This window comes from Sorghum bicolor, chromosome 4 (assembly GCF_000003195.3).
Source record: "Sorghum bicolor cultivar BTx623 chromosome 4, Sorghum_bicolor_NCBIv3, whole genome shotgun sequence".
Classification (NCBI taxonomy): Eukaryota; Viridiplantae; Streptophyta; class Magnoliopsida; order Poales; family Poaceae; genus Sorghum; species Sorghum bicolor.
This window is the reverse complement of record NC_012873.2, coordinates 63,597,272-63,655,819: the sequence shown is the minus strand read 5'-3', so window position 1 is coordinate 63,655,819 and position 58,548 is coordinate 63,597,272. Positions and strand designations below refer to the sequence as shown.

The following is a 58,548-nucleotide window of genomic DNA, read 5'->3' as shown; positions in this document are numbered from 1 at the left end:
CTTGCGCGCGCGGCCCCTTCGCTCGCTGCGGGACAAAACACGAGTAAGACCGCACGAACGGATCAAATCAAGCGCAGGGCGCAGGCGGCAGGCCGACGCCGATTTGAGTCCAAAAATACGCTTTTTGAGGAGGCCTGATTGCTTCCGTAAGCGGATCGCGATCGTCCCTTGAGAAGCGGTCAGCTCAGAGCTCAGAGTCTCACTCTCTTTGTTTATTACCACTATCACTCGCAGACACCTGCTGAACGATCTGCATCTTGCATGAATGCATGGTGGTGCCTTACCCAAAACAAAAGGCTGCAGGTGTTTGGGTCTGAGAAGCAAGTCAGCCTGCAGAGGCTGTGCTTCCGTCTAGAAAGAATATAATGAAAGATACGTACGTGTAGCTTGCTTGGGTGGTGAGAGTTGGGAGCTCAGAGCTGGGAGGAGCCGTCAGGGACTCAGATTCCTGCATAGGTTTGAGCTACGAATCAGAACGCGGACGCGATAGATTTATGCGTTCAAAGCAATGCTGCCGTTTTCTAATCATTGCGATCAACTTGGCAGAGTGACAGGTACACACACACACGGGGGTGTTTTCCTGAAACATGCAGGTATTTAGCTAAGCAGTGATATATATGTCCCGGCCCCTGAGCATTAAGCAAAGCATCGTCGGATTATTCAAGCTGATCCATCCGCTCGTTACTACCCAGGAGAAGGCAATGTGACAGGGGGCGATGTGGATGCTGCTCTCTTCTCCTAGCAGGCCACGACGTTGGTGATTGGTAGGAGTAAGAGCGTGCAGGGTTCTACTTCATTTACCCTGCATATTCCAATCACCATCCCTGTCTGTCCCTGCCAGTCTATTCGTTCCCCTGCCTAGTGAATGTAACCACTTACATGGCTGTGATAGCCAAGTCTCGTGTAGGGACTAGAGACCCTGTGTTAAACTAATCCAGCTACTAGAAGACCGAAGCGAATAGTACAAAATTCGGTTTCTTACCGGTACGACGATTAAAAATTTGCAAGAAGAAAAGATAACAGCACACATACTACTAGAGCACCTTTGCTAAGCAAACGCGTCGAAGCCTGATCAACCGTGATGTGTTCAGACCTAAAAGGGGTAATGACTAGTCTAATCCGTCTGGACAGCACAGTGTCATGCTTTACAGCCTGAGCCTTGTTTAGTTGTGAATTTTTTTTGGATTCGCTACTGTAGCACTTTCGTTTGTATTTGGCAAATATTGTTCAATTATGTACTAACTAGACTCAAAAGATTCGTCTCGCGATTTACAAGTAAACTATGCAAATAGTTAATTTTTTCATCTACATTTAGTGTTCCATGCATGTGCCGCAAGATTCAATGTGATATAAAATCTTGAAAACTTTTTGGATTTTGGTGCGAACTAAGGCCTTGTTTAGATCTTTTTTTTAAAAAAATTGACACTATAGCATTTTCATTTCTATTTGACAAACATTGTCCAATCATAGAATAACTAGGTTTAAAAGATTTGTCTCGTGATTTACAGGCAAACTATGCAATAAGTTTTTGTTTTTATTTATATTTAATACTTCATGCATGTGCTATAAAATTCAATGTGACGAAGAATTTTTTTTTAAAAAAATAATTTTTGGGGTGAACTAAATAAGACCTAAACAAAGCCCTGATATCCATAAGGAGAGATATTCTCAGAGAAAAAGAGGATAAGGGATGGCTAACGCAAAACCGCGTGGCCACGAGGGCCCGGGGTGCAGTGCACGCGTGCATCCGTGATCCCCCAAACATCAGCAAGCGGACCTGGACGTCCCGTGCGTGCGTGCGTGTCTCGGTGCTCGGCCGGCCGGCACCGGCCCGGATCGCCTTTAAAATTTAGATGAAAACGGTACGGATATTTTCCGACCGTATTCGATACCGAATTCGTTTAGAGGGGTTCGTATCCGAGTTCGAATATTCAACATCCGATACCGTATCCGTATCCAAATACTTAAATCGTATATTTATGATGTCGACATCCAATCATATCTTATCCGACATGATTGACATTTCGAATCCGAATCTCATCCCTTAGGCTAGTACGCTACGCCGCGCAAGCGTCCAACGTAGGAGCAGGATTTGCATGCACTCAGGTCCCTCACCCACCCCGAGCCCGAGAGGTCAGGAAGCGACGAAAACGGGCTGACCTCGCCCGGAGGACGGGGTCCAAAGCGCAAACCCCCCGTCGGTGTTGCGGCGCTTGCTTTGCTTGCTCGGGTCGCGGTGAGGGGTGGTCCGCCGTCCGCGGTCGCGGGTGCGGCCTGCGCTAGTCTGGCGTGGCGCGCGGACGGGACGCGAGCCATCCATCGGGCCATCGGGGTGGGGTGGCTCGTTTGACTTGGTTTTTTCGCCTGCACCCACGTCAGTTTCAGGCTTCTCTCCGGGTCCGGGGTAGCGGGGCCTCGTGCATTTCGCTCACTTTCCACAAAGGGTGGCACGGGACGCATGGAGATCGAAGCACATTGGAATTAAAATATGGAATGGTTTCATTCTAAGGGGGGGGGCGGGGTATTTACTTTCAAATTTTTTTGCAAAATAGGAATAATAGCGCTTTCGTTTGTATTTGACAAATATTGTCCAATTATAGACTAACTAGGCTCAAAAGATTCGTCTCGTCAATTCCGACCAAACTGTGCAATTAATTTTTATTTTCATCTATATTTAATACTCCATACATACATCTAAAGATTCGATATGACGAGAAATCTGAAAAATTTTGCAAAATTTTTGAAGAACTAAACAAGGCCCTAGTCTGGCAGAGAAAAGGCGTTTGCACGTGGTGACACGTGTCAAGTTTCAGTGCATGCGTGTGTACAAGCGGAGGTGCCGCCGTGCAAGGGCTGCGCGCTCAACATGTGGAGAAGCGATTAGCAGCCGACAAGCTAGCAGGCAGCGCTTTTTGCCACCGGGTGGTGTCGCTGTACCGGGCAGCTGTTTGGTAACGACGACGCACCCTATAGCTATCCGTGTCAGGTCCCATCTCCCATGAGCCCGTGACGGGTACGCCCGCGATCGAGCCGGACCTGCGCCGGCCGGCCGGCCGGGTTGTTGTGTGCGGCACCGTCTCATTTATCGTGGGCTAGCACCACTCATCGATCGATCAGGCTCTCCGGCCCCCGTCACGTCGTCGTCTGCTGCAGATAAACAACGATGGGATATGCATGGGAACGTAAACGGAGAAGATCCCGCGTCCATGTTCTATGTACTCCAGGTTCGTTCAGAACGCCGTACACCCAACTCGCGTAATCTCGCACGCGTACATGCATGCATGCATGCTCTAGCACATATCGAATAATGTGGTGTACTCGTGTACTGATGCGCGTACAGACCAGGAAAACCTTAGCTTCCACAAGCAAAAAATCAAAAACTTGCCAAACTTCATGTACCTGACCAGCGTTATCAGAACCTACTCTACTGATGAATATCTATCGATCGTTTGATTGAGCAGACGCAGAGATCGTTTTATTTCTCAGCGTGTGCCGCGTCTCATCACCGGCCGTATCTTTCTGTCACACAGTTACACGACTACATACACGAGTTAATGTGCACATCCAGTCGGCCATCCATCAACACCGGCAGACCGATCGATCGCTCGCCATCAGCCTTAACTGTAGCCTACAGGTGCTGCTGTTCGCGGTGGAGCCGCTCGTGCCAAGGTCAAAACGAGACGAGAGCAAGGGCCGGCAGCTCCATCGGTCGACTTGCCCAGACAGCGGCAGCGCCAGGGCAGCTACTTGCCGGACCACAGGCCAGGTCCGCTGGATCTGCGTTGCGTCGGAGTGGCCACGGGTCAGGCTCCTCGCCACCTTTGACCTTTCATCCCCTTCCCTTCCCTTCCCTGCGAAACTATACGTTACCACTCTTGAGAGTCTTGACTTGCCCCTGTTAGGAACTCACCTATATATAGTTTTGAATAGAGAAAGTGGTACCACGTAAAGCACGGATTGCTATTTTTTTCATTATACAACATTTATAGTTTTCTTTGAATTGTTTTTGTAAATAGTTTTTTTTTTATTTTGTTTAGTTGTATTTGTCACCTCTTTTATTCCATCAAATATACGTATACATCGACGCGAACAACCATATAACCACTGTTGTCTTTATTTCATCTTTTTTTTTTCTCGCTCGTATTTTTGAGTTGCCTCTATCCTTCGTCTTCTTCTAAATTTGAACTCTAAACCACCTTGTACGTTATATTGGGCATTTTTTTTTGCTATAATATTTTTGGTTTCATCACAATTCTATTGAGGCTAGTACGACCTTAAGCAATCCCTCGCCGCCTTTGTCGTCAACATCCATCACGTCTCAAGCCTTGCCAAAGAAATTATGGATGAGCCATCATTGATGGTTTGTTGATCTCATACCCTGTGACCCATGTACTTTGCTGCACTGATGTCAATCATGACATGGTTATATTTGTATCCACTTATTACTATTTTTTTTATTGATTTTGATATAATGCTTGTTTTCACTCGCTCGACTTCATGTGAAAAAAATATGATTTTTATATAATGGAGAAATGAGAGGGAAAGAGAGATGGAAAGAACACAGAGAGAGAGGCTGACATATGGGCCCATTGCCAGATCTGCAAAACCAGCTTTGAAATGGTTTTAGTATTCGAGTTGATGGGTTTTTAGACTCAACAATAATTTTAATAAAGCACTCAGATGGACTTCATCTTATATAAATATTAACCAGGTATGCCATTATTATTATTTTGTTTTTAATGGTACAGGTATTTCGTTGAGTGTTCCATGCATATTGTATGTACATTAATATACATGACCAAGGTACTCAAACATTAAGTCATTTGCCGATTTACTTTTGTATATAGATAGTTAAATCGTTTACCTGTTTGTACAATTACAGGAGCAAAATACTCATTATTGAGTTTTAACTTTTAAGACGACTGCTGATGTGTGGAACAGTGATGTCGTGACAGATAACCCTCACTTCCCCATTTTTAGGCCTTGTTTGAATGTTGTCGGATTTATCTCAATCCACGTGTATTAGAGTAGATTAGAGTGAAATTTAATTCAAGTTCTACTCCAACTCATCCCAACATATTTGGACTGATGCGAATCCGACCACCTCCAAATAAGGCCCTTAGTTGGTTCGTTACACGAGACCGGTAAGCAATTACCGGATTCCTCACAGCGGGTCCATGCGTGTCGTCAATAAATTATACAGAACACGTAATATTCCCCATCTTCCAATCTCCTTTAATTGCTAAACCTGGAAATCTGATTAAGAAAAAAAAAGTTCTCCCCTCGCGCCTATATAAGTTCGCCGGCCCAGCTCAAGTGCTCAACCTCTCTCCACCGCAGTTAGCAGTCGCGCACGCATCCAAACTCCTGAGTCCCTCTTCGACCGACCTCCACTTCAGCTCCACACACACCGGAACCATGGATTTCAGCGGTGAAATCGACGACTTCTCCCTGCAGCTCATCCGCGAGCAGCTTCTCGGCGGCGAGGCTTGCCTCCCCGTCGTCCCTAACGCCGCGGCGTACTCTGGCTTGTCAGTTCATCCCACGCAGGCGGCGTTCCACCAGCACGCTGCGGCGTTCTTGCCGCAGCATCAGCAACAGCAGGTCGCGTACGTCGACTTGACGAACGAGTACGCCGCGGATGCTGCCACTGCCGCCTCGCACGGCGAGGCGGCGGCCTTCCGGGCGGAGCCGGTGATGATCCGGTTCGGGGGCGAGCCTTCGCCGGTGTCGGACCCTAGCCGGAGACCGATGCTCACCATCTCTCTGCCTCCGACCTCGCACGCCTGGGGCCCGGCGGGCGCCGTGGAGGTACAGGTACAGGCACAGGCCGCGGCGGCGGCGGCCCTGGTGGACGTGAACGACTTTCGCAAGTACCGCGGCGTGCGGCAGCGGCCGTGGGGCAAGTTCGCGGCGGAGATCCGCGACCCCAAGAAGCGCGGGTCCCGCGTGTGGCTCGGCACCTACGACACCGCCATCGAGGCCGCGCGCGCCTACGACCGCGCGGCGTTCCGCATGCGCGGCGCCAAGGCCATCCTCAACTTCCCCAACGAGGTGGGCTCCCGCGGCGCGGACTTCCTCGCACCGCCACCGCCGCCGCCGCCCGCGCAGGCCGCGGCGACGACGACGTCGTCCCAGAACAAACGGAAGCTGCCGCACGACGCCGAGTCCGAGCCAGCAGCCAACAAGTCCGTCAAGGCTGAGGCGTTCGGATCGCCGGCGTCGTCCCCCGCGACGACGACGACGACAACGACAACGACAACGACCACCGCGGCCTCGACGGTGACGACGTGCTCTCCGTCGTCGGAGGCTACAGGAGCCCACCACGAGGTGTTTCCCATGACGCCGTCGAGCTGGACGTGGGAGCAGCTGGAGGGCGTGTTCGGAAGCCTGTCGCCGCTGTCGCCACACCCGCAGCTCGGCTTCCCGGAGGTCACCGTCAATTAAGCGGTTATCGAGATCGGCCGCTTAATAAGCATCGATAGGTGTAAAGACGTTAATAATTGTTAGCGGTTTTTAGTTATGCACGGCCCTGGCTTTGGACTCATCTTGAGGATTTGGCGTGGCTTTGGAGCTGCATGTGTGTGTACAGAACGAAGGGAGGTGATAGACTATTAGGGTGTATGTGTCGGTGAATTCTGAACTACACACGTGGACATAGATCAACGGCATAGATGTGGAAACATATACATAAACACGGGAGTAATTACATCACAAATGGTAGTACGTGTATAAGGTGTTTGATGTGATTTTGTACATTGCTAAGTAAAGAAAAGAGTGTACATGCATGCTTATTTAATATAGTAGTTACATACTTCGCCATATTTTTGTTGCCTTTTCATTTTCTGCTGCCATATATTTGATCAACGCGTAGATGCACGCAGGAGATCATCAACGTACAGGTACCTAGGTAAATATAAAGAATAATAATAATGAAATGATATTGGGGGATCCGAAAACCTCCGTATGGCCTGCTACTAAAAACGCCAGGCAAGTTCCTCAGCAGTGCAAAACTGCAAATGTTGATGAAACTGTAGCAAGAGATAGGATTATGTTTTTTTTAGCGAAATGATCAAAGTATTTGCCTTTTTTCAAATCAACCCAGCAAGAAGATATACGCTGGGTTTAATTTGGTACTTTGGTCTCGTGGAACTTTGCATGGGTGTTAACAGACGGCAGGTAGCAACTATTTGGTTCTACGAGTACTTTTGAGAACTTATATTTGGTTCTACGCTGGGTCTAGGACCTTGCAGTCATTTTCACCCGTCTGAACACTAGTCCATTACTTACATGATGTTTACGTTAGATGCAAAGCATTTTGACTGACGGCCCGATGCTCATCATATCAGAGCAACCATTATATGTAAGCCTTGTAAATGTTCCTTGTATACATAGAGTACATAACAAATAAAGACTTGTATTAGTAGATAGTAAGTACTGAGTACTATACCGTACCACTGTACCAGGCACAGAACAGAGAAGGTCATGCATCTTGGAAAAACAGCAGATCCATCTGTGTGTTTGCCCAGCTAATAATTAGTTGTCTCAACTTAACTACAAATGACGCATCCTTTTTCCTTTAATCAAGCGTTAGACTGTGATGTATACACTTGAGAAGTTAAGATTAGACTAAGGCGCACGCATGCATGAACGCTGAATGTCAATCGTCAACTGCTGCAAGTACGTTACGCTACGTGGTCTGAGTCTGATCAGAAGAGAATCTGGAGTTGGCAGGCATAAAAACTCTACATGAGTTTACCGCGCCACATGGCTGCTCGCGCAGTGATCAGTTGCTTCGGCGACCGGGATACTACCGTGAATGAAACAATCTACATTGGTAATCTCGTCGGGAACTCCATGGATCAGACTGACGATGGACTGTAAGTACAGTCTCTACATATAAATTATTTGTGTCTTAAACAAGCAATGCCGCCTTTCGTGCATGCATGCGTGATTTGGAGTAAATCAATCATCGCCGCATTTTTAGCATGCAAGCTCAAAATCGCAGAATGGATCAAAGCTAGGACGTGAATGCGTCGACTTTCTGGATGATTTGAAACATCTGCGTTCAACGGAGAGAAACGGCTTCCGTATGTTTGTAGCTCTCGTAAGGAGAAAATGAATGTAGCTAGACTGAGAGTCAGTACCGTTGAGATGGCGAGAAGTCTAAACTAAACTAATGGAGAACAGAGGTCGTCAGTCGTCTACCCTTCTTCGTTCTCCAGTTCTCCTTGTCAAAATTTAAATTGGAAAAATTTTCGGATCTCCCAGTTAATCCATGACGAAGTCTACGTGGTGCTGAAAACCCGTTTAAAATTCCAACATCACGTGTTATACTAAATTGCATTCTGAATAGTAAGACTGATCGCGCCAGATATCTTCCCTAAACTCTAGTACTATACTAGTATACATACTCTAATATAAATGGCAGACTGGCTCTAAATATTATGGAGCACAGCCAAACAGGCTTCACAAAAAAGCCTAGTACATCCCTGTCAGTCTCATAGACGAGGGCAATTCCATTCCATGAATCCATATTCCACGATCGAGAGAAAGCTGTATAGATGCTAGTACCTTTTTTAAAAATAAAAAAAAAAGCATCTGCAAAACGAGCGGGCGTATGCAGCACGTTGGGACCAAGATACGGCCTAGCAGGATGCAGGTGAAAGTGCAAAGCGCTGCCGGCCTTCAATCCCGTGGCAAAAATTAAACGACGTGAAAAAGCCGCAAAAACTTACTAGATGTGAAAACTTTTTAGATTTTGCTACCGTAGCTTTTTTGTTTTCTGTGATAAATATTATCCACTAACTAGGATCAAAAGATTCGTCTCGCGATTTTCAGCTAAACTGTGTAATTAGTTTTTGTTTTCATTTATATTCAATAATTCATACATATGCCGCAAGATTTGATGTGACGGAGAATCTTGAAATTTTTTTTATTTTTGAGGTCAACTAAGGCCTTGTTTAGTTCCGAAAAAGTTTCGGATTTCGCTACTGTAGCACTTTTGTTTTTATTTGACAAATATTGTCCAATCATGAACTAACTAGGATCAAAAGATTTGTCTCGCGATTTACAGACAAACCGTGTAATTAGTTTTTGTTTTCGTCTATATTTAATGCTTCATGCATATGCCGCAAGATTCGATGTGACGGAAAATCTTAAAAAAAATTTGGATTTCGAGGTGAGTAAACAAGGCCTAAACAAGGCCCTAGTCTCGGGTTTTTTACCATTGAAGGAAAGCGCAACGCAAGTGGCGTGAATGGGGGCCGGCCCGGTCGCCGGTCGAGGGTCAAGCTGCGGTTTGTTATGGTCCGTGGCCAACAGGGCTACGACCACCTCCAGCCTCCAGGGTATGTAGTGTAGCAGCACCGAGGCTGGCTGGCTGACGATGTCGCATCGCAGTTAGTTAAAGGGCCACACAGCCACACCAACAACACCACATCGCAGGAGAGGAGAGTGTTGGTTGGCGAGGGTGTGTGTAGGGTAGCAAGGCGATTTCATACAGCCTTTTTGACGGTTTAAAATCTCTGTTTCAGATTAGTTGGATATAGTATTGCTGCAATTGTACTTTGAGCGCTGAAAAGACGGAGCGAGTATACGGTCAGAACCGCTTATAAATACGTAGATTGGTGGATTCAAAGTAAAACTGACTGAATGCCGCAGCAGTTGATTCATGGCGCGCGCTTTGATCCTCTGAATTGGAGCACCTGCCTTTTCCGCGTCAGACAATTCGTGTAGCAAAAATTCACCAGGCCCCCTTTTGTGAGCTGTGACCACAATTTGGACAGGTCAGCTCTCAATCATGTGCAGGAAATCCGTCTGTTATTGTCCAGCAGGTACTATGATTTGATCCAAACAAAGTCAGCCTCTGCTGTGTGCTCCGCCACACAGTCAGAACGCTCCCAGCCTCTATTCGGCAGCCATGCATGCATGTTTCTCCGTTTCAGCTGGACATCGTGAGCGATCTGCTGCAGCTGCAAACCAATGCCACGAGAGGAAGGCTTGATGATCCAGGGGTCAAAAGTGACCAAGGCCAGAGGGAGCTGTAACCGCTAGCTGGCTTATCTATCGCAATGAATGCACGGCCTGCATTCCAATTTCCTTATCCAATCCAGGGCGCTCTTTTCTGTGTGCGAACAACAACTGCGAACTGCCAAAAAGTCAGAAAAACTTGTTGGGCACACTCTCTGAACACGATTGGCAGGCAGTGATGAACGCCGGAGCCACGGCGCCACAGGGTGACTGGCTGACGACGACGATCCGTCGATCGGGACTGCGCGCAGTTAATGAGCCTGGAAACGTGTTACCTCCCTGGGATCTTGTTTCATGCTAATCTCTTTTGGTAGTAGTCTCATTTCTTTCTTTGTCTTGCACGATTATTAACTGCGTTTTCACGAATGATTCAAGGGCTGACTTTTGGTGTCCGACCTGATCGATCGTGGACGCGGTCGGCTGTCAAGGTATGTAGTGTCATGTGGGATCGGAGTGTAAACGGCCGGCCGACGACCATTGTCCATAAAACAGTGCCTGGCTGACTAGTAGTATGTATAGTACTGTAGTATTCCTACTACTAGTAAGGTTCTGACTTAAAACACCTCTGCACGCTTGTGTCTCTTTCGACGTGGACGAAAGCCGTGTTTGCGTTGGTGGCTGGCAGCTTTGTCGAGTTCACGCACCGGATGTAACACCTTGGCCTTGTTTCGTCAATAGGGGCTTGGTTTGTCTACCAACTTGTCACAACTATACGGCTTGTTCCTAATTTTTTTTCTTTGGGTATCATTTTCATTTGTATTTGGTAAATATTATATAATCATAGACTAACTAGGCTAAAAAATTTTATCTCGCGTTTTACAGATAAACTATGTAATTAGTTTTTTTTATCTATATTTAATACTCCATGCATGTGCCGCAAGTTTACGGCTTGACGCATACAATTTCTTACGTAGTAGGAGTATATGTTTGGTTCATGCCCAAAATACGGCGCACTGAACTTTCTTAATCCTATATTCCAATCATTTTCTTGCTAAACTTGTGCCAAATTTACTCACACATATTTTTATGGCTCACACTTTATCTAAGGTTAGCTACGGCAATATGTGATTAGTAACCAAACATGTCATGTATGCACGAGCTTCAAGTTATATACAGTTGTATGGGTATACGTTTTACCTTTTCTTTTGTAGAGTATTCCTTCGTTCTTAAGTCTTCTCAAATATATAAACTTCAGCCACTAATTTAGGAAAACTAACCTGCTCATGCTCCTACACAAACTAGAATCTCATGGGCCATAAGCATTAGAAATTATTGTTTAATACCGATAATAAACAAAAAAATTACTTATCTTTGCACACTCACATCAAATAGATACTATGCATTCTCCATCCAATTGTGATAAATTTATCAATTAGTATATATGTTATTCCATTTGTACATATATAATTTCACTCTATCTACCAACTGGCATCTCCGTATGTTGGTAATTTACGATACATATTTGAGAAAATATTTTTAGGTACAGAAGTAGTAATTTAGATGCATATTTAAGGGTTACTTAGATTATCTATCATAACAGAAGAGAGTGTAATTTAATACAAATTTAGAGGGTTCCTTTACATTATGTTTAATGATCACATAAGTGGATAAACTAGATGTAAATTTAGGGAGTTACTTTAGATTATGTCTCATAATGATATAGTTAGGTTATTTAGATGTGTATATTTAGGAGGTTAATGCATTATTTTTATTCTGACAGAGGTGGGTGGTTTTTTTTTTAGAAAACATGATTGATCCGATGGCTACTATTATCATTGGCAATAAGAGTTTACTAAATTGATAACTAGGTCTTTCTATTTTTTGTGAGAATTTTCATGATTTATTTTCTTCTAGCATATCTAATAAGATTAATGTGGAGCTCCATTTGGAGCCTTCAATTAGTAATAATAAGATCTTGATATTTGCAACAGAAAAACGTATTAGTAGAATTGTCATGATTATACTTTAAATAAAGTCTAACAAAGACAAATCCATAGAGTAGTATTATATATAGACCGTCATGTCGAAAATGTCTAATTACCTATTCGATCTGCTCACCTGGATGCAATTCAGAATTTTGGAGTCTTCGAAGTGAAATCTTGTCATACAGAGAAACCTGTTGGAATTATTATGTGGGTTTGAAAAACTCTCAGGCCACCAGTTCTGCTGGATCATTGCATTCAGAAATCCTCAAAAAAAAAAACGATAGCCACTCCATGAGCCACACACATCCAGCGCTAGGCGACAGAGGGTTACTTACATGAAGTTCCGTGACAGGATCAGCATCTATCTACACACAGCAGCAGCAGCAGCAGCAGCAGCAGCGACGACGACGTTGACGCATGCTCTGAAGTCTGAACCATCAAGTTCAATTCATCGCAAAAGTCAGCCGCTTCGAAGCTCCAAAGTCTTCAGCAGGTAGAACGACACAGCGACGGATCGGACGAGCTAGCTAGAGAGCCGGGGCCGGGGTGTGATGTGAGCTCGATTCCCTGATGCGGATCGGCGGCGCGCGCAGGACATGGATCTCTCACCCACAAGTCAGCAAGCATCCATCAATCCCTTTCCGTCGACGCGCGGGCCGGAGCAGTGCAGTGCACAGCGAGCTTGCGAGGCCATTAATGGCAAGCACAGCAGCACATATCCCTGCGCAGGTCAACCCCGTACACACACGCGCGCTGGAGCGCTAGCTAGGCCGGCCGGTTCCGCTAGCTCGCTTGTGCTCCCGGCGGCAACCTGGCCGGCCGGCGGACGGTGGTGATTGATGATTCACACGGACGCTTTGCCCGTGCGAGACCATTTAAAAAAGAGAAAAACTAGCGGATCAAGGCCAGGCCATCTGGGCACGGTGCGCCGACGCGGGTCGCTAGCTGTAGCTAGGAACCGTGCCGCCGGAGCAACCACAGCCGGAGAGCAGCAGAGCCGCGCAAGTCAGCTGCTGTTCCATCACATGCATGCCGTGCGCCGCGGCGCCCGGCCCGCTCCCGGACAAGGACACCCTTTTTCGGCCTCGTCGGTGCGGCGCGGCGGCTGGCTGAGGACGGGTACACCTGGACACGCGTCGCTCGCGGTCCCCGCGCATACGGCATACGGGGTACTACGCCATACGGAGAGGGTACGCCGCGTGCGCACGCAGATGCAGCGGAAAGGATCGCGTGGCTGTGCTTCCGCCGCCGCGCGCGGTGAAATGCCGAGTGCCGCTACAGGACAGTACGTGCAGGGGGGAAATCCACATGTACATCCACACTGGCCGTGGCCGGTTTCCAGCTGCTAGTACGTGGACCTTGCTGGCAGGTGCATGCCACATTTTTTTCCGAGGGATGCCGTGCCGTTCAAATAGTCGATGAGACGTGTGTCCGTTGTGATAGTGACGACATTACGTACGCGAAAGATGTCAAAACTGCGCCAGACGTGCCCAGGGTGCACAGCCACCACGACTAGCCAGGAGAATGTACTGCTGCAATGCATTCAAGTCGACTGTTATGCACCTATTATATATAATAGGTACATAAACCTAAATAAATCTATAACTAAATATTGCATAATCCAATGAGTATGAAAATTTTACTACAACTCAAGCATAGAATAATTAGCCCACCCTTCATCACAATTGGACCATAGAAACTATAGCTATAATTAGTCTAATTAATTACAGAAAAGCAATTGTACTAAAAATACTATATTATATATTCAATGTGTAGATTTACTCATCTAAAGTCCAATAAAATTGAGTTTTTTATTTTATAATTTTTATGTGATTTACTGTGATTTTTCAAAAAAAATCAGTCAAAATAAATAAAAAGAAAAAGACAAAACCGCTTTCCAAACCAGGTCAAGATGTAATATTCACGGTTTTGAAAGTTGGGGAATGTATTTTATCTGGTTTTAGAGTTTAAAAATAAATATTAGATTTTCATAAAAGTTGAGAGGGACTTTTTCCGTGACAAAAACACCGATTGAACCCAATCATCAAAGGAATCAAGGCCCAGTACGCTGTTGATTCATCAAAGTTCAATACTGCGATCTATTGGACTGGAGCCAAATGATATCGCAATTCTGTTGTGATTCTAGCAATTCTCACAAAACCGAAACGATTCACCCGTGTCGCTCAGCGGCGACTCTACCCAAAAACGATCCACGGACCGACTCGTATCGCTCAGCTCCAGTGCCAGTAGTATTGTAGAACCGGACGATCCTACGATTCCTGTCGCGATTACTGACCTGACTACCTTGACTAGAACTACATACAACAACACGGGAGTCAGGTAAGGAACCAAACTAGGAATAGTACCACTTTCGTTTGTATTTGACAAATATTATCCAAACATGTACTAATTAGACTCAAAAGATTTGTCTCGCCAATTCCGACCAAACTGTGTAATTAATTTTTATTTTCATCTATATTTAATACTTCATACATGCGTATAAAGATTTGATGTGACGGGGAATCTGAAAAATTTTACAAAATTTTCTGGAAACTAAACAAGGCCGCAGGATAAAGTGAAACTGCAGTGGCATGTAGAGAATTATTCAAAATTTATGCCCCCCAACTATAACAAGAAACAATGTGAATGCAACCATTTAATTGCATATCAAATCCTCAAATACATCAACAGGCAACGAATATCAAGAGTTGTAGTACACATAAGATGACAACAGTGCAGTTATTCAAACTGATAAGAACAGTAGCAGGCAGGTACAATTGTACAAAGAGGACTGGCAAACTATCTGTGACAAAAGACCAAATGGATGGATTGATTCATCATAATTCGGTAGGCTGCAACTTATTTTGAGACACCGTCGACAGCACAAAATTATGCAAAAGTAGGTGCGGTAACTCTTGGCCCTAACTCCAGCTTACTTCATTCGCGCAGATGACAGAAGATGAAACTTACCTGAAAATTCAACGTCTGGCATTACAATAAAAAAAATAAAAGTACAATTGAGGGAGATAAGGTTGATAATAACGTACCACCCTCTGTCCCAAATTATAGGCCATTTTATCTTTTCTAGATACAAAACTTTTGCGATACACCTAGATATATGATACATCTTGATACATAAAGTTGTGTATCTAAAAAAGCCAAAAAAACCTATAAATTAGAACGGAGGGAGTATATCGTATTTGGTTCTTTGAATCCTACCTGTGAAAGCAATGCGGTTCCTAAAATGAAATTCAACTCAGACCTTGTTTGGATAAGCTAGAGATTGTTAAAAGCTGGCTTGAGAGCTTTTACTGGATTTTGCTCTCACAAGCTGGTAAAAGCCGGTGTCTGTGAGACTGTTACAATCTGGGTAGTTGGATTGTAAAAGTTGAGCTGTTTGGATCAGCTAGAGTTTTTAAAAGCCACAGCCCACAAATTCTATCTGATCCAAACAGGACCTAAGTTTAACATAATGATCTGGAATGGGAGGATCTTACCCACAGTCAGACTCCAATTAAATGCTCGTTTGACACACGCCAAGTCATGCCATCATGCAATGAAGATCCAACCATAATCCTGCCCTCCACCAGTCATTTTGGGCAGTCTGCTCACTGATGGATCCAACCCCTAATAAGCAAAACGTGTTCTACTGGAGCATTTCCTCTCAACCTCTCCCTGCCAATCCAGTAGTTCAACACCACTCAGAGTTCTCACCCTCTGACCACGCCGATCACTGTAGTTGATCAGACCAGCAGCCCAAGGCCTCTGCCTAAGGGCAGCACAAGTGAAGCCCCCAATCCCAAAACGTTAAAGCTCGCTGGTATCCAGCTGCAACATTTGGAACTCATGTTCACACGATACACCCAGGTTTTGGAGATTCAGGCTACTGAAGTATAGGACACGTGGTCATGAATTTGTCATGATTGTTGACTGCCATAGCCAGCATTAAGGAATTGGGAACAGTAGGTACACTCACAAGTTACTGAAGGTTTCTCACAATTTTGCAATCTGGCCATTAATTTTGTCAAATTATGGCTCAAGTTAGCTCTAGTTGATTTTATTATTGCTGAATCAAGGTTGATTAAAACTTTCATCTTTACAGTGAAATATATGCAGATCCTCAGATTCTATGGTAGAAAGTAACAAGAAACCGAATTGATTAAAAGTTTGCCACCAGATTTTATTCACTTTACAGTGAAGTATATGCAGATCCTACAGGAAATCCGAAGGAATACTGCAAGCACAGATAAATGTTTATATGGAATCTATAGAGCCCTGCAGTGAGCCACTGTGCAAACTGGAGGCAAAACATGACCCATGATTGCAAGGCAGTAAGACACTAAACAGTTGCTCAATGCATCACTTGCGGTCATACTGTCATAGTAAATGGAGACTAGGAGCCAAACCACAAGGCCTACTGCTGAAGTGCTGATGGAGGAACCATGATGTGGCCCAAAAGAGAGGAAAAGGCAGGTGACAAACCAATAAGAGAATGATAGGAATGAGGAAGTGATTATTAGAATTTACAAGGATGAGACAAGGGTCAGCAAACAAGTAGTACATAAAGAATGTGAGAGAATAATGAGGGTAAGATAAGACAATCACCGAACGGATTGAGTTTGTCATTTATAAGTACACTACACATGTAGAATTTGAGAGAACAATGGGAGCTAGAGAAGAGAATCTCCAAATGGATTGGTCCCCCACAACTAGGGATGGAAGTGGGTATCCAATGGTATTTTTTAGGTCAGCTAGTTTCTTTTGTCACCCTATATAAATTAATTGGGTCACGTGCAATTTTAGTTCATTTTAGAAAGTTTTGGGTCAACCTAATACCCCAAAACAAGTGGAGCATCCATACCTACCCGCCGGGATTTTCTGGTAGAATTTGATTTACTAGTAAATTTTTAGCAAGATGCCATGGGGCTGTATAATGAGACAGGAGTATACCTGCAATTTTGATCATTGGACTACCCTAAAGATTTTAAAAAATGCTTCCAATATCTGATTGCTATGATTGTCTTGATAATAAAGAAAGAAATACTGTACTTCTAGCAATGTGAATTAACACCTCATCTTTAAATCCCAGAATACTGAACCTCGTCTTCACATTCCAAAAATATTGTAATTCTAATGAGAAATTTAAGTTAATGAATGAGGAAATTGCTAATCAGACAACCATGTGGTTAGGAGAACAATCACAATTCTTGTCCCAAATTTACTGATTGAAACATTCAGTTATTGTGGACACCAATAAGCTATTCCAAGAACAAATATTAACCTAGAAGGCCAAAATACACATTATTATGGTTTCCTACATTATTATCCAGTTGCATCAGAGGTTTTTTGGCTCTCATGCAGTTCTCGATTCTTGTCGATGTCAATGGCAAGGTGTGCCTCCAGCCCTCCACTGCCACTCTTAGACTCCTAGCTGAGCTCCGATCTGAAATATTTTTCCTCTTGTGGTCCACTCTAATGCCCTCTGTCTCAATTTGCTGCTTTGTTCTAAAACTTCATGCTCTGGTTTCAGCGGTGGTATGAATTCTGATTAATTTTTACCTCTAATTTGATGCACGATGTGATGTGGTAGTTATGGAATTTTCTGCCAACAACAGTTTACAGGGAGTAAAATTACTTCTGTTTTCTTGTGCACAGAATGTTTCAGGTGTAATTCATTTACAGGCGTAGAATAAACCAAGTTTCTAAACATACCCTCACTGTACCAAAACTAGGTTCCTTATGATCAAGTATTGTTAGGATTCCATTGTGGTCCCTAGTGTATGACTGCCATATAGTATAGTCACATACATGAAACTATCAAACACAGGTGACTAATATGAGCCCATTTTATCTCTGAACAACAATTGCATGAAGACTAATCTAAGCACACAGCAACGCAAGGCTCAATTTCATAGCTTGATATGCAGAGGAACAGAACATGAACCAATTATCTTACCTTTCCCTCATGCAGCAGCTTTTGACGCGATCATTCCTGTCTTCCGAGCATAGGCAAAGATCCCTCCCGCCTCAATCACCGGACCAGCATCACCAATTGGTTTCAGCTTGTACTCCTTGCCAGAGGTGTGGTTAATAAAAACGGAGTTACTAAGGTCCACGGTGACCACATCCCCTGTCTTGCACTCCTTCCAGGCTCCAGTGTCCGTGAGCTCCAGAGGGTACACCTCTCCAGTGGCCACGGAGTTGCGGAAGAAGATGCGCGCGTAGCCCTCCGCGACGACGGCGCGGGCTCCAGCCGCCCCAAGCGCGACGGGCGCGTGCTCGCGGGAGGAGCCGCACCCGAAGTTGGCCCCACCGACGACGACGGCGTAGCGGGTGGACTCCTCACCCGGGGCGACGAACGGCGTCGGGTAGGCCGCGGAGGGGAGCCCCGCGAAGGCAAAGGAGCCGAGCTTGCGGTACTCGTCAGGCTTGGAGGGCACCAGAGTGAGGTGCTCCGCGGGGATGATCTGGTCGGTGTCGATGTTGTCGCCCACCACAAAGCACTCGCCGTGGAAAACGGCAGACGACGGGGAGCTGCTGCTGCCCGCCGCGGCAGCAGCGGCCGCGGGGACGATGGGACCAGCGCGGCGGCATTTTAGGGAGTGGTCGCGGTGACGGGTGAGCTGGGTGCGCCGGAGAAACGCGCTGGTTGGAGCTCGGATTGGGGCTAGAAGCGCCGCCGTGGACACCGCCGTCGCCGACGGAGCAGCCGCCATGATTTTGGGGAAATGAAATCAGAGGGGTGGGTCTAGCTAGGGCAAAGGGCTCGAACGGATCGAATGCTTCAACACTAGCTTACGGCTCGAGGCCCATTATACATTGATGAGCTGCGTGATTTCGTAAGCGCCACGAAACTGAGCCACGTAGGCCCAGCCCGGCCTGATAAATGCGTACTACTAACTTGTTTACGTGAACGCCACGAAACTGTCCGGCGTCCGGCAAACATAAGAAACTTTTTGTTCCTCAAAAAGAAAGAAAAATCATAAGAAAGTTTTCTTCTTAACTGGGCCGAAAGGATGATTTGCACCCAACTACAGCGATGCTTGAATTTACCAATGTGGCCCAGGCCCGTTGAAAGAAGCGCACGGATAGAAGGCGGCTTTGCTGACGCATCTAGCTGCATACCTTCCCCGCCACCATCCTCTTGCAATTTTTTTATTTTCTGTCAAATCGAATCTTACGACATATATATATAACATTAAATATAAATAAAAATAATAACTAACTACATAGTTTACTTGTAATTTGCAAGACGAATATTTTGAGCCTAGTTAATCCATAATTAGCAATATTTGTCAAATACAAACGAAAATGCTACAGTACTTATTTTGCCAAAAAAAAAATTTACAACTAAACAAGGCCTAGCCTTTGCAGGGCGCTGCGGAGCACCATGCTCGCTCTTTTCGACCGTCTCAGGTCCATCACCTTTACATATGAATCTAGCTACTTTCATACTGCTTGATCGAAAGTCTGTGTTCTTTTTTCTTTGCTTACATTTGTGCTCGGTTGTATTTCTTAGGATTTTGTTCTTTTGCGAGATCTATTTGCTACTGCATATTGAAGGTACTCTTTATTTTATTCCTCTTCATAATTGACAGATTATTACTTGCTAGTGAATAGAGCGGATTATCTCCAACACATCTATTTTCCCCTCCTATCTGCAACTAATCTCCTTTTAATTTTTTTACCACTGGACGGTTGCTGATGGTCAATCCGAAGTTGGGAGTTGTCGATCGAGTCGACAATGGGTCTGTCGTGGCGGTCACAGAGTCTAATCGTAGAGAACTGCCTTACTAGCGCCAAATCACTATTCTCTAGACGCACCAACTATTCGGTAACATAGCAACACATTCATCAACAACAGTTAGAGTGCAGACATCTGTGGTTGACGCCAGTAATCATCAGAAGTACAAATACGCCACGGCGGCGGCCTCAGAAATGGAGAGGATCCAACTTCCTAACCTGACTTTAACCTTTCAAGCTTTCGATCGAGGCCTAAACGATCCGCCATGCAAGGTCCATTTGCTTTTCCCTTGCTGGCGGTAAGATGCTCTAGGCCAGTGGCGGAGCTCGCCAAAAAATTTAGGTGGGGCAGATCAGGCCTTGTTTAATTACATCTAAAATCTAAAACTTTTTTAAGATTTGCGATCACATCAAATTTTGCGGCACATGCATAGAGCAATAAATATAGATAAACTAATTTTACAGTTTACTTGTAACTTTGTGAGACGAATCTTTTAAATATAGTTAGTCTATTTTATGAAAGCACGTCAGACGACGTGTTTTTCATTAAGTAGAAAGAACGTTCACAACCTCTGGTAACAAACAGGTTACCAAACCAAAGCCAAACAAGTCTATGGTTGGACAATAATTACTAAATATAAACAAAAGTGTTACCATACAAAAAAAAAAACCACCTAGAGAATTACACAAGTGACTCTTCATAGGGCGGTTGATGAGATTGGTAGCAGCACCTCGATTCTTCTAGGACTCGTGTGGTCTAGCAGAAGCTAGAACAAGTAGAATAGGCATAGGGTGTCGGCGAGGAGCAGCTTCCCTGCACACTAGTGCGGCACAAGCCAACAAGGGGCATCGGCGGGCGGCAACACTGTGCAGTCGGCATCGAGAGGCACCGGTGGCCAGCAGGGAGCGTAATATGACCATGCCACCAACCAAAATGTCACAAGCTCCAAGTCAAGCCACACTCACTCAAGTTTCACCTACACCGACACCAGCTCAAGTCATCGATGGACCGATTACACGTAGTCGTGCAAAGAAGCTACAACAAGAGGTCCACGCGCTACTTTGTGAGATTCATTTTTTACATTAATGAGAATTATATACTACCTAAGTATTGTACTTTGATTGTACTCAGGTATATAGAAGAAGAGAAGGATGAATCGGACCCTGAAGAATGGACCAGTGCAAGTTCCAGAAGAAGTAAAAAACGGACCAGTGGAAGTCAAAGACGGACCAGTGAAAGAAATCTTCATAACTTTTTACTCACAAAAGCTATGAAGGTCCATGAGCAATTGTTGGAAAGCTTGACGAGTCTACTTTCCAATGAATCTAGTGGCGACCGGTGTGGACACCCCATATTGCCTCTAGACCAGAATTGTACAGACTATTCAGAAGGTCAACAGTCTGTCGTGACAGAATGATGGTACAACTTGCCAAGTAAAACTGTACCAATCTACAATGTTTTGTGGTGCATGGCATACATTTCTGGAAAGCTCTTGGAGTCTAGTTTCACACCCAAGAAACGGTTCATCATTTGGACTTCCCAATAAAAAGTTATGGCCAGTTTATTGGAAACTGCTCTGGAGGCCAACAGTCACGCGAAGCCACTTCGGGAATCCATTTCGAGGGGACCTTTCACATTGCCTTCCCTCAGAAACTCTATTTCGTTTTCATACCTATCTAGCAGGGCTGTTGCTAGTATAAATACCCCCTAAGACTCATTGTAATCTCAGGCTTTGATAATTGAAATACAGAACCCCTTTGTTCAGCTGCGTGCTAACAAATTCAGAGAGTGATCTCTACCCCTTTGCTCTTGTGATTTCCTCGCGGGATTACATAGGCGGCGGCTTCATCCGCTCCCAATTGGTGCTCCTACTCTCTTCAAGGTATTCCTTGATTGATTGTAGGCTGTGTTGGTTGGTTCTTTGAGAGTGTGGTTGGGCGAATCCTCGATTCAGGTTGCCGGTTAAAGACGGTGGTTGGCTTCGAGTTTTATTTGCCAGGTTGCACTAGTTATCGCTGCTTGCAGCAAGTTATCCGGCTGTTCTTCAGCTAGTTATCGGTGTTCATCCTACGTCGTGAAGATCGGGACAACGTGTCGCATCAGAGCGGCATAGGTCACCAGTGGGCGACAGCAAGGAGCTTCGACGCACTGCTGCTAGGTCGGCGACGACGATGACACGCTAGGAGTGGCTTGGGCGCGTGGCTGCAGCCTTATGCAGTGATATGCAGCGGGGCGACGACCTGAGTGCCTGATGGGGATCACTGTCGCCCATGTGTCATTGGAGCTCAGGAAGTCAGGGGATTAGGGATTAAGCCAACTGGTGATTTCCTGATGTGGTGGACAATTAATAGGCTGATGGGCTCGGTCTTATTGGGACTTTGGCGTTCATTTGCACAACCCTCTTTTAAAAATGAGTTTCAGCCGCGCCACCGGAGGCCGGAGGCCGGACGCTGCACCTCTGCTTATCGCGACCATGCCGTGCTTGAGGAAGAGGAGAGGGTACTAGGAGCTTTCTACCTGGAGTAGCTGGGGCAGGTGCCCCACCCTGCCATATGGGGAGCTCCGCCTCTGCTCTAGGCGGTTGGGTCGTTCCTTCGTCTTCGACGTGGAGACGCGCGTGATGGTGCCCAGTCTCCACGTGCCCAAGTGGACGCCCTTCTCTCTCTTTGTACCCTATGCCAGCGCTGATGCTGATGATGATGACAATTGGTGGCAGATTCAGAGAAGTAGTAGCGGCCATTTCATTAGGGGGAGAAGAATTCCTAAATCGACGGAGGCTATTAGCAGCAATCTTTTCATCATGGAGAGAATCCCTAGATCGGAGGCTATTGGCAGCAGTATGTCGTTGGGGAGCTTCCAGTTTGAGGCCCTTGTCTGCAAGCCTAGGTGGGAGTGGGACTCTTGCATTGACTCTTGGCAGTGCCAACTCCTCCCTTCATCGTCGTATATCCATGAGCGGTGTACCGGGAGTGCTATAGCCGCCATGAGATCAGCTCGTATGCGATGATCCACGTGGATGAACGCTTTTCACGTCTGCATATCAGTCGATGGCATTGGCACCTACTGCTTGGACATAGTGAGCTATACGTGGAGAAAAGTTGGTGACTGGACCGTGCCCTTTCGTGGTAGGGTTGAGTATTTGCTTGAATCCAAACTTTGGTTTGGCCTCACTGCTGAAGCTCAAGCTTAGGACCTAGTTCTGTCTGTTGCTTACCTCACTGATATGGACTCTCAGCCACAGCTAGTGGCCTTTTAGAAGTTGCTTTCCTAACAATGTTTTGGGCTTGTCAGCTCAAAAAAACTCCATGTCAGACATATTCAGTATTTAGTGGCTTCTTGTAAGTTTCTCTTCCGACAAGAGTTAGCTCAAGTTAAGCTTATTGCTAAGAGTGATTTTAAACACTTACTAGATTCATGGCTAGACAGAAATGTGCAATTCTTCTTATTCTAGCTTTTTTCCTCAAATACGCAGAGTGTGCATATTGAAGAGAAACAGTTTATGTTACAACACTATCGCGGTACAACAATACCTCCGCGCAGACTAGAGCCCATCACACTGCCGGATTGGAGGGGGATGTACAGGGTCGTGCGGACCGCGGACCGGCGCGCGCACACTCCAGGTCCAGGATTTGTGCCCGCGTCTCCGCGCCATCTCTGCGTGCCGAGAGCGAGAAAAGCCGTCCGCTCCACCCCGCCGTCCAACGCCGGGAAACGGAAAAAAAGCGATTACTCTAACCGATCGTTAAGCAACAGCGTGAACAGCTCATCATCATCAAAGAGTCAAAAAGAAAAGGAAAACAAAAAACAATAGCGTGAAGATAGCGACACATGCGCGGGGGAAAACAGTGATTATCATTCCTTAATTAACCAGATCGAATCGGAGAGGCAGGAGAGGGAGGGATCTCTCCGTCTCCACGCCGCGTCCTCCCGCACGAATCCGCGCTGCGGCCAAGCCCTAGCCACCCCCCGCCCATTCATGGTGGGCGGGCCGTGAGATCTCCAGGGAGGGGAGGCTCGTGGGCTTCGTACGTCGGCCGGGAGCGGGAGGAGATGGGCGCCCGGAACAGCGCTGCCGCCACGCCGGTGCTGCTCAACGTCTACGACCTCACGGCCGCGAACGATTACCTCTACTGGCTCGGCTTCGGCGTCTTCCACTCCGGAATCGAAGGCGATCTATTTACCCTCTTCCCTTTTCTTTTCTGTATCGGTTCTGCTGCGGTAGAATGATGGATTATTAGCATGATGCTGGTTTTATAATTCTTTTTTATTGTTGCTGCTTTATGGTCAAATTAGTAGGATAATATTCTTGGGAACAAAATGTATTGGGATGGCCGATCAATGGGGAAAATGGGGCGGGGAAATAAAGATTATAGAAATAATACTGTTCTGCCTTAGCAAAAATTTCAAGGACAATCGTGCGTCACGTCTGTCTGGCTGCCAAAAATGATCACTTCTGCTGTGCGAGATTTTGTAGTATCATCCTTCATAGGTTGGCACGAAAGTGTGGATTCGTCAACGTAGCATCTCTTCAACCTTCCTTGATTACATGGATTGCTACAACTTTTTTTTTTTGGCATATTGGATTGCTACAACTTTGGCTAATCCCTGGATCAACACTACTTCATTTTCCTATATCTGATGTCATGATTTCTATTTCAGTATCTAACAACTAATTTACAGAAGGTTTACATTTTTTTCTCTCCGCTTCAAAATGAACAGTCCATGGCACGGAATATGGATTTGGAGCCCACGACTACCCATCCAGTGGTGTGTTTGAGGTGGAATCAAAGAGTTGCCCTGGCTTTATCTACAGAAGAACGGTGTGGCTAGGCACAACAGACATGTCTCATGAAGAATTCCGCTCGTTTATTGAAAAACTCGCAGGGGATTATCATGGCAACACGTATCATCTGATTAATAAGAACTGCAATCACTTCACAGATGATGTCTGCCAGAACTTAACTGGGAAGCCCATCCCTTCCTGGGTGAATAGGCTTGCGAGAGTAGGTTGGTATCAGCGTCAGTGCTGGTTTGTTTGTTTCCTCTTTCCTTTGTACTTGAAACTATAGGCAGCTGACTGTATCTTTTCTCAAAAGTTTAGGCTCAGTTTTTGATTGTCTTCTACCAGAAAGCGTTCAAGTTTCTCCTGTAGGTCGTGTCCCAACTCGTCGTCAAATATCTGGTCAGTATCTACCTGAATTCTCACTTGCTTGCTTCTTTTTGTGTCTATGGTTTCAGTTTAATGTTCAAATTGTATTGTATAAACCTAAGAACAATAGCCTGTTGCGTATGATTCAACTCAGTTTCTGTGTTGTGCTACTTTCACGAAAATGTGTCATTGACATGTAACAATTGTTTCTTTGTAGTCTTGCACAGCATTGCGATATTTATCTTCTCTGTGAACAGTGGGCTTTCTTAACTTTGTTAATTTAGCTGTATGTATCTGCACCCATTCCATGGAGATTAAATGAAGTTTTACTTTCTTATGTGCTAATTTGGACATGTTGCATGTCTCGTTTCACACACAAGTATTGGTGTTATAAATCTCAAATGTTATGAAAAAATTCAATATATTTCAGACATCAATATTACTAGGTAACTCCGTATAATGATTGCTTTTTATGCAAATGCCAAACAAATGTAGAGGAGGAATTCACAGATATTTATCTTCCACTATTTACAATCTTGCTAACCATCTTGTCTATTTCTCTTAAAATATTACTCAGATGATGATTTGTGTTCAATACATTCACCAATCATTGGTGAAAGCGACAATGATGAGGATGAGGCCAAACACCTGCTACCAGCTCCATCCAACGACCTGCATTCTGTAGATGTACCACCAAAACTAGCGAAAGATCTTCTCTGAATCACTCCCTGTTCATAGGCGCCTACCATACTGTAACTTAACTCGTATAGCTATTGGTGCTAAAGTGATTCTGAAGATGGCTTGGCACAGATAGGAATTGGCCATCTTTGATTAAAGATGAAGCTCTAATTGCTTGTCCTTTACCAGTTTGCTGTTTCACCTTGCTGTCTCATCTCAGCAAACAGTTGTCATGTATGGTAACAGGTGGCATGATTGTTACTATGCCATTTAGCACATCTGGAAATTGCAAATTCGTTATGTGGGGTTCCAATACCTGTTAGGAATTAGGACTGTCGATGCTTGTACCCAGTGTTGAAGGCTACTGAGCTAGTATTGGCCACGAATCCAAATGGTTGACTATTTCTGTTGAGCTGCTTAAGCGCCTGTAGTGACAAGGGACTAGGGAACAACGTATGTTTGTTCCGGGCTAGTGAACACTGGAACGCGTGCTTTGTTGCCCAACCCTGTGATTTTGTGGCAGACGCTTGTTATGCTGTAATAATCAATTTCAGCCCAAGACAGGCCTTGGATATTGTAGTACTGGAACGCGTGCTTTGTTGCCCAACCCTGTGATTCTGTGGCAGACGCTTGTTATGCTGTAATAATCAATTTCAGCCCAAGACAGGCCTTGATATTGTAGTATTATTAAGAAATTACCGCAGTATCAACTTTTTTAAAAAAGAAACCGTAGTATGAGAAAACTGCATTTTTGAACCCTCTTATGTGCAAAACCATGCATGGTTTAGGAAAATGTGTTCAAGAGTGGAGTTTTAAAACTCCAAACAGACAACAATTTTAGCAATACCATGGTATTCAAAACCATAAAGTTTATTCTATTTAAACACTTCATGGCACTCTAAAACCAAAACATTTCAAAAAACTATGGTATAGTTTTCTAAAACTCTAAGACGTTTTAAGTTGGCAGGGAAAGAACGAACTCCACTGGGAAGCATAGACAATGCGTGACTGATGGAATAGGTAGCTTCGTTTATTATAATTATCATCTCATGTGTACGTAGAAATACCATTATAAAATACCATCTCGGAGTAGTAGAATTATAAAATACCATCTCATGTGTATCTTCAAATAATTTTTTATAAAAATAAAATCAACGATCTATCTAATGATACTAATTATGTATTATAAGTACTAATATTTTTTCTTGTATATATTTGATCAAAATTAAAATGGCTTGACTCATCAAGAAATGAAAATAACACTTATTTTGAGACAAAGAGAATAGTTACGATCATGCTAAGCTAAAAGCTTATTTTAAGGAAATTAGATCTAAAATATCCTACGATTTTTATCTTATAATGTATCAAAACGTCTTGACTATTTGGTCCACCATGGTGCTAATTTGAATAATGTTTGAGTACTCTCTCTATCCTAAAAAAACAATTCTAGATTCATGTGTTGTCTTAAGCCAGCCTCGATGTATTATGAAAAAAATGAGTTTTATGAGAATGAAACTTGTTTGCACTGTTTTCAACACCTGAAACCTTCACGAAGAATAGCCTAAAAATACAACTAAGTATGATATTCTAAAGAGATGTGCTATATAACTATGGCCCTGTTTGGTACAACTTAACTTCACTAGGAAAGCTATTTTTTTAGAAAATAGCTTCATAAATAATTTTCTAGATGAAGCTGAGCTATTTTAGAAAAAAATGTTTGGTAAAATAGCTTCACCAGCTACTTTTGTATAGATGAGAGAGAGAAATGATGGAGAGAGTTGCAATAAGCTACTTTTTTTCAGCTTCATCCCAACTCGTGTCTTTGTGAGAGAAAAAGAAAAACAACTTCACTTATGAAGCTGTTTTAGAAACAAGTGTTTGAAAAAAAAAACAGCTTACAATAACTCAGCTCATGAAGCTCTTGTGAGCTGTACCAAACAGACCCTATATAAGTGTACTATGCGTTAAATTATCGACTTTATAAGTATAATCATTTATTTTTTTTCAATCAACATATGTCAAAACTAAAATAAATAGGCATACATACTTATTTTTATTGTATGCTCTTTTTAAGAAAAAAAATGAGAATTGTATTTTTTTTTAGGACAGAGGAAATACTACAGGCTGTGGCTAGACCACGCACGGCACACCACTCATCTGTATCTCGGGAGTCGGAATTCACCCAGTTCGGGTCGTAAATCTTTTCAAAGTGGCAAATGGATGATGGCTGAACAGTAGGGGAGCAAATTCTGAAATTTTCATCTTGAAAAACCCTAGCCGGCGGAGGTCAGGAGGCGTGGGCGCACGGCCGCACGGGCGCGGCCGCCGTTCGGGCCTGGGGCGCTGTCGCAATAGGAGAGGGTCAGAGAGATGGTGCGGCCTTACGCGGTGAAGGGGCGGAAGAAGAAGCGCAAGCTCGAGGAGGCGTCGGCCTCGGGCGCTGCCCCGCCCGCCGAAGAAGCAGAGGAGCTGCCACCGCCAGAGGTGGGCAGCGGCGAGGAGGATGAGGCAGCGGCGGGGAAGGAGGAGCACGCGGCGGCGGACGGGCTCCCAATCATACCCAGGACAGTTGATGGGAAGCGGCGACCCGGCGCCATCTTCGTGCTCGAGAGGGCCTGTCTCGAGGTCGGCAAAGTCGGCAAGGTACAGTGGTTCGGCTGCAGCAAGAAACTCCTCTTTTTTTCTTGTGCTATATTCCTGTTCCAGAACGAATTCGATTCTAGCTCGGTTGGATGTTTATGTCCAGTCCAGTTTAGTCGCGTCCTTAGCTTTGGGGGGATTTATTGGAGCTATTGATTTATTGATGTGGTGGTTCTACTGTTATTAGTAGGGGAAAAGGGCAAAATCATAGTAATTTTCACCTTATCATGAAACTGGAATGTGCAGCTTGTTGTGACAACTAGGGGTGCAAATGAGTGATGATTAGGTGCACCTCTAAACCTCTTTAGTTCAAATATTTATACTACTTCTCCAAAAAAATTAAGAAGTAGTACAAATATTTGAACTAAAAGGTTTGGAGGTGCACCTAGAGGTTACCCCTTTGCACCCCTAGTGACAACTGATGAAAAAAAAATCAAGGATGCTAGAATATCAATGGCTATTTGTATGCCTTCAGGCATGCTCAGTATCTTTGCGATTATGCAACAGTAGATGATTTTATCGTTGGCTTGGAGTGGACCCTGTTGAGATATTGGTGACATCTTGTACGTGTATGGTTATAAGTTTATTTTTTACAGGACCAATTGTTTACATGTGCTCATATGGCACATATGAGGCTTGTGATTTCCATTCTTCAGGTTATGGCTATAGCTTTTGCAGATCTTTTACCAGCAAGAGATTGTTGCTTGCACATCTAGGATTCCAGTGTTAAGTAGGCATTTTTCATTAATTATAAAAGTGTCAAGTTGATATTACTATTCACCTCAGTGTAGACTTGGTGCGGTCTATGTTTACAGGTTCATCTATCTTTGTATATAAAAAGGCACATTTGTACTTTTCTAATTTGGTAGCCTTGACCATTGCTAGTATTTCCATTTTTTAATCATTTAAAAGGTTCAGTTTTGTTTGCAGAAACAAAAATTCAAGCATAGCATCTGGGATATTAGTTTGCAGAAACAAAAATTCAAGTATTTGTAAACAAATGATTATCACCCCATGGATATTAGTTTGACAGTTTCTTTTACCATTCTCTGCAGACTATGCAAATCTTGAACTCAGATGATCATGCAAATTATTTGAGGAAGCAGAATCGCAATCCTGCAGATTATAGGCCTGATATCATTCATCAGGTAGTGTAAATTTCTTGTTGCCTGAAAACATTGAAAATACTGGAAGATGAATAAAATGCACTCCTCTCTGTATTTGATTCGATTCTCAAATCATTTTCTTCAGGTAAATGGAAATCGGGCAATTTTTCAATAACAAGTTATCAAGTACTTTCTTTTGTTATTTCCATTATCCAATTGATCAGCTATGCATCCTGTGCTGTTTCGAAAAGAAAACATTAGTGATCTAGTAAAAAATAGTTGATTGGGCCTGCCCAACTATTATTCGGCTCATTCCTTTGACAGACATCCTTTCCAACTTGTCTTAGATGATTGTTTCAAAAATGTTTTGCAGGCTCTACTAGCAATATTTGATAGCCCTCTAACTAAGGCTGGAAGGTTACAGGCTGTTTATGTAAGGACTGAAAAGGGAGTATTGTTTGAAATCAAACCTCATGTCCGCATGCCAAGAACATTTAAACGTTTCTGTGGTTTAATGTGTAAGTTACTAATAAAACTCTTATACCTTCTGTATCTTATGTGTTTCTGTTATTTTGATAATTGTGCTGATTGCAATTAACTATATAATATGGCAGCACAATTGTTACAAAAACTGAGCATTACGGCAGTTGGGAAGCGTGAGAAGCTTCTTAATGTTGTTAAAAATCCTGTTACCCGCTATCTACCTGTTGGTGCACGTAAGATTGGTGAGAATCTATTATTTAATATGACATATTTCCTATCAAATAGATAGATATGCTAATCGATGCATTTTTATATACTTAGGCCTTTCATTTAGTGCTGAGAAGTCAGTCAACTTGTTTGACTATGTTGCCAAATCCAGTGACGATGAACCCCTTGTGTTTGTGGTGAGTAAATAGCTGTGTTTGTAAGCTGAGCTGTTTTGACCCCTTAATGCTTGCACATAATCTCATACTGTCTGCACATTATCTCCAGGTTGGTGCCATGGCCCATGGAAAGATCGACAAGGAATACACAGATGACTACATACAAAGTAAGTAACATTTAGTTGAAACACTAAACATATTGTATGCTGAAAACTTGGATCTGGGTGATGTTTTATTTCCTTGCATTCACCATGGTTTGGTTGTTAATTAGTTCTCCCATGCACTGATGCACATGTAGCAAATGGCCTTAACTTGGTAGCAACTTGGGCTGATGACTAGTTTGGATCAAAAATATCATCCTGCTTCTGACTAGTTTGAGTAGCTGGTACCAACATCCTATTTAGAGAATGCGAAACTAGCAAATATAAATGTCCAAAATTATATACTTTGATTATTACATTGCTTGGACAAAGGGATATTCATTATCCTGTCTCTATTATGTTTTTTTTTTCTTTTCCTTGGTGTACATATTTTGTGCAGACTGCAATGTCTGCATATTCTTTATTTATTTATCTGTATGTTTTCCTTTCAACCTTATTGATGACCACTTCCCCCGTTTGTGCAGTTTGCAACTACCCTCTCAGTGCCGCCTGCTGTTTAAATCGGATATGCAGTGCTCTGGAGCAGAAGTGGAACATCCAATGAGAGGAACTTTTGACACAAGCATGGGAATCTTGTTTTGTTATATACAATTAGCTAGTAGCATTCCCTGATTCTTCATCTTACATCTACCGCCTTCTGTTTATGTACAACACCTAGCTTTGGCTTTGTTCGAGAGTTAAGAGTCAAATGTTTCAGTGTAGCATTATGACTGTTTTAGACATCAACGCCGGTGCTTATGATTCATGGGCTTAAAACTGGTCTATTCATCAAGTTATTCTAGCTAAAAACCGAGTGTTTGCGTGAAGAGACCGAACTTGGCTTTACTCAAACATTGCTGCGCGAAGAGACCAAACTTGGCCTTATGATATGCTTTAGTATAAATTTTTTATTGTAATTTTAGATCTATACTTTTCTGTAATTAATTCATAGATGCAATTTCTATGGTTCAATTGTGGTGAAATTTTTATGGTGGGCTAATTATTGTATTCTTAAACGGCAAAAAAAAGTTCATACTCATTAGATCATGTATAACTTAGTTATAGATTTAATTGTTGTGTAAATTAGACTCAATGAAATTGTTGTGTGAGGTCATTCTTCCTTAACAATAAAATGCTCACAAAATTAGGGTTAGAGAAGACCAACACTATAAATAAATGAACATTTACAACAAGAATAGTGCTAAAATTACATATATCGTACAACATATATATATGATCACAGATTACTAAATAAACCAACAAACATGTGCACGTGTTTCCACCCTCTATATCTATATACCTGACCCATCAGAGACTAAATCTTACACCTGGGATTTCTATAAACGTGCTCACCAGGCTCGGTGACTCAGCAGTTAGCAAATGACGTATCCTGGTTCATGTCTGTTTCCAAAGACCAGGGCTTTTACTATAGAATGAATTGGTCAATCATATGCTGTATGACATCGGCACCATCGCTATGCATCACAGGATCTTTTACCTGTTAAAATTTCATTGCAAGACAGGCTTCCGCCTCAGTATATCTTTCACAAACATTTAAGTGCTGGCCACTAAATTGTTGACAGGGAAAGAACGAACTATGCACTTGGTACCGAAGCAAATTTTTACTTCTGAATATGAGAATGCCACCAGGAGGCAAAGGCAATACCTGAATCACACTATGTGCCGCAGATCTTACTTTACTGTTGTGGAAGCTAACGTCCACCTTTTCCCATGACACACGCTTAAGTCCTTGTAAAAGGCGTTCTGAAAATTGCAATAGAAATCAGCCCATCATGTGCAGTTCTACGGTAAGGAACAAAGCACGACAGGAACTAAATAATGTTGGATCATGAGTCAGGACATAGGTTAACATACAACAAAATCCAAAACATATATTTTCCTTCCCTTCCAAAAAGCATCTCCTTATGCACTGAAGATGTGGAGACATGGAAAGCTTTCCTAGAAAACATATGTGAAGGTCCTGGAGTCCTGGTTACTCTTACTCGTGAATCGTGATGAATGGATGGATGGATGGATGGTAAAATGATGTAAGTCCAACATTCTATAATCGAGCAGCATGCCCACGTTAATAACCCGACTGGGCATGTCAATAACTCAATCTCAATCTGGATGAGTCAGGAAACTATCCTTGCATGTGGGGTTTCGTTCTGTAGCATATCCATGGACCATGGACCTTGTGTTCTAGGGAAAGCTATTGTTGAGTAGAACCCCAGGAGCCAGGCAAAATGCTATAAAGTCAGAGATCCCACTTGACAATCAGCATGGCATGGGTCATTAAACAGCTACAGTATGATAGATAGAGGCCATGCTCCTATGTCTTTTTTTTAAGCTGCATGAAAAAAGGTATTTTAAAAAAGACACACACATTGAGGTTTGCCTTTTTTTTTTGAAAAAAAAATAGGATGAACTATGTATTTCTCATTTCCAAATCCTGAGCCTAGGAATACTTGAATCAGGTATTCATTTTTCTTTCAGGATTAAGTGGGAAGCTTTATCTCCTTTAAGCCTACAGCAACTAAGGAACTCACTCCCAATCTGACAATATCAACATACAGCAAAAACTGTCAATCATATTTTAATGTCAATCATATTTTGACAAGTGAGCAGGAAGCAGATCCAAAACTTTCTGGTAGCCCTTCCACTTAGGTACTGTGAGAATACATAGAACAGTGAGGCATCACTAATTCAGAGAGAGGTAGGAAGACTGGAAGACACTAGGAAGTAAATAAGCTATTGTATCTCAGTATTCCCATGTCATGTTAGCTTTTGCAACATTGCCAACCTGAAAAAAATTGCCTAGATTTTTCATATTATAATAGCATTTCATATTTTGTTTAAAAAGATATAAATCACAAATAGTGAAACAAACACATTTTCAATTGTATAACCCAAGCACTAGCACAAACCTTCTAGTGTGCAGTTGTCAGTGTCAGCACATTGATTAGGAACTTCTGATTTGGATAGTTCCTCATATACAATATGCGGGTAAATCTTGTTGGTTGAATCAGCCCACTGGAAGAATACTTAAAATGCAGATTAGGAATGGTAGAATGAAAGAAAAGATCATGTTATCGGTCAGTGAAACCAACACAAGTCACAACGAAAAATACAGAAGGTTTACCTTGGGTAGTTCAGAATCTTTTCTGATTGATGATGTTCTCCACCCAACAATATCTTAATCATTCAGTTACGGAAAAAAGAACTTTAAACAACGCTTATTACTACATGCTAATTTCAGGAGTGAAGTAAGGATACGATCATGACCAACATTGGAGTATGCAACACGTCGCTTAAATGCTTGCAAAGCAGACCTACAACAATAAATTGGTAAGCTATAAGCATTGGCAACCCAGGTATGTGAAAGCAGTTGTCGAAGATAAGCATACATGAACTGTAGGTCCCCCCAATTGTCCACCATCCGTTGCAGCAATGGAGGCTTTCCATCATTATTGTCAGCAAGAAAGAGGTGTTTGCCGGTTCTTCCAAATATCAAATGAATGATGTGGCATGCAAAATTTTCAATTGCAGTAACTCCAAAAAGGAAAGGAACCTGTATATTTAAACAAGATAAATTTCAATCAACTGTTTGAAGAAACATTTTGAGTACAAAAGGCTTCTGCAGACCAAGATATTATACTATTATTATCACTCAAGAAAGATAGTTATTTTTTTACATCAATTTGCATGTATTTCCATGCAAGGATGATAGATTGTTTTTCATTTCTGAATGTGATGATGAAACACAAGACTTAAGTTACTAGGTACCTGCTTATTTCCTCTGGAACCAAGATGTGGTGACGCAACTGTTATAAAGTTCACTGCCTCGAGTCCATGTATGGTACCTCTATTGTTATCATCCGGAGTTTGCGGAGTATTTTCGGATGTTGGTTTAGGTGATTTATAAAGTCTTCCAATAGCGTATCTAGCAACCAATCCTCCAACAGAGTGTGCAACAAAAGATATCTTTTTGATATACGGTCTTCTGTTGATTTCTTCAATAACCTTCGTTGAGATAATTTGTCATCAGTTTGTAGAAGGAACATAGTAGAGCATAACACATGGTGAGAAAACAAGCAACAACCATAATGAAAGAACAAACCTCTTGTGCCAATCGTTCACCCATCACATCAACACCATCTAAAGTTAGCTTGTGCATGTTGCGGTTGCTACCTACACATTAAAAAAAGCATTCAAGTAAGCATAAGAAAGATTATAATAACACAGAAACATCGCCACAATCATCTTTAATGTTTGCAACTTTCTGCATCATCAGTTGCACATGGCTAGGCATATATTCTTCAAGGAAACAAGATTCCAAGAGCTCAACAAAACATAGAATATAAGATAATGATCCTATCTTATTTCAGCTGAGTGCCAAGTAGCAACAAGCCAATCATTTGTATCAAGCACACATAATCTGCCAACAAGAACAGCTTGAAATAAACATTCTTTTCTTTTCCGGTTGCTCCCTTATTTTGATCCCTCGTGCGGTTGCAACTTCAGTATGAGCTGCACCTAGCCAATATGGTTTTGGGGGCATCACCTAGGCGTTGAGGCATACCCCATCCGCCACAGGATGCCACAAGGTTTTAGTTACGCCATATTGGCTAGACGTCACCTAGAAGGCGCCTAGGTGTCCAGGCATACCCCTAGCGCCACAAAATGCCACAATGCCGCCTCAGAAACCATACATGTCATTTTAGCCTTTCTCTCTCTTAATGCAATGACACCCAACTCTCCTGCGTGTTTGAGGAAAAAAAACTAATGCATCAATCCATCAACCAAGCACCTCAGGTGTAAAGGTCAGACGCCACTGAAAATCAAATGCATGAATAGACGAAGATTCAAGGATTGGTAATTGTGATATGCTAAGTTGTCAAATTGGCATTTGAAAAAGCACGATACAATGGACGCCAGTAGATACAAAACTCACAGCTCATGAGATACTGTCAACACAAAGTGACGAACAGAATGAGAGAGCTTACAATGAACTATAACTTTGTCTGAGAGCAGCTTATCAAACTGCTCAGCTCCAAACTTCCAATCTGCTGTGCTGTAGAACAAAATAACGAGTAAAAGGATCAATACATTGGCCGAAACAACTAAAAAATGCTACCTGAATCAAATAAGGTGCAAAAGGATCACAATTATATTATATGGCCGAAATGCAAATAAATTTTGGTGTGAATCCACCGAAATTTCACCAAAACGCGTTTCGCTTTGGATATACTCTATCTAGGTACTCTGAATCCATCAGCATGGGCGTACTTTTCTTTTCCGTAGCTAGTTGGAACTGCCAACCTGCCCAGTGCAGATCTCGTAGCGTCTCCGCATGAGGCACCTCAATTCGTTAAGAGCACAATTTATGTCTCCAAACCACTAATTTACTTCATTTCACTCAGAAAAAAGAAAACATAGGAAACTGCGTTTTGCACCCCGCGGCGCCGCATGGAATTAATCCAAACAATGATCAGACGATCAGAGAACTAACCAGAAAAACCCCCAACGTTCTCAAAACAACCAAAATGTTTTCCCCACGTGAAAAAGCGTGAGGCAACAGGTTTTTATCGGAGCAATTAAGAGCCGAGGTCGATCAATTACGCAGCTAAATGGAAGGAAGATCAGCTAGAGCCAAGCAAGCAGCCGAACCTCCCGACGATCCCGTGGACCATGACCACCAGGTGGTCGGGCCCGGCGGCAGCTTCCGCCGGCCCTTTCTCGGCCACCGCCTCCCGCCAGTCCCCTCCTCCCAGGTCACCCATTCACACGACGGATTGAAAGGCTTGTTGTGGGAAGGGAGCGCGGAAGGGGAGCTCGCGCGGGGCAGAGGAGGGGGCGGGCGGGCGCACGGGAAAGGGGATGCTGTCCTTATAAGGGGCGGCGCGTTTGGTTTGGCGAATCGCGACGCGGATGCCGGAGGCGAAACGAAGCTGACGACGGGAGGGAGGATCAGGAAACGGTTGTTCGGGGGAGAGCGGATTGGGGTTGATGTGGCCGTGGGCTCTGGTTGGAGGGTGACAGCTGACAGGTGGGGCTTGCGGTTGGCCGAGGAGGAGGAGGAGGCCATCTGTCAGCTCGCTTCGTCGAGGGAAGGGAAGGGAAGGCCACGGAAGGACGAAGGATCCAACCACCAACCATCGGAGGTTTTATGACCGTGCTGCTAGATGGCTGGTCCTGTCGTGTCGTGTCCAGTCTGAGGGCGTCCAGGAGGAGAATGCCGAATAACAGTCTCATTTTTAAATTATATCTAAATCCTATTTACAATTTAGATGATGATTACTGAAAATTAGTCAAGGAACAATTGTCCGCCCATGTGTGTCGTCACCGAATCAAAATTTAAAATATAGATAGATCACCATCCTGTGCTCCTAATTAAAAGCTCTGTTTTACTATATACAACAATGATTTCTAAAAAGAATGATTTTAAGAGAGAAAACTAACATGTTAAACTGATAAATAAATAAAAAAAACACTCTACAATAACATCATCCGCTACAAGCCGACAACCACCTATACAATGCTAGTGACCACATGACATACTACCACAAATCAAAAGTTGCATGAAACCTCTACAACACCAACAACCAATAGTCATCTTATCTATAGTAGCAACAACCAACAATATGTTTACCAAAAAAATAAAATGATGCCTTCATGAAGAATACGATATGCGCACATGCCAATATTTTTTAACCCAATCAGTAGGGGAGTTCCCTACCTTTTTTTTTTTTGCCTTTTCAATCAAATAAAAGAATGAGCAGTACAAGTTCAAAATGTACAAGGCATCAAGGCCCGAAAAGAAAAAAATGTAAAATACATTATGTAAAATTGTCTCCACAAATTGAGCAAAGTTTGTCTTGCTGGTTTTGCTTTTGTACATACAAAACCAAATTCTTCTATGAACCTCTTTTTCTACGCACATGCCAATATTATTGATTGGAAAACCGACAAAGGGTTTTCAATCAGAAAGGAGCCTCAAGTGGAAGATGGGATTGGGAGAGGAGGGCACATGAGTCACAACATTGTTATCGGATAGCATCCAACAAAGGAGTCAATGAAATGCTTTGCCATTCTTGAAAGATGGATTTGCCTTGGATGTCGACACCACACCATGTCCTATTAGGGCATTAAGCGGGTGTTTGGGCGTCGAAGCCAAGCTTTGGTACGTTGGGTTCTTGCACACCACGCACACAGACACGGCTAAACCAAAACGGGAAATATGATGGATGAAGAATCCATCGTTTGTTGAATGAGTAGCTGGCACTGTGGCAGGTTGCATCTCTATCCAAAGCAAATTCTACGGTTGCGCCGTTCGTTGGCAAATTAGAAGTGGGTCATCCGTCAGAACAATACGTCGTAGTTCACGATATTACTAGTATATCGAAGCTCGTGTTAACAATTGCACGTATCAACTATGAAGCAGACAAGCACGTCATTGTGATTTGTGAGGAATATTAATGCAACACAAGGGTAACAAATAGTTGGTGCTTGGCACCGCGGATTTGCTGGGTTATTGTTATCTGCAATCGTGTTCAGTGCACGCAAAACCCAAGCCATGGACTTGGACCACACACTAGAGCTGAAATTTGCGTGCACAGAACACAGATCCTTCAATGCGGACCGTCGTCAGTGGAACGTGTACGCACAAGCCAGGCAAAACTAATAGCATGCCAGAGACATGGGCAAGCGTCCCGCGAGCGCGATATATATAATTTGAAGATGACGTTTGGCGGCCGAGCAATGCATGCAACAAAAAAACGGGCAGTGAAGTCGTACTCGAGAGATCAGTGTACGAGCTGTGTTCTTTCGTGAATTTATCGGGAATATGTAATACGTACGCATAGTGAATTAGTGATACGTTGGATGTAGTATCTTTTTTTTTTCTCTCTCCATCCCCCGCTCTCTCTCGATGAAAATACAAATTAAGTTATCCTAATGCAACAAATATCAATATATATTGGACAGGGACGGCAGGCAACCGAAAGATAGCAACAAGGCGGTGTATTTTCGAGAGAAATCGAGACAACACCCTTGACCTAGCTAGACCACATAATTTTCTGGTGCGTGTAACGTGGAGGGTGGCTGCTTCTACTGGAGTAGTTCTAGGGCCTTGTTTAGTTCACCCCAAAAACCAAAATCTTTTTAAAATTTTCCGTCACATCGAATCTTATGCCACATGCATAGAGTATTAAATATAGACGAAAATAAAAACTAATTGTACAGTTTACCTGTAAATCACATGATGAATCTTTTAAACCTAGTTACTCTATGATTGGATAATGTTTGTCAAATAAAAACAAAAATGCTACAGTTTTAAAAACTTTTCAGTTTTCGAAACTAAACAATGCCTCGGTGTGAATACTGTGATCTGTGAAGACGCGACGGGTGGTACTGTCACTGTCGATACATTTATTCTTCTAGCAAAGCCGTTTCAAAGCTTGATGATCGAGCACAGCCGAGCACCTGTTCTCGCACACTCTTCTGGTTCGAGCCCTGTTTAGCTTCCAAAAAGTTTTAAGATTTTTCGTCACATTAAATTTTGCCGCATAAATATAATATTAAATATAAATTAAAAAATAACTAAGTGCACAGTTTGCAAGATAAATCTTTTGATTCTAATTAGTTCTTGGACAATAATTATCAAATACAAACGAAAGTGCTACGGTAGGCAAAATCAAATTTTTTTCATGAACTAATCAAGGCCCCATTCAAAACTTCTCAATCCATCCTATCAAATGTTTAGACACATAATGAAGTATTAAATATAGATAAAAAATAACTAATTGCACGGTTTATATAAAAACCCTGAGACAAATATTTTAAGTCTAATTAGTCTATGATTAGCTATAATTGCTATAGTAATACATATGCTAATGATAGATTAATTAGACTTAATAAATTTGTCTCGGTGAGTTATGTAATTAGTTTTTTCATTAGTATCCGAATATTCTTTCTGACATCTCATAAAATATTCAATATGACGTACAAAAACTTTTCAACTAAGGCCTTGTTTAGACACATTTTTTTGGAACTTAGCTACTGTGCAATTTTGTTTGTATTTAATAATTAATGTCTAATTCTGAACTAACTAGTCTCAAAAGATTCGTCTCGTAAATTATAGACGAACTGTACAATTAGTTATTTTTTAACTATTTAACGTTTCATACATATGCCGCAAGATTTGATGTAATAAAAAATCTTGTTTTTTTCAGATTTTAAGTGCAACTAAACACAACCTAAACATTTTAGTCCCATCACTCTCGATATCATGACAATGGTCCGATTCTTTTAGGACGCCGCAGTGCAGTGCAGCTGACCTGAGCCTCATGTCCTGGGTTTCCCGCGATCCAATCCAGAGTTCCGGACTGCCGTGCGTCGTCTCGATGCAATCGAGTGCATCCATGCTGGATTAGGACATCGATCTAACCCATCAATCCATCATAATAATTCTTCTAGCAGGAATAACATGTGGCTGCCATGAACGACCCTGCTTTTTAGGCCTTGTTTAGTTGGCAAAAAATTTGGATTTTGGATACTGTAGCACTTTCGTTTGTTTGTGGCAAATATTATCCAATCATAAACTAATTAAGGTCAAAAGATTCATCTCGCGATTTACATGCAAACTGTGTAATTAGTTTTTGTTTTCGTCTAAATTTAATACTCCATACATGTACCGCAAGATTCAATGTGACGGAGAATCTTGAAATATTTTGGGAACTAAACAAGGCCTTATTTATGCCTTATTTAGTTGGAGAATTTTTTTGGGTAGCATTTTTGTTTATATTTAGTAATTATTGTTTAATCATAGATTAAGTAGATTCAAAATATTTATCTCATACTATTAGTTATTTTTTATTTATATTTAATGCTTCATGCATATACCATAAGATTTGATGGGATGGAAAATTATGAAAAGTTTTTGGATTTTGGGTACAACTAAGGCCGTGTTTAGTTTCTAAAAAATTTTATAAAATTTTTTAAATTCTCCGTCACATTAATTCTTGTGGTATTAAATATAGATTAAAAAATAACTAATTATATAATTTGTTTATAATTTGCGAGACAGATTTTTTAAACTTAGTTAGTTTATGATTGAACAATATTTATCAAATACAAACGAAAATGTTATATTGAATATTTTGTAAAAATTTTTGCAACTAAACAAGGCCTAGAGCAACTCCAACAGTTTACTAAAACTCACTTGAGAAATCTATAGTTTTGCCAAGTCTCAAAACCAAATGTCACGTGAAAAAAGACCTTCTCCAACAGTTTGCTATTTGGACTTGGCAAAAGAACTTGACATCCTAGGATTTTTGTCAAAATCATAAAATTGAGCCTCCAACAAGTTGGCAAATTGGAATACACGTAATGCCAAGCGATGGAGGACTTTGCATATTTGCCAAGTGAAGGGAGAATTTCGCCAAGCTCACAAAATTGCCAAGTAGTTTTGCCAACTTGTTGGAGGCTATTTTTTATGGTTTTAGTAAAAATTCTATAATACCAAATATTTTTAGCAAACTATGGAAGTTGCTCACCAGCCTTTATACATCAGAAAGATGGTAGAAATACGATGCCCTCGTTGATTGATTGGGTCCAACTGTCACGCGATTGTTTGGATTTGCTCACACGCACTGTTTCAGTAGGCCCTATTTAGTTTTCCACCTAAATTTTTTTCATCCATCTCATCGAATTTTTGGACACATGAATAGAACATTAAATGTACATAAAAAAATAAACTAATTACACTGGTTGAAAATCGCGATATGAATCTTTTAAGCCTAGTTACTCCATGATTAGCCTTAAGTGCTACAGTAACCCATATATGTGCTAATGACAGATTAATTATGCTTAATAGATTTGTCTTGCAGTTTCGTGACGAGCTATGTAATTTATTTTTTTATTAGTTTCTAAAACCCCTCCCGACATACTTCCGACACATCCGACGTGACATTAAAAAAATTTCATCTCCAATGTAAACAGTGCGTTAGGGTACGGTAGGTCGCTCGATCGGTTAAGGCAGCAGCCAGCAGCTAGCCGTTCTCGTGGTGGCTGGCCACGCGATCGTTGGCTCGCTGCCAGCGATAGCTGTCAGTGGAGGAAAGGAACAAGGTGCCAGCGTGCGCGCGCACCAGACGACAGCAGGAGACATTTGCCGTTGTGCCCGTGGAATTCCGTTCCAGATTGGAGGCGGCGCCGCAGCCTGCAGGACGGTTTCTCCAGAAGTCCTGTCCACCTGCCCATTTTACGGTCGTTTTGTCAAAAAGGACGGTAAACGAATCGCGCTGAATTGAAACCAGGGCCTTGTTTAGTTTACCCCGAAATCTAAAAAGTTTTCAAGATTTCTCGTCACATCGAATCTTGCGGCACATGCATGAAGCATTAAATGTACACGAAAACAAAAACTAATTACACAATTTGTCTGTAAATTACGGAACGAATCTTTTGATCCTAGTTAATTCATGATTAGACAATATTTGTCAAATAAAAACAAAAATACTACAGTAGCAAAATCCAAAATTTTCTTTTAGAACTAAACAAGGCCCCAGGTCGTTTTCCAGCCTGCAGGTCTGGCTGTTGCCCTTTGCGCGCGGCACGTTGCTGGACTGTGGACTGGCCTACCTGCATGGGCGGATGTAGTGTATTCTATTCTTGAAAATACTCAACTATTTTGGTACATTTTTTTTTATATATATATATATATACTTATATATATTAATGTATAATGCTATAATCTATAGTATTTTCTCACATTCGAGCTCAAAACAGGTAAAAAGCTAACATTTTAATTAGAAGTCTAGAATCTAGAAAGTAAATATTGGTTTAAAGTTACTGATTTGCAGTGTTATTGGCCATATTTAAACCTATGAATTCGACTTTTTTTCATAACATAGAAGTGGAAATACCCAAGTTTTAGATCCTAGCTCCGCCACTGCCTACCTGCCTGCCGGTGCAGACGTGCAGTGCAGCCACTGTACAGCGCCTCTTCCACTTTTTATTTTTTTAGCAAGCATACACCTACTCATGATGATACATAAATATATAACTAAGTTATACTTGATCCAATAAATATAATTTTTTATTATAATTTACATATACAATAATTAATCTATCACAAAAATTTCATCATATTTGGACGGTAGAAACTACGGCTATGAATTAATTATCTAAAAGCATATATCTAAATATATAGTAAAAAATCATAGTAAAATATACTATATATATATATTAATTGTGTAAATATACTCATGATGAGCCTAATAAAATTGAATTTTATATTTTATAATTTTTTTGTGATTTATTATAATTTTTTTTTAAATATTTAGCTAAGATAAAAAACTGCATTTGAAAACCGTTTATAATCGGTCAGGATAAAGTAAATGGTTTTAAAATTTTAGGGTGGTAATTTATCATTTTTAAATTTATAGAGACAAAATAGATTTTCGCAAAAGTCAAGACAGTTAATGTGAACTTTTTCTAAAAAGGAACACTACTAAACCGTCAAACGCACTCTTGTTACAGGTCCAAACTGCATGGAGCCCAGAAAAGTCATACTGGAGTAGAACTCAAAGAAAGCCCAACCCAACACCTCCTCTACAGCCCAAGATCGGACAATGCCAGCCCAACCAGGGTCTTCCTTCCCTCTACCCTCCCGATCCCGACCAGCGCCCGGCCGCGGCGGCGGGGCCACACGCCTCCTCCGCATGACGCAAGAGCCGACGTCACTCCGCTCGATCTGGGCGCGGACGCCAAGGACGCGACGACCCAAGTCGCGACGCCACCAGCTCCCCATCTCCTCAGACGCCATGGAGGAAGCCCACGGCCACAGGCCCTCCTCCACCGCCGGCCGCCCCTTCCTCTCTGGCCTCTGCGCCGCGGCGCTCCGCCGGAAGCCCCTCGGCGCCCACGGCTCCGCCGCCGCCGCCGCCACCGGCGAGGGCCTCGTGCGGCAGCTCGGCGTCCTTGAGCTCGTTCTGCTCGGGATCGGTGCGTCCATCGGCGCCGGCATATTCGTCGTCACTGGCACCGTCGCCCGCGACGCCGGCCCAGGTCAACCCTACAGCCCCATAGTAAATTTGAATCGAAACCAAACACTGCTGCTGCTCAGTCCAGTCCGACATGACGACATTTGCAGTATAAAATGTTTACAGTGGAGCAATAACTTGTTGGTTTCATGGGGCAGTGATTTTGGGGCATCGTTCACGCTTGTTGTGGAACATTTACGGAAGTAGTCGTTTGTTATGCTACTTCAAATGCTCCAGTTGAAGTGTTGCTTTATTTGCCTAAGTAGCATATATTCCTTCGTTTCGTTTCTGTGGAACTGAAACTAACATGATGGTATATAACAGGTGTTACAATCAGTTTTGTTCTTGCTGGAGCTGCGTGTGTGCTCAATGCATTGTGCTACGCTGAACTCGCATCTCGGTTCCCTGCTGTGGTTGGGGGAGCATACTTGTACACATATGCAGCATTCAATGAGATCACCGCCTTCTTGGTCTTCACTCAGTTGATGGTGGATTACCATATCGGTGCAGCAAGCATTGCTCGTAGCTTAGCAAGCTACTTTATCCAATTCTTGGAGCTAATCCCGTTCTTGAAGGGCCAAATTCCAAGCTGGATAGGTCATGGGGAGGAGTTTTTTGGTGGTGTCATATCAATTAATATATTGGCCCCCATTCTTCTCATCATCTTAACAGCGATTCTCTGCCGTGGTGTCAAAGAGTCATCAGCAGTGAACACGTTTATGACAACATTGAAGGTAAGATTGCTTAAACGCTCATATTGGGTTTCGTGTTTTCTGCAACTTGAACTTGCTCATATTTGAATTGGCTAGGTGATATTTTCCTGTAACATTGGTAGGTAGGTAGGTGGATAAGTGAGCCTTTCCATATGATACTAGTTGTTCTATGATAAGTTTTTGTGCTTGCACAAGGCAATGCTTTTTAATTTTTGGTGTTATATTTCTCAAGATTTAGTTTTTCATGTTTATGAGGTAGAAGGCATATGCAATGTTGTTTACTATGGACTGATGCACCTGTTTCCAAATGCAGATAATCATTGTTATAGTCGTTGTATTTGCTGGTGTGTTTGAGGTGGATGTATCAAACTGGTCACCATTTATGCCAAATGGTTTCAAATCTGTAGTGACTGGAGCCACAGTAGTCTTTTTTGCATATGTTGGATTTGATGCGGTTGCTAATTCTGCTGAGGAAGCCAAAAGGCCACAGGTGATGCATATTCTGGATTTATTGCCTTGTCTTTTTATGTCCATATGCTATTGCTTAGTGGATGTCAGTATTCGATTTTTTTTACAAAATTTATAGATTATAATAGTGTGAAATGCATTCTAACCTCTCCTTCTGCTCACGCAAACAAAATTTTCCAGAGGGACTTGCCCATCGGTATACTAGGAAGCCTTCTAGCATGTGTGTTGTTATATGTTGCTGTATGCTTGGTCATTACTGGAATGGTTCCATATACATTACTCGGTGAAGATGCTCCTTTGGCTGAGGCTTTTGCTGCCAAGGGCCTGAAATTTATTACTGTATTGATCAGCATTGGAGCTGTTGCTGGACTTACTACAACACTTCTTGTTGGCTTGTATGTTCAGGTAATGCCTTCTAACTTGACTATGTATGTTTAGGTCACACTGTAGTTTCACTTAGGGCCTGTTTGGTTCCCCTTGTTAAATTTTAGCTAGCTAAAACTATTTTAGCTACTCTTGAATGACTAGTGGGACTAAACTATTTTAGCTCTTTTTTAGTCAGTATGTTGGAAGTTTAGTTACTAAAGTGACTAAAGTTTAGCTAGCTAAAATTTAGCAAGGGGAACCAAACAGGCCCTAATCAAATGGATCTACTTGATGAGGATTACATCCTTGTAATTGTACACAGTCACGTCTGTATCTTGGACTTGGAAGGGATGGGCTTCTACCTTCAGTATTTGCTAAAGTACACCCAACGAGGCACACTCCTCTGCAATCTCAGATTTGGGTTGGTTGTGTTGCAGCAGTCATGGCAGGCCTCTTTAATGTGTCTATGCTCTCTCATATTCTTTCCGTTGGCACTCTGGTATGGAAATTTCAGTAAATATTTCAACCACAATGTCTCATTCTCATCATCGAACAGTCGCATGTAACTGCTACTCTTTTTTCCTCATTTATTTCGGGGAGCAGACTGGTTATTCAGTTGTATCAGCTTGTGTGGTCACTCTAAGATGGAATGACAAAGGAACTAGTCGTCGCTCCCTTGGAAGTATGTCAATCTGGCAAGAGGGTGTTCTATGTCTTGTCATAGTTGCTCTTTGTGGTTTTATAGTGGGAATTTGCTATCGCTTTAACTATGCTATAGCCTTTATGGTAGTGGCTTTTGTGATAGCTGTTGCTGCCAGTTTTGCTCTCCAGTTTCGTCAGGTAATTCCTTTTATATCGATCTGGCCTACTTGCTGCATACCCACATAATCCTGTATGCGTGCAATCCATTAATTCATGTTGCATAAATCATGCTATTTGCTTTGCTGTTTGAAACCATGGATAAAGATGTCATGCTACTACATATTTAGACGCACTGATGCTCAGCCTCAACTTGCTTATACATTGTTTTCTTAAAACTTTCCTGTCCAGGTCTATGTGGATCCACCTGGCTTTTCATGTCCTGGGGTACCGTTGCTTCCCATTATCTCTGTTTTCTTCAACATGGTCCTTTTTGCTCAGGTTTGCGCTGCTCTATTTTGATTCCACTCACAGATTTCAATACTGAAAAATTGCTTTATGGTGTTGCTTTGCTAACAAATATTTACCACCAAATTCCTAATGTCAATGACAATTTGTTTGGCAGCTACATGAAGAAGCTTGGTATAGATTTGTCATCCTTAGTCTCATCGCTTTGGGAGTTTATGCTGGCTATGGTCAGTACAATGCTGTTCCTTCCAGCTCAGAAAACTCTACTATTGGTTACCACGGCATTCCTACTGAGGCCCCATGAGCAGACGAGCTATGGTCAGCCTCCAAGTTCTTTGAAAATATTGTACAATACCATCGTCACCGAAGTTGGGACCTGTTTAACTATTGCACAGTGCATACTCTGTACTTACGCTTTGTACTCCTATGTAGACAGTGAATTTCTTAGCCTGTAGAATGAGATGTTGTAGACTTGTAGTGTCCACTATACCATTCGTCAAGGAGCATTACAAGTGCGTAGACCTTGTAAGAAATAAATGAAAATAAAGAACTGCAGATGCATTCTTTGTAGGAACGCATTGTCATGCACTGTATATATATTGTGTTTATATTTTGTGAAGAGATCATACCAAAGTGCACTGCGGTCATCTTTTTGCCGTTGCCGTGCACTGCCTCGCTGGCTCGCTCCTTCTCCGCGCCCGCGCGACGCCGCCACCGCACAGCCTGCCCTGGTCATTTAAAGCAAGGCTCGTTTGGATGAGACTCGCGTCGCTACGAGCATATGGATTGTATTTATGGTTTTATGGTTTGCATTTGAGTAATTTGCTAAAAAGCTTTAAAGAGGTATTCAACGGTTTTGCATTTGGAGTTTGTAATTTGGGTAACTTGTCAAATGAGGGAGCAAACTTGGCAAAAATGTCAAGCTGTGGACGGCTTTGCAAACCTGATCGCGCGAACAAAGTCACGCACGAGGAAAGCGCGCGCGGCTAGAGACCTCCTATTTTTATCCTTTGTCAAGTCCAAATGCCAATTCCCTTGAAGATAGCCTATTTTTATCCTTTGCATTTTGTTATGGGAGTTTGCAAATAACAATAAATGCCAAATCAATTTGCCAAAGCCTTTGGAGATGCTCTATGTAGTTGGCATTGGGTGCGGCCGCACCCACGAAAATATGAAAAAATAGTGAGTATGATCAAATTTTCACCATATATGCACCCCTGCAATAAAATTATATGCACCCCACATGCATAACGCACCTCCCTCAAATTTGTTCTAGCTCCGCCACTTCGTGAGCGTTTTTGCCCGGCTTTCAGCCTGCCCGTCCGTCCTCCGTTTGGAAGGGGAGCCATGATGAGGTTCCTCGACCGGGGATTGGCCAGAGTGTTAAAGTTTAATAGGTATTATAATATTTTTGTTTTATTTAGTAATTATTATTTAATTATGGGCCAACTAGATTTTGTCTTGCAAATTACTCTTTAGCTGTGTTTTTAGTTTTGTAAATAGTCTATATTTAATACTTTATGCATGTGTCCAAATATTCGATGTGATAGAAGTTAAAATTTAACTCCCCAAACCAAACAGGGCCAAAATTGAGCACCTGGCCCTGCATCTTGCTTGCTTGGGCTAATGGCAGTTGTTAGCTTTTCAATGGACAACTTAATTAATCTTTTTAATTTGAAAAAACATGTCAGTATTAGTATATTATTAAATATATGTGGAACTTTATTATTATATAAACAAGCAATAATAGTGTTCAAGTATAATTAAGTTATTAAGTATAGTTAACTTTTATTAAATTACTTCAGTTAGTCAAGAAAATTAATACTCCCTCCATACCCATAAAACAAGTCGTTTTGGACAAGGTTTAGGTTAAACATTGGGAATATAATTCATGAATAACTTTTAAGTTGTTGAGTTTGAAAATATGAAAACCATATGAATAGATTTGTTTTGAAAAATACTTTCAGAAAAATATATCTATACCACTTTTTGATAAATATTTTTATAAAAACAAGAAGTCAAAGTTAGACTTTGGAGACCGTGTCATTGTCCAAAACGACTTGTTTTATGGGTATGGAGGAAGTATTAATTAAATCATCTTGTTTCTTAATCAAGCTATATGACTGAAAGGTCCAAATGGCTAGAGGGGGGGTGAATAGCCTATTTAAAAATTCTACAAACTTCACTAAGCAAGTGAGTTAGTAAAACAAATAGCGAAGCAATTCTAGCACTAGCTCAACTAACCTATGCAAGCCACCTATACAAACTAGTGCAAGGCTAAACACTAAAGCACAACAACAAAAGAAGGTTAGCTACACTCCTAAACAAGCTAACAACTTGTAAGGTATACAAGTAAGTAAAGGAGTGGAGAGTGATTGTTATACCAACGTTGTAGAGTAGAGATATATCCAACCAATCACTCACAAACACAATCACAATAGATAATCCTCGGCAAGAGATGACACAAGATTTTTTACCAAGGTTCACTTGCTTCTTGACAAGCTAGTCCTCATTGTGACGATACACCCACTTGATGGATCACGAGCTAATTGGCAATCCAAAGCCAAACCCTCAGCGGGTGCCGCACATCCACTCACAAGATGGTGATCCTCCAAGCCACGCGCAATCCACTAGAGTAGCCAATTGCGATCTCCCGCGGGAAAGGCTCAAGAATCCCTCACAAATCACTTGGTGAGGCTCGAAACAATCTCCAATCACGAGCTCAACACCACCGCTGCTCCAAGCCGTCTAGGGCGTCGGGAAACACCCAAGAGTAACAAGAAATCCGCAGCAAACTCAAGAATCAAGTGCCACTAAATGCAACTCTCAAAGCAATGCACTTGAATCTCACTCAATCCCACTAGGATTAGCAATCAAGCAAGGAGATGAGTGGAGGGAGTGTTCTCTAGCTCAATATATGCCTCAAGTATTCAAATGTGCAAGAGTCAGCCTCCCAAAGCCGCCCACCTTCTATTTATAAGCCCCTCAAAGAAACTAGTCGTTGGTTGTTTTCACTGGGATGAAAACGGGGGCACCGGACGCTACCAAGTGAGCACCGGACGCTCGACACCCTGCGTCCGGTGCACTGGAGTTGGCCACGTGTCCGTCCTGAATCTCGCGTGACAGATCCTAATGGTCACCTGTGGATCACCGGACGCTCTGCAGGTCCACACCGGACGCGTCCGGTGCACACCGGACTCATGCGCAGAGAGTTCCGCAAACCTGCGGGTCACCGGACGCTAAGCACCGGTAGCGTCCGGTGCTCACCGGACCCATGCGCAGAGAGGGTCGCAAAACGCCCGCTCACCGGACGCTAACCACCGGACGCTCTCAGGGTGCGTCCGGTGCTCAACCCTAGCAGGGTCAAGCACACCGGACTCTGAGGCCAGCGTCCGGTGCCTCCGCACTCAGCGTTCGGTGAGTGTTTCTCAGTGAGAAAACACTCCCGCGACTTCTCCAAATTTCCCACCGGCGCAATAGAAAATATACAATTATTTTTCTCAAAAGCGCTGAATGCGGAACTCCACCTCCTTTGCCAATGTGCTAACACCAACAAGTGTCCACCACCAAAGTGCATGTGTGTTAGCTTTTCACAAACATTTTCCCAAAGGAGTTAGGTTAGCACTTTACTAGATCCTAATGCATATGCTCAAGATGTAGACCTAGTAGCACTTGATTCGAGAGATGACCGTGATTTCCCCTCTTGATAGTCGGCTATCTATCCTAAACCCGGTCAATCACTTCTCTACTCATCTTAGACCGACAAAAGTAAAACCCTATGTTTATACCTTTGCCTTGATAACTTTGCTCCTCGTCTATCATCATGATCTCCACATCAAGCTTCATCTCTTTGTAGTCATGTGGCCACCTCTCCATGCCACCATGCACCTTCATCACATGTGTTGCTATGCCTAACTCAAATCACTTAAACACAAGGCATTAGCAACTTGGTGTCATTAATTACCAAAATCAAACTTGGGCTTTCAATGACCCGTTTAGATCCTCTCTTCTAAATTTTAGAACTCTAAAAAACTTTAGAGCATTTAGCTCACTTTTAAGGTCTAAAACTCATTTAGAGCTAATTTCAGACCACTTATTTAGAGACTTTAGCTCTAAAGTCTAGGGCAGAGGATCTAAATAGAACATAAGTTTATGTTAATCTCACAACTCACATCACAAATTTTATTCTCGGGCACAGACCTCAAACCAAACAACATTTTCAAGACTTGTCCAACCAGAGAAAAATCAATAATTTTTCAAACAACTCTTGGACAATTTTTTTCCCCGAGGCTTCCGTCTAACGACGCGAGCCTCATCTCATATTTTCCTTTTGCAGGGCACATAGACATAGTTTATTACGCTACGGGCATACAGCCTACTCCCTCCGTCCAAAAACAACTATGGCTATAGTATTTCTATGGGTTTTTTTGAACGGTGCCATTACAATTTCAAAGTATTTGAAATATGCCATTATAATTCAGGTATCCTGAAGCGGACCATTACAATTCTTGCAAAATTTGAAATATGCCATTGGATACGGTAGAAGGGCGCTTGGGCCTGCTTGCAAGCCGACGTGGCATACGGTCGGCCGTATGCGCCCGTCGCTGTGAGCCATCTAAACGACGCGGCCAAAAACGGCGTCTCCACCCCGCCCCTGACTCATTCTCGCTCTCCACCTCTCTGTCTCTCTCGAGCGTAACCCTAGGCGCGGCGGCGGCGGCGGCGCAGGGGGAGGCAATGGAATAGGGCGCAAGTCCATGGCAGACGTGCCCCCGCGCAGGGCGCCGCGGATGGGGGTTAGCAACGAAAGGTAATGTTTTGTCCTTCCAGAGCACGAATACAAGTGCATTAGGTCTTGATCTGTTGATTGGCATTAGATATTGATGTGATTTAGTTGATGCTAGGGTTCCGCTATTTTCTTTAGAAATTAAAGTGGAAGCATTCTGTTGGAGAGACTCTTTGGGTAGGAAAGCTTACACAAAGGGCTCTGTGATTAAGTGGGATGTGGAGATTGGCTCGTTTTCATTTGATGTACTGATGGCCAGCTTGCGTAATGCTGTCAATTGCTCTACTACTCAGTGTCCAGTTGCTTGGTTCTATGATAAAAGGTTGTCTCAAGATGTCATGCTAGAAAATCAATTCCAGATTAATGATATGTTTGAGATGTATAAGGAGGAGATGCATTGCCACATTGTCGTAGGGGTATTTGATCAGTCTGTTCCCACTATTGATCAATTTGATGAACTAGATCTTCCTCCTGACACTAGCACTGGCAACCCAGCCAGTACTGACAGTTATGTTAACCAGCCCACATTTGAGGCAGATGTTGCACCAGAGGCTGAAGTTGAGACTCAACTTGAGCCTGATAGGGAACCTGATATGTTTGATAACGATGAGGAGTATGTGGGTTGTGATGATGAGGGCATGTACATGCCAACACCACCAACACAGCCTCCTAGTAATTCGCCTCCACATGCTTCTCATGATGCTGAAAATGTTGATGCTGATGCTTTTCCTGTTGAGGCAGAGGTCACTGATGCAGACTCTGAAGAGATCAATATCATTCATGACCTAGAACATCCCAAGATTGTAAAGGGGGAGTTATTTCCTGATATTGTTTCATTCAGGAAAGCTATCAGGCATTTCTCTGTTACTAAAGGCTATGTGTTAGCTGGTATCAAAACAGACCCATCAAGATTTATTGCAAAGTGCAAATCCGAGGGATGTCCTTGGCGCATACATGCATCTAGGCTGCAGGGTAGAAAGACAATATAGGTAACTGTCTATTCACTAGTTCCTTTGTGCAAGTTTTATTTTTTCTTTACCTGACATGTTTCGTATGCACAGATCAAAGTACTGCCTGCAGATCATAATTGTGCAAGTCAAAAACTAGTAGAAGGGAAGATGGCATCACTGTGGACCTAGGAAACCACAATTGTTCCTGCAGGCAGTGGCAAGTGACTGGAAAGCCATGTAAGCATGCTTTGGCTTGGATACTGTCAATCCCAGGGATGAGAATTGAGGATTATGTACATGAGTACTATTCAGTTGCTAGATTTAAGGCAGCTTATGCTGATAGGATTGAGCCTATCCCAGACAAGGATGAATGGCCTGTTGTCAACCTTGGTTTTAAAGTGTATCCTTCATTGCTAGGCAGAGGTCCAGGAAGGCCAAGGGTTGTAAGAATTAGAGGGACTTTTGAGCAGAGGGCCACGAAGAAGAAAGTTAGGTGCAAGAGATGTGGTGACTTTGGACATTTTTCCAAGACCTGCAAGTTGCCAGAACTAGGTGAAGATGGAGAAAGAGGACAAGGGTCTTCAAAAAGGTATTAAAACTATTGTCTAACCATTTTATTATTTTTTCCTATGTACTAAGATCTAACCGGCTACTGTCATCTCAACGCAGAAAGAGGCCGACTCAGCAAGTGTTATCACAGGAAGCTCCAACGCAGGAAGTACCAACACAGGATGATGCTGGACCTTCCCAGGTGAAGAAGACCAAGCCTTTGAAGAAGGTTACAACTAAGAAGAAGAAGAATACACCAAAGAAAACAAAGCTGCAGAGGGAAGCAGCTGCACCTGGGAAGGCTGTTATCAGCAGCATCAGGCACCTCATCTATGATGCTCCACAGGATGCTGATCTATGATGCTCCACTTATATGGCTTTGTTCTGAACCTTACTATGTAATGAGGCATTAGAATGCCAACTTGGAACTTGTATGGCTGATGTTGCTACTATGTAATGAGGCATTAGAACTTGCCAACTATTTTCAATCATGTGAACTCTACTTATGTTAGTTTGTACTCTCCTGTCTTGTGTCAATTATCATGTGAACTCTACTTAAAATGTTAAGAAAACAAGACAAAGTGCTGCAGAAATTCTAATCTATTTTGAAGCTGAAATTCTAATCTATTTTCAGTGACAAAAGGCATAGGACAATGCTGATCATACTCATCGAAGAAACTCAGTGACAAAATGCTTATTCTTTCATTGCAAATACACATAATTACAGTCACTTCATCATCTGAGAAAAACCTACACCTAGCAGTACACCCACAAGGACACCTACAACAACAGATACATCCAACACAATTTGCATTTTCCCCTTCCTGCCCAAGTCTAGTGCTGGACTCTGATTACTAACTTGACTAGGAACAGCAACAACATCTCTGTCTCCAAGTTGCACCTTCATTTTCTCAAGTTCAGTGACAACTCTATCTAGAGTTTGCTTCATCTCCTTGACCCGTTGATTCAAATCATCATTAGGATCCCCAACTGTTGAATGAAGGGGCAACTGCAGCTGAATCTCTTTCTCCTTTTGCTTCATAAACCATGCCTCGTACTGCTCCTCCGAACGAATCCAGCCACAAGTTGTTGGATCACCCTGTGCAAGCAACACCAGTCAAATTGAAAACAAAGGCAGCACATTCAAGGGCATAAACAATGCAAATCGTTACCTTTACGTTGTTTGGGCACTTGATGAATGCGACAGCCTTTGAGTTCTCTTGCTTGCTCACGATTCGGATCAAAAGAACATTGCACACTGGGCAGTTCAGTTGGGGGCACTGCACCCTTCTACTGCCAGCAGCGGAAGAGCTCGAGGCCATCTTCACCTGCAGCGCCGCCGTCGGGATTGTGGCACCGGAATCGCCGCCGCCGCCGCCGCCGCGCCTAGGGTTACGCTCGAGAGAGACAGAGAGGTGGAGAACGAGAATGAGAGTCAGGGGCGAAGTGGAGACGACGTTTTTTGCCGCGCCGTTTAGATGGCTCACGGTGACGGGCGCATACGGTCGACCGTATGCCACGTCGGCTTGCAAGCAGGCCCAAACGTCCTTCTACCCTATCCAATGGCATATTTCAAATTTTGCAAGAATTGTAATGTTCCGCTTCAGGATACCTGAATTATAATGGCATATTTCAAATACTTTGAAATTGTAATGGCACCGTTCAAAAAAACCCTATTTCTATTAATTGAACTTCTCAAATTTAATTAAATTTGTAAAAAAATATTACTAATATTTATATGTCTAAATAAATATTATGAAATTATATTCAACTATCTGCTTAATTATACTCATTATGTACTATAAATAATAATATTTTTATATATTTAGTTAAAGCTAAAAGATATTGATTTCTTGGAAGGTGAGGGCGACACTTATTTCTTTTGGAAGCGATTATTTTGGACGGAGCGAGTACGGCCTTTGTGCGGCGGCCGGCGGGACTCGCAAAATTTTTTGATGTCACCGCACTGCCCGCCGGCCCGCCATTGGCCGGACTCGGACCCCGCCGGCCCGCCATCTGGGCGCGGACGCCAACGACGCGGCAGGCCAAGTCGCGACGCTACCACCAGCTCCCATTCTCCTCAGACGCCATGGAGGAAGCCAACGACCACAGGTCCTCCTCCACCGCCGGCCGCCCCTTCCTCTCTGGCTTCTGCGCCGCGGCGCTCCGCCGCAAGCCCCTCGGCGCCCACGGCTCCGCCGCCGCCACCGGCGAGGGCCTCGTGCGGCAGCTCGGCGCCGTTGAGCTCGTGCTGCTCGGGATCGGTGCGTCCATCGGCGCCGGCATATTTGTCGTCACTGGCACCGTCGCCCGCGACGCCGGCCCAGGTCAACCTTTCAGCCCCATACTAATTTGAATCGAAACCAAACATTGCTGCTGCTCGGCTCAGGCCAACATTTGCAGTGTAACATTTAGAGTGGGAGCAACAACGTGTTGGTTTCATGGCTATGTAGAAGCAGTGCAATGACGCAGTGATTTTGGGCGATCGTTCACGCTTGTTGTGGAGCATTACGGAAGTACTAGATTGTTTGGCTACTTCAAACGCTCCAACTGAAGTGTTGCTTTATTTGCCTAAGTGCCTTCTCCTCTGTTTCATTTCTGTGGAACTGAAACTAACATGAGGGTATCTAACAGGCGTAACAATCAGTTTTGTTGTAGCTGGAGCTGCGTGTGTGCTTAATGCCTTGTGCTATGCTGAACTTGCATCTCGGTTCCCTGCTGTGGTTGGGGGAGCATACTTGTACACGTATGCAGCGCTCAATGAGATCACCGCCTTCTTGGTCTTCACTCAGTTGATGGTGGATTACCATATCAGCGCAGCAAGCATTGCTCGTAGCTTAGCAAGCTATTTTATCCAATTCTTGGAGCTAATCCCGTTCTTGAAGGGCCAAATTCCAAGCTGGATAGGGCATGGTGAGGAGTTTTTTGGTGGTGTCATATCAATTAATATATTGGCCCCCATTCTTCTCATCATCTTAACTGCAATTCTGTGTTGTGGTGTCAAAGAGTCATCAGCAGTGAACACATTTATGACCACACTGAAGGTAAGATTGCTTACATGCTCATATTGGTTTGTGTTCGCTGCAACTTGAACTTGCTCATCTTTGAATTGACTAGGTGATATTTTCCTGTCACACCATTGTTAAGTAGGTGGCTAGGTGAGCCTTTCCATATGATACTAGTTGTTCTAGATAACAGTTTTTGTGCTTGCACAAGGCAATGCTTTTTAATGTTAAGTGTTATGTTTCTCAAGGTTTAGTTTTTCATGTTTGTGAGGTAGAAGGCATATGCAATGTTGTTTACTACTTTGGACTGATGCACCTGTTTCCAAATGTAGATAATCATTGTTATAGTCGTTGTATTTGCTGGTGTGTTTGAGGTGGATGTATCAAACTGGTCACCATTTATGCCAAATGGTTTCAAATCTGTAGTGACTGGAGCCACAGTAGTCTTTTTTGCATATGTTGGATTTGATGCGGTTGCTAATTCTGCTGAGGAAGCCAAAAGGCCACAGGTAATGCATGTTCTGGATTTATTGCCTTGTCTTTTTATGGCCATATGCTATTGCTTAGTAGATATTCGTATTCGATTTTTACATAATAGATTACTGTACTGTGAAATGCATTCTAACTTCTTCTGCTCATGCAAACAAAACTTTCCAGAGGGACTTGCCCATTGGTATACTAGGAAGCCTTCTAGCGTGTGTGTTGTTATATGTTGCTGTATGTTTGGTCATTACTGGAATGGTTCCATATACATTACTTGGTGAAGATGCTCCTTTGGCTGAGGCTTTTGCTGCTAAGGGCCTAAAATTTGTTACTGTATTGATCAGCATTGGAGCTGTTGCTGGACTTACTACAACACTTCTTATTGGCTTGTATGTTCAGGTAATACCTTGTAACTTGATTATGTATGTTTAGGTCGCACTAATAGGTTTCACTTAATCAAATTGATCTACTTGATGAGGATTACATCCTTAACTGTAAACAGTCACGTTTGTATCTTGGACTTGGAAGGGATGGGCTTCTACCTTCAGTATTTGCTAAAGTACACCCAACGAGGCATACTCCTCTACAATCTCAGATTTGGGTTGGTTGTCTTGCAGCAGTCTTGGCAGGCCTCTTTAATGTGTCTATGCTCTCCCATATTCTTTCCGTCGGCACTCTGGTATGGAAATTTCAGCAAACATTTCAACCACCGTGTCTCATTCTCATCATCGAACAGTCACATGTAACTGCTACTTTTTTTTTTCCTTATTTCTTTCTGGGAGCAGACCGGTTATTCAGTTGTATCAGCTTGTGTGATCACACTAAGATGGAATGACAAAGGAACTAGTCGTCGCTCCCTTGGAAGTATGTCAATCTGGCAAGAGGGTGTTCTATGTCTTGTCATAGTTGCTCTTTGTGGTTTTATAGTGGGACTTTGCTATCGCTTTAACTATGCTATAGCCTTTATGGTAGTAGCTTTTGTGATAGCTGTTGCTGCCAGTTTTGCTCTCCAGTTCCGTCAGGTAAATTCTATTTATATCTATCTGTCCTACTACTGCGTACCCACATAATCCTGTTTGCGTGCAACCCATTGTTTCATGTTGCATAAATCACGCTATTTGCTTTGCTGTTTGAAACCATGGATAAAGATGTCATGCTACTAAATATTTAGACGCACTGATGCTTAGCCTCAACTTGCCGATACATTGTTTTCTCAAAACTTTCCTGTCCAGGTCTATGTGGATCCACCTGGCTTTTCATGTCCTGGGGTACCGTTGCTTCCCATTATCTCTGTTTTCTTCAACATGGTCCTGTTTGCTCAGGTTCGTGCTGCTCTATTTTGATTCCACTCACAGGTTTCATTACTGAAAAGTAATTCCTTTATGGTGTTGCCTTGCTAACAAATATTTACCACCAAATTCCCAAGACTGATGGCATTGACAATTTGTTTGGCAGCTACATGAAGAAGCTTGGTATAGATTTGTCATCCTTGGTCTCATCGCTTTGGGATTTTATGCTGGCTATGGTCAGTACAACGCTCTTCCTTCCAGCTCAGAACACTCTACTATCGGTTACCACGGGATTCCTTCTGAGGCCCCATGAGCAGATGAGCTCCCAAATTCTTTGAAAATACTGTACGATACCATCGTCACGGATGTTGGGTCCTGTTTTCCCCTCTCGAACCATTGCAGTGTGTATACTCTGTAATTACGCTTAGTACTCCTATGTGTAGACAGTGACTTTCTATGCCTGTAGAATGAGATGTTGTAGTGTGTCCACCATACTATTCGTCAAGGAGCATGCCAAGTGCATACAACTTGTAAACAGGAAATGAAAATAAAGAACTGCAAACTGCGGATGCATTGTTTGTGGCAACTCATTGCCACGCGCTATATATAATTCTGTGTATACATTGTGAAGAGTGAGTTTGTATCAAATTCCACTGCGATCGTCTTTTGCCGTTGCACTGCACTCGCGTCAAAATTCTGGGCCGCCAGCTCCTCCCGTCGCTATTGGGCCCTCTCTCCTCCTGCGCGCCACTCCGCCACCGCACAGCCTGCCCTGGGGAGCGTGGCCATTTTTCACTCAAGATCGCAGTTTCGCAATGCTTGCCTCGCCTCGGGTTTTTTTTTTTTTCCTTCCGCCATGCGCAGTTCGTTACGCTACGTACGTGCGACGGGACTGGCAGAATTTGATGTGTCACCGCACTGCCCGCCGGGCCGCCATGGGTCGATCGACGCCCGTTCGGCGGCTCAGGTCCCCCAGCCAGCGGCCGGCACCTTGCATTCAATGGCTAGACGCTCGGGGTAACACGGCAGTGATGGTCATGATTGCAGCAGAGATATATAAATTATACACACACGTAGCAACTCCGGCTGGACAGTATCTGACATGTGTAGTGTAGGAATAGTAGGATGCAAACGGCGGTCGAAGCAGACTCACCCAGTGTAATGAACACAGCCAGCCAGCGCACGCAGCGAATCGAGCAAGGTGACAGTGTGAGTGTGTGACGGCCTGTTCACTAATCCGCCAACTATATTTAACAGTATTTTTCTTTCACAATAAATCGGTTAACAATAACTTGTGCTATGACTTATCATCCCACTAGCACTGCCCCACTTGCCACTCCTACTCCCTCCTACTCATGTTCTTGCGTCGCGTCCAGCGAGCGCTAGCTACTACCAGGCATGAATCCTACCACATGCCGGCGCACATGCGCGACGCTCGCATCATTTCATTAAGCCCACAAACCCCACCGGTGGCGTGCACTGCAGCTGCACCCATGGGCCATGGCCACC

General features: G+C 43.1%; 7 protein-coding genes and 1 pseudogene across 8 annotated transcripts; 6 read left to right on the top strand and 2 right to left on the bottom strand.

Moving 5' to 3' along the window:
* Positions 5,239–6,801, top strand: LOC8076241 (ethylene-responsive transcription factor 5). Its single transcript, XM_021460214.1, has one exon. It carries the CDS (start codon positions 5,419–5,421, stop codon positions 6,445–6,447), a length of 1,029 nt encoding a protein of 342 aa, XP_021315889.1. The 5' UTR covers positions 5,239–5,418; the 3' UTR covers positions 6,448–6,801.
* On the bottom strand, positions 14,586–18,770 carry LOC8073966 (3-isopropylmalate dehydratase small subunit 3). 2 transcript variants are annotated; one of them, XM_002452771.2, is made up of 2 exons: positions 17,914–18,768; positions 14,586–14,927 (listed from the first exon to the last, which is right to left on the bottom strand). In XM_002452771.2, the coding sequence occupies exon 1, from the start codon at positions 18,671–18,673 to the stop codon at positions 17,921–17,923; it is 753 nt and encodes a 250-aa protein (XP_002452816.1). In that variant the 5' UTR covers positions 18,674–18,768; the 3' UTR covers positions 14,586–14,927; positions 17,914–17,920. The 2 variants fall into 2 exon arrangements, with proteins under 2 accessions (XP_002452816.1, XP_021314746.1); XM_021459071.1 differs by lacking the exon at positions 14,586–14,927 and adding an exon at positions 17,105–17,559 and having other exon boundaries at positions 17,914–18,770.
* Positions 23,410–25,940, top strand: LOC8073965 (deSI-like protein At4g17486). The gene is made up of 4 exons (XM_002454501.2): positions 23,410–23,869; positions 24,421–24,708; positions 24,803–24,883; positions 25,428–25,940. The coding sequence occupies exons 1-4, from the start codon at positions 23,752–23,754 to the stop codon at positions 25,568–25,570; spliced, it is 630 nt and encodes a 209-aa protein (XP_002454546.1). The 5' UTR covers positions 23,410–23,751; the 3' UTR covers positions 25,571–25,940.
* LOC8076240 (ribosomal RNA small subunit methyltransferase nep-1) lies at positions 27,703–31,252 on the top strand. Its single transcript, XM_002454500.2, has 7 exons — positions 27,703–28,171; positions 29,224–29,316; positions 29,648–29,792; positions 29,889–29,999; positions 30,079–30,161; positions 30,250–30,307; positions 30,766–31,252. The coding sequence occupies exons 1-7, from the start codon at positions 27,899–27,901 to the stop codon at positions 30,843–30,845; spliced, it is 843 nt and encodes a 280-aa protein (XP_002454545.1). The 5' UTR covers positions 27,703–27,898; the 3' UTR covers positions 30,846–31,252.
* LOC8073964 (putative lipase YOR059C) lies at positions 31,425–36,312 on the bottom strand. The gene is made up of 10 exons (XM_002452770.2): positions 35,951–36,312; positions 35,287–35,354; positions 34,401–34,471; positions 34,067–34,303; positions 33,688–33,851; positions 33,557–33,612; positions 33,423–33,475; positions 33,208–33,313; positions 31,947–32,044; positions 31,425–31,778 (listed from the first exon to the last, which is right to left on the bottom strand). The coding sequence occupies exons 1-10, from the start codon at positions 36,061–36,063 to the stop codon at positions 31,707–31,709; spliced, it is 1,038 nt and encodes a 345-aa protein (XP_002452815.1). The 5' UTR covers positions 36,064–36,312; the 3' UTR covers positions 31,425–31,706.
* On the top strand, positions 42,974–46,603 carry LOC8073963 (cationic amino acid transporter 9, chloroplastic). The gene is made up of 8 exons (XM_002454499.2): positions 42,974–43,348; positions 43,648–44,057; positions 44,350–44,526; positions 44,685–44,909; positions 45,193–45,369; positions 45,474–45,710; positions 45,921–46,010; positions 46,135–46,603. Exons 1-8 carry the CDS (start codon positions 43,003–43,005, stop codon positions 46,279–46,281), a joined length of 1,809 nt encoding a protein of 602 aa, XP_002454544.1. The 5' UTR covers positions 42,974–43,002; the 3' UTR covers positions 46,282–46,603.
* On the top strand, positions 54,242–54,851 carry LOC110434538 (cationic amino acid transporter 9, chloroplastic-like). Its single transcript, XM_021458734.1, has 2 exons — positions 54,242–54,589; positions 54,716–54,851. Exons 1-2 carry the CDS (start codon positions 54,352–54,354, stop codon positions 54,727–54,729), a joined length of 252 nt encoding a protein of 83 aa, XP_021314409.1. The 5' UTR covers positions 54,242–54,351; the 3' UTR covers positions 54,730–54,851.
* LOC8076239 lies at positions 54,789–57,669 on the top strand (annotated as a pseudogene).

What these genes read in the sequence shown, in the direction of transcription:
- LOC8076241 (XM_021460214.1), top strand. Translation starts at nt 5,419, where the DNA reads ATGGATTTCAGCGGTGAAATCGACGACTTCTCCCTGCAGCTCATCCGC.
- LOC8073966 (XM_021459071.1), bottom strand. Translation starts at nt 18,673, where the DNA reads ATGGCGGCTGCTCCGTCGGCGACGGCGGTGTCCACGGCGGCGCTTCTA.
- LOC8073965 (XM_002454501.2), top strand. Translation starts at nt 23,752, where the DNA reads ATGGGCGCCCGGAACAGCGCTGCCGCCACGCCGGTGCTGCTCAACGTC. An exon ending in CTTCCACTCCGGAATCGAAG is followed by an intron (nt 23,870 to 24,420) that starts GCGATCTATTTA and finishes CAAAATGAACAG; the next exon opens with TCCATGGCACGGAATATGGA. An exon ending in GAATAGGCTTGCGAGAGTAG is followed by an intron (nt 24,709 to 24,802) that starts GTTGGTATCAGC and finishes TCAAAAGTTTAG; the next exon opens with GCTCAGTTTTTGATTGTCTT.
- LOC8076240 (XM_002454500.2), top strand. Translation starts at nt 27,899, where the DNA reads ATGGTGCGGCCTTACGCGGTGAAGGGGCGGAAGAAGAAGCGCAAGCTC. An exon ending in GGCCTGATATCATTCATCAG is followed by an intron (nt 29,317 to 29,647) that starts GTAGTGTAAATT and finishes AATGTTTTGCAG; the next exon opens with GCTCTACTAGCAATATTTGA. An exon ending in CACAGATGACTACATACAAA is followed by an intron (nt 30,308 to 30,765) that starts GTAAGTAACATT and finishes CCGTTTGTGCAG; the next exon opens with TTTGCAACTACCCTCTCAGT.
- LOC8073964 (XM_002452770.2), bottom strand. Translation starts at nt 36,063, where the DNA reads ATGGGTGACCTGGGAGGAGGGGACTGGCGGGAGGCGGTGGCCGAGAAA. An exon ending in GTCCACGGGATCGTCGGGAG is followed by an intron (nt 35,355 to 35,950) that starts GTTCGGCTGCTT and finishes TTTGTTCTACAG; the next exon opens with CACAGCAGATTGGAAGTTTG. An exon ending in TGACAACTGCACACTAGAAG is followed by an intron (nt 32,045 to 33,207) that starts GTTTGTGCTAGT and finishes TGCAATTTTCAG; the next exon opens with AACGCCTTTTACAAGGACTT.
- LOC8073963 (XM_002454499.2), top strand. Translation starts at nt 43,003, where the DNA reads ATGACGCAAGAGCCGACGTCACTCCGCTCGATCTGGGCGCGGACGCCA. An exon ending in CGCCCGCGACGCCGGCCCAG is followed by an intron (nt 43,349 to 43,647) that starts GTCAACCCTACA and finishes GGTATATAACAG; the next exon opens with GTGTTACAATCAGTTTTGTT. An exon ending in TTGCTCTCCAGTTTCGTCAG is followed by an intron (nt 45,711 to 45,920) that starts GTAATTCCTTTT and finishes TTTCCTGTCCAG; the next exon opens with GTCTATGTGGATCCACCTGG.
- LOC110434538 (XM_021458734.1), top strand. Translation starts at nt 54,352, where the DNA reads ATGGAGGAAGCCAACGACCACAGGTCCTCCTCCACCGCCGGCCGCCCC.